Genomic DNA, 72,089 nt, shown 5'->3' on the forward strand with positions numbered 1-72,089 from the left:
GGCTGGGGCTGCTGAGGCTGTTGGAAGCGAACCGGGCCTAGGGGGCGGAGGTGAGCGTCGATGTTGGAGGGGAAGCGGGACATGGCCTGCTGCGACAGCTGCTGCGGGTGGGACTGCGCCTGCTGCATTAGGAAGAGTTGGCGCTGGAGCTGCTGGTGCTGCGCGGCCGCGGCCGCCGCGGATGCAGCAGTGGAGGTGGACGGTGGAGGGGCGGGATTCGCTGCGTCGTCCATGCGGTGGTGAATTTGGAGAGGACGCGAGTCGGGACTCGGGAGTAGCACGGGGATTGAGTGAGATTTGGGCGAGGAAACCGGGTGCGTCGATCCCACCCGGGTCCGAAAGCATTTCGATTTAGGCCGTGTTTAGCCGTGTTTAGTTCACGCCAAAAACTAAAAAATTTTGAAGATTTTTATCACATCATCTTACGGCACATAAATAAGCATTAAACATATACTTCCTCCGTATCTAAATAGCTGACGTTTAGGACATGATTATGGTATCAAGGAGTAATTAATCAGGGGTTAGTTTTTCTTCTTTAACCCTAATAAATATGATTACAGCTGCTGTCTGTACAAGAAAGTTGAGTAGTTCTATTGGTTAGTAGGTGGTTGTTCCAATGGCACGTCTTCAGTTCGAATTCTCCTCAGGCCCACTTTTTTCATTTTGCATGGTCAGGCTTGCCGAAGGCAGTTTTGCATCTTTAGCGCCGGCGAAAACGCTTGCCGATGGCAGTTTTGTATCTTTAGCGCTGGCATTTTCGCTTCACACGATTTTGCATATTTAGTTTTGCAGTAGTTCTATTTTCTTTGGTGCCTGCGCGCTCGTCTGAAATAAGAAGAACGACGCTAGAGCTGTCTGTACTCCATGCCACTGGCTTTTTTATGTGTCAGCTTGCTTTCTCTCTTCTCCACGCCATTTGCTCCCTAGCTTGCTTGCTTGCTGAAATGCCTGCCGCGACGTCCTGCAACGAGCGTGCAGGCGAGTGAGCGGCGAGAGCATGGCGAGCTGGGAGCATGCGACGAGTGCGCGGCAAGCGGCGAGAGCGCGACGAGGCGCACGGCGAGCGGTGGGCGCGACAGCAGGCGAGCGAGACATCCGTGGTGCGCAGGAGCTATGGCGGCCGAGCCTGCAGATGAATGCAGATAGCGGCGAGCGAGCTTGCACACGGTGGCGCGCGCGGAGGCTGATGAATGCGGGCGCGAGCCGAGGAGAGCACGCGCGCCTTGAATGCGCGGCAGCAGAAGAGTCAGGCGCGGCAACGGATGGAATTGCCAGGGGCAGTCGCGGTATATAGGTTCCTCCGCTCTCCAGAACGACAGCTTTTGGAAAAACAGCAACCTTGCCCAGAACGTCAGCTATTTAGATATAGAGGGAGTATAAGAACAAAAACTAATTACACAGTTTATCTGTAAATGACAAAATGAATCTTTTGAACCTAGTTACTGTATGGGACAATGTTTATATAAAATAAAAACGAAAGTGTTATAATACTCGAATCCAAAAAATTTTGAGAACTAAACAAGGCCTTAGGCCTATTTAGGAGATGTTTGGGACTGCTCTACTAACTCTGCTCTGCAAACTTCACCGTGGAACAGCTCCACAAAAAATTAAAGTTTGTGGAGTACCTCTTTAGATGCTCTCACAACTCCATTCTTTTTCCTCGAATTTAGTGTGTGGAGCAAAAACTGTTTGGCTAAAAAATATGAAGTGGAGCTAAAAAATATGGAATGGAGCAGTCCCAAACACTCTTAAGTTTTAAAAATTTTCCAAAATTTTTAAAGATTTTTCGTCACATTAAATCTTTGAATATGTATATATATATGGAGCATTAAATATAAATAAAAAATAACTAATTAGTACATTGTTTGCATGTAATTTGCGAGACGAATCTTTTAAGTCTAATTGGTCTATAATTAGACAATAATTATCAAATGCAAACGAAAATGCTACTGTAACCGAACTTAAATTTTTTCACTAACTAATTAAGGCCCAAGTTAGGTACCAAAGAGACTATCATTCTTGGTGATTCTACTATAAATAAAGTAATCCATATAATTCTTGGTGATTCTACTATAAATAAAGTAATCCATATAAACTAGAAAATATTAAAATATTATTGACACAATGTAACATATCATTACTTATGGTTTTCAGGAAACGTTTTGCTTCCATCATACCCATCGATTAGAATCTACACGGTTCTTATCATGTCAACTTCTATTCATGAGTCCAGCTCGGGTCCATGGTCCACATTGAAGGACACTAACCAAGGTGGCATGGACTTCAAGATATAAAGACTGATCTAGTCGAATATTAGGAAGGTAGAATCTGTGGCAGATCTGGAACTCCTCAATATCCAACTAGGACTAGAATCACACCTCAGTCTTCTGTTTCTATATAAAGAGAGGCTAGCGGCATCCCTTATACACACAATCATAATCATCAATCCAACGCAAAGGCTAACATTGATTGGACATAAAGGCTTTTACTCGATTATGAGTGCCTAAACTAGTATAAATCATTTGTCATGTGTTGCCATCGCGATTTGTGGTTCGTTAGTCCCTCGAACAATCATCACTGTGATGAGTTGTCGGTCAACAAAAACCGATAGCTAGTGTGCTAGGTAGGGGCTTTCGATGAATTCATGATCGAGAGCTCGATGGATTTCAACAACATGATCTTCTCGTTGGGTTCATGTTGGATATTTTAAACGCAAACAGAAAAATCCGCAAGCGTACGGATACCGATGTAGCTTTCACCCGGGAGTATTCCAGAGTATTGATTTTCCACAGGGAACGTGAGTGTACTAATTAAGATTCAAGATCGCCCAAGGATAACTATATAATTATGTTTTGTGGGAAGAGAGGAAGTTTCCTGAGAGTTCTCTAGTTGATCTAAGAATCAAGAATTACTTCAAAGATTATTTATTTCGGGACATCAGAACACTAACCACAGAAAGAGATGAGAAGGGGGCTAGGAAGCTCTGACTATGGTCCTACAAACACCGATCCGAACGAGGTGGAATACGTCGACCGTTAGGGCTGTCACTACCCTAGGGCTACCACAACAATCCACAGGATTGGGTGCAATTCCAGGTAATTGCAAGACTAAACACCACGTCTAATCTAATAATTACTACTCTAGCGTTATAAAGACTAGAGCACTTGATGCAAGCGGGAATCCAATAAATAACTTGAATGTAAATAAAAGTAATTAAAGAACTCAGAAATTATGAATTGAAGAACCTGGAGAACGATAAAGAACGAACCAGTTGCTGCAAAAGTACAATGTTGAGGAAGATCCGACAGACCCGGCTCCTCCTCTGCTCTCCTCTTCTCTCTCCCTATTTTCTAGATTACAACTAGCACTAACTAGAACTAGAACTAGAGGAACTAGAACTAGATGAACTAGAGGGATCCTCTCTACTTGGATGAAGAATTGAAACCCTAGCTTTGATTCTGTAGAAGAGGTATGCTCTCCAGGGGCCAGGGGGGCTTGCTTATATAGTCTTTTCAGATGAATCTGGGCCGTCGGATCAAACCGACATTAATCGCACAGTTTTCCTTGATCCCTTAGGTCGGTGGAGCACGATCCGCGAAGTTGACCCTGATTGGTCACCAAAGGAGGGCGGGCGCCCTGGGCCAGGCCCCGTTCTGCCTCCGCTTCGTTCCCGTAGCTTCTGGAGTCTTCTAGATGATAGAAAATTATGCGGCACGTTAATATCTCTATGTAAACCCGACGTGTGGGCCTTTCCTCTGTATTTCCTGATAACCCCCTGTAGAAATAGACAAACATCAAAACTCGTGGAATTCTGTCAGATAAAACCCTAAGTCTGGGTGTTGGTTGCATATAAGTCCTTTTCCATGATTAGTTGATGGTTAAATGTGAGCATTAAGGACCGTCAACAAGCTCCCCCAAGCTTAACCTTTGCTTGTCCCTGAGCAAAGATGAACTCAAGAGTTTCTGCAGTGGTTTCATGCCTTAAAGGTACACATGCGTTCAAACAAGATCTCATCTCTGGGTTAGGGTAACTGTTAAGATTTAAACTTACTCATATTACCTTCCACCATGGGGCTTGCAACCGTCACTTGTGTCTTGAGCAGTTAAAAGATAGAACGGTCTAGTCAAGCGCCATGTCTCTTGTTCTTCGATTAACTACAGCTCTGGAATTTTTGCAGATTTTCAAATAAAACTCAGAGATTCCTTGTATGACTCTCTCTAGTCTCTCTTTTGTGGTATTTCTAGATCCTTACCAAGGCAGTAATGGTGTATGCCTTCTCTCAAAGTATGTGGTATTTTTGGTATGAGGCATAGTGGCATTGCCTTCTCTCTCACCCGACTCTAATAAGGTTTTGATATATGGAGTTCATAGGTGGGAGATAGCTAATACATACTTACAAGACACTTATTGCATAGTCAAACCATGGATCCAGAAGAATAAGTCAATAAGTCAAATCAAGATGTGCATGTGTGGCGAATGAATGGTGTATGGTGATGATGGTGATAACAATGGTGAAAGTCTAATTCTACTTCTCCTCTTTTGAGGGATACACACCTTTCTTGCTCTTTTGAAACTTTTTGAGGAGAATGAGATGCTCTATATTTTCTTTTTCTTTTCTCTCAGGTGGGTATCTTGTACCCCTAATTCTACTGTCGGACACTTGTCTATTTTTACCTCTCGTCTCACTTTTTCTTTTCTTTCGAGGTTCTGGGCACTTGCCCCTTTTTATTTCCTCGTATCTTCTTCTCTTCTTTTTTTATAGAGCACTCACCTCTTTAAATAATGTAGCAAGTGGTAGTAACCAAAATAACTTGAGCATTTATTTCACAGGGGAAAACATAAATAGGAGAATGTTTTTGGCTATTCTCTACCGGATTAGGAGTAGAATATTTTTGGGTGAATCTGGATATGGAAATGAGTGGATGTATGTGGATGCGTACTTCCTGAGTAGAAGCAGCATGTGTGAGTGAACGTGCAAGTGAATCTTGATTTAACCACATGACAAGCTCCTAAGGGTCTACACAGCTTGACCACACTCAATGCTCATAAGCAGTAAAAAGTAAATGAATGGTTCATAGTCTAATAAGCATGTATATATGGCTATGGTAGGATTTTAAACTCTCATCATACAGGAACTCATCATGCAATATTTTAAAGATTTTCAAAGATAAAATTCTCCAGAATTCTAGCATCTCTAGAAACAAATAAACAGCAGCTCAACCTTCCCATATCGTATCCGTTAACGACTTAGACTTTAGATCAAGTAATCTTCGCACAAGTTCAGGTTTAGAGCAAATCTTAATTAATAACAGTCATGCCCAAACTTGAGAGAGATTTCAATTTTGAGAACTAGTCATGGCAGAGCAACTATTCATCATTTCCATGTGAGAGCTTATCATGAGGGTTCATAGCAAACTTTATTTATTTATTTATTTAGCAAACTAAGCAAAGATATATATATATATATAAGCAAAAAATCTTTATTTGGGTTTTTATAATTATGCATCTTTTTATTATTTGAGTAAAGTATAAATGTGAGTAGAACACTTAGCTGGATAAATGGGGGTGCTCTCCCCCAAGCTGGATTTCGACATAATTTCTTCTGATGTAGCTAGCAGGTGGCGGAGGTGTATTTGAATGTCGGCAGCACCCTGACAGCAATTAGGATGTCCTCTGTCTGCTAGTCTTCTTTGATCCTTGAATTCTGTGGAACTCAAATAGACAACAAAGCTTTGTGGAACTAGTTAAGTGTTAGCATAAATATATAGCCTTTATCATGTTGAGCCTCCTCAATAAATGTTATTTTCTTTGGTAGGATCACAATTTTATTTTTATATTTTCATTTTTTTATAGAGCAGAAGAATATTTATTTCATTTTTATGCCACCACAATGAATGTACTTATGGGTTTTATGCCATGAGCATACTCACATGGGGCTTACTATTTTTAATATTTTTATTTTCTTTTCAAGATGATATGAACCTGATTAACTAAGCAAACTATTTTAAATAATTGAAAGGAAAAGGATAACTATCAAGTTTACCTCTTGGCAAGGCGTTCGGTGTTTTTAAGTCCTCCGAACGGGACTCTCCGTTTTCTCAATCGTCCTGGGATTCGCTGGATGGTGTAGTCGGTGGTTCCGGCGGCGTCTGCTCTTCATGTATAACTATCTTCTCTCTACACACCTGACTCAGTGCTACAGTCTCCTCAGGACAGTTCTGTTCAAGCTGTATGTCTTCAGACCTTATCACTTCTCCTTCGTAGTCTGCCCATCCGTCCTTGATGATTTGCCTCCTCTGGTTGCGGTTACGTCGTCTTCTTCTTGTCCTGCTTAGAGTCTTCAACTATATAGTTAGGGTCAGTAAAATAGCGGTGTACCTTCTCAGAGGGGAAGTGCATGTGGACTTCTCCGGTTCCAATGTAGATGATTGCTTTAACAGTGCTGAGGAACGGACTCCCAAGGATGATGGGTGGATCGTACTCGTCTTCTCCCATGTCAATAACCTGAATGATCATCTATTTGGACAGGGACATCAGTTACTATACCTTCAACCTTTCGGAATGTCTGATGTGCCATCTGGAGTTGAATGTATGTCGGTTTTAGGGGTATGGTTCCGAACAGGAGCTGATAGGTGACTGGGTCATCCTTTTTGGTCAGGAACGGTGATTTAAGTCGACGATCTTGACCTCCTTGAACTGCAGTGACCATCTTAGCTGGCTCGGTCCACATTTGCTTGTTCCTGTTCCTCCTGTTGGTCATCTTCCTTGGTTCATGTCAGGATCGCTCTGAGATTTGTGTAATCTTGTTCTCGAAGGAAAACGTCTCCTTCTTCCCCTTGATGTAGAAACTGATCTTGGCAGCACTAGCGTAGATGACAGCTCCCGAGGTGTTCAGGAATGGCCTCCCTAGGATGATGGGTGCCCTCTCATCAGTATCAGTCTCTATCACCATGAAGTCTGCTGGAGCGTATAAGGTACCAACTCGGACATAGAGGTTCTTCAATATTCCCTTTGGGAAACTTAGTGTCCGATCCTAGGCATAATGTTGACGCCGGAGCCAAAGTCGCAGAGTGCTTCTGGGAAGTCCACCATGCCGATGGAGATCGGGATGTCGGGGCGTCCTATTTCGCCTCTCTTGATTTTGTTGAGGACGGTTGTAGTAGTAGTAGTTGTTGTTGGTGTAGTTTACGTCCTCAAGCATCTCAGGATAGTGATTGCCTGAGTGTCCAGTATCTCCAGTGTCTTTGTGCTCGTAGATCTAGGTTCTTCACTTGGTAGAGTCTAGGAGTTGTAAATGTCCTTCATATTTTGCTCGAAGTGTACCTGCTCATAGAGACAAGGCAGAGATCAAGTGCATGGGCCCTGTTGGTGGAAAACACCAACAGAACCAAAAGTGTATTTATTCTTCTCTATCTTTAAGTATAGTGAGCAAGACAAAGTTGATGGATAATAAGATCATGAGTGTAACATTTAAAACATTTGTCAGATCAGATCGCTCAACCTAATGGAAAGATAATCTATCTATACTTATGTTTTGTTTATATCTTCCAGAGATTCAATGTGCAACATTTTAGCTTATATGATTAGGAGTGTGGGATCACGAAGGTAGTATTATAAACAAAGATTAAAGGACTAAACATGTTGAATTAATTGGGTTGCTTATTTTAGAGTTATAAATCATACATGTTTGTCTCTTTATTCATGCGCATGCTAGAACCAAGGAAAAACTTATAAAAGTGATAGTCAAGTACCTTAAGATGTTACCTTACTTGAAGAGTGATGGTACAGTATCACCTTATCGAAGCTTTCCTTTCTTAGCGGTTGTGCATCGTGTTTGTGGCACCCTCCATGGATCATCTCTTATAAGCTATGCCTTCCTTATGTAAATTGTTAACCTTTATGTGTCTCTCTCTTTGTCTTCAATGTGAGTTTATCTTAGGACTTCCCAGGTCAATATTGAAAGTTTTCCTACAGGGGTTAGTCCAACAAAATATCTAATATCTACTATAGCATACTATCGGCTCAAAAATCAACCTAGACACCATGTCTGATTTGATTTAAGAGGGCATTTTAACCTAAGCATCATGCTAAATTAAGAGATAAATGAAACTACTCCAAACCTAGACATATAGTAAAGCAAATAAAGGTAGCATGAGAGCATTTATAGAGATCTACTCAAGTGGAGATGAAGTAGTGTAATTAGTTTTTAACAAATTAAGCATGTCTCAAAGGTAGGTACAACCAACATAGCAACATGGCAAAGGATGTTTTTATGTAAAGTACTCCCCCAAGCTTGAATTTTGCAAAATTCAAGTTTGGATGAATTTAATTCAATGTTGTATGATGATTGGTTGGACATACCTTGTGCTTGTCATTCATCCGATCTTCTTGCTCTAATCCTGGGAAGGTTAGTGACAAGAATACCCGAAGGAATATTTTTAATACATAAGGTAATGTTGCAAATAATTAAAAGCTCATGTTATGATCTGATCAGTGCTTATTTTAGGACACTAAGCTTGTCCTTGGGAAACCATCAATTTATGTCGGTGAAGTGGTTTCCCCTCCAACGCTGACCTATATCAAGATCAACTCAATGAGATCTGCAATATTTATTATAGACATATGCATCGACAACCGCCCTTTTAAAGTTTATATAAATAGGAAGGAAGAGGGGGTTGGAGATCTCGAATGTGGTGATGTTGGAGAGACCAAAAGATTGGGAAGATGTTGCATATGAGCATGGAGTAAACGAAGTGGCTATGAAATAAATTCCATGCTCATTAATGCTTGGAATGAAATCCATGTGGTGTGGTGAAAATGGTAAGGTGAGTGTAGTGAAAAAAGGAAAAGAAAAAGGATACACGGATGACTTGGTTCGAAACTAGCACAGCTACCGTTTCCCGGCAATGGCGCTAGAAAGCTTGTTGGGTATTTTAAACGCAAACAGAAAAATCCGCAAGCGCACGGATACCAATGTAACTTTCACCTGGGAGTATTCCAGAGTATCGATTTTCCACAGGGAATGTGAGAGTACTAATTAAGATTCAAGATCGCCCAAGGATAACTATATAATTATTTTTTGGTGGGAAGAGAGGAAGTTTCCTGAGAGTTCTCTAGTTGATCTAAGAATCAAGAATTACTTCAAAGATTATTTATTTCGGGACATCAGAACACTAACCACAGAAAGAGATGAGAAGGGGGCTAGGAAGCTCTTACTACGGTCCTACAAACACCGATTCGAACGAGGTGGAATACTTCGACCGTTAGGGCTGTCACTACCCTAGGGCTACCACAACAATCCGCAAGATTGGGTGCAATTCTAGGTAATTGCAAGACTAAACACCACGTCTAATCTATTAATTACTACTCTAGCGTTATAAAGACTAGAGCACTTGATGCAAGCCGGAATCCAATAAACAACTTGAATGTAAATAAAAGTAATTAAAGAACTCAGGAATTATGAATTGAAGAACTTGGAGAACGTTGAAGAACGAACCAGTTGCTGCATAAGTACAATGTTGAGGAAGATCCGACAGACCCGGCTCCTCCTCCGCTCTCCTCTTCTCTCTCCCTATTTTCTAGATTACAACTAGAACTAACTAGAACTAGAACTAGAGGAACTAGAACTAGAACTAGATGAACTAGAGGGATTCTCTCTACTTGGATGAAGAATTGAAACCCTAGCTTTGATTCTGTAGAAGAGGTATGCTCTCCAGGGGCCAGGGGGGCTTGCTTATATAGTCTTTTCAAATGAATCTAGGCCGTCGGATCAAACCGACATTAATCGCACAGTTTTCCTTAATCCCTTAGGTCGGTGGAGCACAATCCGCGAAGTTGACCCTGATTGGTCACCAAAGGAGGGCGGGCGCCCTAGGCCAGGCCCCGTTCTACCTCCGCTTCGTTCCCGTGGCTTCTGAAGTCTTCTAGATAATAGAAAATTGCACGGCACGTTAATATCTCTATGTAAACCCAACATGTGGGCCTTTCCTCCGTATTTCCTGATAACCCCCTGCAGAAATAGACAAACACCAAAACTCGTGGAATTCTATCAGATAAAACCCTAAGTCTGGATGTTGGTTGCATATAAGTCCTTTTCTATGATTAGTTGATGGTTAAATGTGAGCTTTAAGGACCGTCAACAGTTCACGATTCGTTTTTTGTTCATGGATCTACATGACTGGCAATGGCGGCAAGCTTCAAAGCCAACTCATGGAGATTTTGGCGCCTCAGCATGCACTCACCATTTCTGTGATCACAATGGATCAATGCATCAAGAAGTTTACTCGACTCTTGATTTCTGATTCGACTTAGATCTCAGAGGTCCTTAAGGAATTCTTTTTTGGCTCAGTCAAACTAGAAGAAACCAACCTAGACTCCCAACTGAATTCTATTCCTGAATTGCCGAGTCCTTACCCATTAGGACTGCAATGCGACATTCTCCTATCAAGACCTTTTTCAAGGTTTGTTCAACCTGGTGCATGAGATGACAGGAGCTCAAAGCGGGGCCTTATGCTATCAGTCACACTACAAGGTTTCATTGTTCATTGGCCTAGGTCCAGACCAGACGAATCTTACCCGGACTCCTTCCTCAGCATTGACCATGATGCAACAGAGATCCTTGAAAGTTCCACAACTGCTAAATCTGCTAATAATAGGGTTTCTATGCATACCCAGAGGTTTTCCTGGTGCAAGGTTAGGCACCACTTCGAGCCTCGACTCAACCTGATCAACTCAGACAACGAGAACCTCTCTACTATCTCTCCTAATGCACTCAAAGCTCTAAAATGAGATGGATGCTGAGAAGGTCACGAGTGAAAGCCTATGTTTGGTTTTGGTAATTAATGACACCAAGTTACTAATGCCTTGTGTTTAAGTGATTTGAGTTAGGCATAGCAACAAATGTGATGAAGGTGCATAGTGGCATGGAAAGGTGGCCACATGATCACAAAGTGATGAAGCATAAAGTGGAGATCATGGTGATATACGATGAGTAAAGTGATCAAGGCAAAGGTATAAACATAGGGTTTTACTTTTGGTGATCTAAGTTGAGTAGAGAAGTGATTGACCAGATCTAGGATAGATAGCCGACTATCAAGAGGGGAAATCATAGTCATCTCTCGAATCAAGTGCTACTAGGTCCATATCTTGAGCATATGCATTAGGATCTAGTAAAGTGCTAACCTAACTCCTTTGGTGAAAATGTTTGGTGAAGAGCTAATACACATGCACTTTGGTGGTGGACACTTGTTGGTGGAGTTCCTAGGGTTGAGAGGGGTGTGGGTTCCACTCTCCCTCCCATCGAGCTTGCGAGGCGGGATTCGACTCTTTTGAGAAAATTAAGTGTATATTTTCTATTGCGCCGGTGGGAAATTTAGAGAAGTCGTGGGAGTGTTTCTCACTAAGAAACACTCACCGGACGCAGTGCGCAGAGGCACCGGACGCTGTCCTGAGCGCCCGTTGTGCTGTCAGTGCTTGACCCTGCTAGGGTTGAGCACCGGACGCAGGGCACCGGACGCAGGGTGTTCCTTGTTCATGTGTTCGGTGTGGCCTGACTTAAGCAGAGGTCGTCTGACTGAGCACCGGACACTCTGAGTGCGTCTGGTGGTATGCGTCCGGTGTGAGGGCGTTTTGCAACCCTCTCTTCATCATTTTGCCAAATTTGTGGACAAAGAGTGCTAGTGCTTCATCATCGCTATCATCATTGGAGCACTCCTCATCACTTGATTCTTCCTTCTTGGCCTTGCCCTTGTTCTTGCTCTTGGATGAAGAGCTAGCTTTGAATGCTACATTCTTCTTCTTATCATCCTCACCCTTCTTCATGACCTCATCATCATCATTATAATTGTATTGATCTTCGGTTATGACATCTCCAAGTACCTCATTGGGAGATACACCCGTCAATCCTCCTCTAAAGATGATTGTTCTCAATGTCTTGAACCTCTTGGGCAAGCACATCAAGAACTTGTGAATGAAGTCCTCATCTTTTACTTTCTCACCAAGGCCCTTGAGATCATTGATGATGACTTGGGCCTATAGAACATCTCCAGTATAGATTCATCATCCTTCATCTTGAACTTTGAGAGCTTGTCCTTGAGCATGTACAACTTGGCACTTTTTACCGTTGTAGTGCCCTCATATGTTTCTTCAAGCCTTGTCCACACTTCACTAGCCTTCTCAAGATCTTTGACTTGCTCAAACACCTTTGAATTAATGCCATTGTATATTGTGTTGAGAGCCATAGTATTGCATTGCTTGTTTGCTCTCTCATTGTCGGTGGGGTTAGCGGGGTCAAGGATCACAAAGTCATTCTCCGTGACTTCCCACACTCTATCATTGATTGATCCAAGGTACATCTTCATTTTTCTCTTCCAATAGTCAAAGGAACTTGTGCCATCAAAGAACGGTGGTTTGCCCCCAACATGGTTGAACACTATTTGAGCCATAATTTGCGTACCGAGGTTGTTAAGCCTTCACAAAATGGTGACCACTGCTCTGATACCACTTGAAAGGTCCTAATATGGCTAGAGGGGGGTGAATAGCCTATTTAAAAATTCTACAAACTCACTAGAGCAATAAGTTAGTAAAAAACAAAGCGAAGCTTTTTGCTCTAGCTCTAAAGGGGTGTTTGCAAACCACCTACCCAACAATTCTAATTGCTAAGATCACTATGCACACAAGAGCTAAGTCTCTACAAGCTACACTAGAGAACTAAGCTACACAAAGCAAAGTAAGCAACTAAACTAATTACACTAGTTTGCGGTAAGTAAACATAGGATGAGATATTTATACTGCCATGTAGGGAATGAACCAATCACCAATATAAACAATCAAGCACTGGGAGAATGCCAATCAAACACAATTGAGACACCAATTTTTCTCCCGAGGTTCACGTGCTTGCCGGCACGCTACGTCCCCATTGTGTCGACCAACACTTGGTGGTTTGGTGGCTAACAGGTGTAGCACGAACCTCGTCCTGACTAGGATACCACAAGAACCTACCCACAGTGATGTAGCTCAATGACACGAGCAATTTACTAGAGTTACCTTTTGGCTCTCCGCCGGGGAAGGTACAAGACCCCTCACAATCACCGTGAGATGGCCACGAACAATCACCAACTCGTGCCAAAGCTCCTCCGCTGCTCCAAGCCGTCTAGGTGGCGGCAACCACCCAGAGTACCAAGAAAACCGCAGCTAGAACGATCCCCAAGTGCCACTAGATGCAATCACTCAATCAAATGCACTTGGAATCACTCCCAATCTCACAAAGATGTATAATCAATGAAGGAGATGAGTGGGAGGTGTATGCTTAGGCTCACAAGGATGTCAAGTATGTTAGAATGCCAGGAGAGTGAGCCCCAAGCCAGCCAAACACGTATTTATAGACCCCTCAGCAAATAGAGCTGTTAGCTCTTTTCATTGGGCAAAACTCGGGGTCACCAAACGCTCTTAAAGGGGCACCGGACGCTTCAACACCTGCGTCCGGTGCTCCAAAGTCAGCCACGTGTCACCTTTGAAACTCTCGTGTCAGAGTCTAACGGTCACCTGCAGTGCACCGGACGCGTCCGGTGCACACCGATCTTAAACACAGAGAGGTCTGCAAGAAACACAGGGTCACCGGACGCTGAGCACCGGACCGTCCGGTGCTCACTGGACTTAAACTTAGAGAGCTCTGCAAAACGCTTAGGTCACCGGACGCACACCACCGGACGCTCCCGGTGCTTCCAGTCAAACATAACGGCCAAAGTCAGATCGCACTGGACGCATGAACAGGAGCTCCCCTGTGTCCGGTGTTCACCGTTCGGTGCTTAACCCTAGCACCATAGCACACCGGACACTCAGCCTCAGCGTCCGGTGCCTCAACGGCCAGCGTCCGGTGAGTGTTTCTCTGCTAGGAACACTCCCATGACTTCTCCAAATTTCCCACCGGTGCAATAGAAAATATGCACTTCGTTTTCTCAAAAAGCGACGAATCCTGCCTCGCAAGCTCGGCGGGAGGGAGAGAAGAACCCATCCTCTCTCTACCCTTCAAACTCCACCTCCTTCTCAAAGCGTGCCAACACCACAACGTGTAAACCAACAAGTGCACGTGTGTTAGCAATTTTACAATCATTTTCTTCGAAGGAGTTAAGTTAGCTCACTAGGTTCTAAATGCATGCACAAGAACAATGACACCTAGTGGCACTTTATAACCGTTTAACCAAAGAATTGACCTCTTTATAGTACGGCTATCTATCCTAAATGTGATCACACCCTCTATGGTGTCTTGATCACCAAAACCAAAACCCTAAGCAATACCTTTGCCTTGATCTCCATAGGGTTTTGTTTTTCTCTTTCTTATTTTCCAAGTTGAGCACTTGATCATCTTGTGGTCATCACCATCATCACCATGATCATCACTTACTCCATGAATTGGCATGTACCAACCTCATTAAGTCTACACACACTTAGTATAGAGGTTAGTACTAGGGTTTCATCAATTATCAAAACCAAACTAGGGCTTTCAATCTCCCCCTTTTTGGTAATTGATGACAACCCTTTTTACAAAGATTTTTAATAAAATTTTCTTGGATTCATGTTGCTTGCCCAAGCATTTTACCATGTGCAAAGGTTATGGACAAGTTTCATAAACCCAAATTGGTAGCAATTGCTCGCCCTGACATATGTGCTAAGAGTTTGGATTTGAAAGCTTTGCAGATATGCTTGAATAGGAAATATAGGAGTCAATTTCTACCAAATGATGCTAAGGTGTAAAGAATGGACCTTTGAAGCGTGATATCAATCGGAGTTGCCAATATACACCATCCTTAGCACCATTAGTAACTAGACATTCACAAAACTAGAACACCCCGTGAGATCAACATTATAAACAATGTTCTAGTACCACTTGTGAAACAACTAAAAGTCTAGTTACACTACCTATGCATGCTAGTTCTTCATTTCAACAATCAAGCCTATAACTAGCATACACCACACAAGCAAGGCATTGGAGAGAAAGCTTCTAAAGCTAATGCAAATGCAAGCAACCATATGTGATGCACATACAAATGCAACATACAAGTTTATGAGCTTGCTCCCCCTACTTGTGTGCTTCAAAATTTTAATTGATCCCCTTCTTTTATCATGTTACTCCCTTATCTTAAATCTTTGGGAAATTTTCTCCCCCTTTGTCATCAAAGACCACAAAAGGTGAGCTCAAATTTTAGGTAGGTTAGTGTGAAACTATGTGAAGTGAGATCATTTTCCCAAATTGGTCCAGTCTAGACTACTTGCCTAAGATATTTAACTCGGTTTGATCCAAGGACAAGCTTCTTCACACCTCCAAACAAGGGTTATCTTGTACCATGTTGAGTTAAACACTTATAGCTCATATTCTAGATCAAACACTAGGATTGCAAGCCCACAAACATGTCATATGCTACCACTAGAACAAGTCAAGCATAGAAGCAATAGTGGTACCATACAAGCATCAAATTCATTTGATTTTCATGAATGAGCCTAAAACATGTAAGGAATGACTAGATGCACTAAGCAAGTGTGGGGGTATAAACCCCTATACCCTTACGGCTAGACTTCGGCCAGGAGGCTTGGCCCATTACGAGACGAGTTCAAGGCTTGATCCGACAACCTGGAGTTTCGCGCAAGGAAACAAGATGTGGAGATCAAGCAGGATTCTAGTCGGTTAGAATAGGAATTGATATCAAATTATCCATGGCAATTGTAACCGACTAGGATTAGTTTCCAGAACTGTAACCCTGCCCTCCAGACTATATAAGGAGAGGCAAGGGACCCCCCTAGGAGATCATATTCTCTCAACACAAATCAATACAACCAGACGCAGGACGTAGGTATTACGCCAACTCGGCGGCCGAACCTGGATAAAAAGCTTGTCCGTGTCTTGCGTCACCATCGAGTTCGTAGTTTGCGCACCGTCTACCGATAAACTACTACCGTGGGTATACCCCAAGGTAGACTGCCGACCAGCTTTCGTCGACAGTGGCGCGCCAGGTAGGGGGTGTGCGTGCAACTTTTCCGGCGAACAAGATGGTCACGATCCCAGCTTCCGCGACCGTGCCTGAAGGCCTCACGTTCACCGTTGGCCAGATCACGTGGACGACGTGCAGCGGCGGCCTCACGACCACGGTTTCGAAAGAGACCCAGATCCAATCTGAGATCACGCCGTCTCCGACCACACGCGAGGCGGCATCGAGCGCCCGACCACCGTTCCCGCTCTACAAGGGAAAGAAGATCGACAGCTCGGACCTTCTCCAAGCGCTTGATCGCGCTGACTCCAAGCTACTCGAAGTTTCCCAACTAGTAGACAGAGTTCTGCGTCGGCCCGACCAAGCTGCTCCAGCGGATTTTTTCAAATCCCGCCGGCCAACTCGTGTCGCCACACACGAACGGCTGGGAACGTCTCTGACGATAACCTCAACACCCTCGGGACGATCCGTCGAGCTCAAGAAGGAAGATTATCCTTGCGGCCTGAACAACTCGGCCTCTGTTTACTCACAGCACACCCAATCCGTTTTCAGCCAGGCGGGTTGGTCGCCGACAAGGAACGATCGTCACTACGTCAACATGGTGGCAGTCCGAGAACTACGGGACGGCCAGGTTTCCAGCACCAACTCAAGCACCGGTTCCGTCCCCACCGAGGTTATAAACACCGAGGACGAGGACTACGACCTGGATTTTCCTTCACACCCTCCGGGTTTCAACCGATTCCCGATATTTCCCCCCCGGCGCGGAGATATTGTGTTCAATGTCAGCGCCGAAGAACCGGTCGTTGACGGAGAAACAGATGACCAGAGGCAACTCCGCGAACAGCGCAACGCCGATCGCGCCTGACGACGCGCAGACGAGCAACAACAAATGCTACCCAATGATCTCAACGATGCCTTTGACATGGTCGGGGACCAGCCAGTCTACAAAACGCCAAGCGCCAACGTGGCTGTCGCCATGGCTAATCTAGATCGGCTTCCTGATAGCCCCGAGTGCCAGGGAGTCCGGACCAGCATCCGAGCACACCTAATCGCTGCAATGGGACAGACAGCCACTCTGCTCAAGAGAGTCCAGGACGTCTCTTATACGGAAGCCGCCTCCGACCAGACTAATCGTAGCCGGGCCTCACCGTCTCCCGACAACCGTCGAAAGGACTCACGGCGCGACGATGGTGGTCGGGACGCCGACGGTCGCCGCAAGCAGAACCGCGTACGCGGTCAAGAAGTAAACCAGCACAGGGATCTCCGCCACAGCATCCCTCCCAAAGATGCCCGGGACCGCATCAACAGGCGCGCCACAGAGAGAGCAGTCCACGAAAACCTGCGCCGCATCGAGTACGATGCAACGCACGGTCCTCCGGGCCTAAGACAGTTCTCCTCACACCTCCGTCAGGTCGTGTGGCCCCGCAATTTCAAGCTCGAAAAACTTAAAAAATACGACGGCAAGGAAAATCCAGAAAACTGGATCACCCTCTATGAAATCGCCGTCCGGTCAGTGGCAGGGGATGAGCACGTCATGGCTAACTACTTCCCCGTAGTCCTCGACCAGGCTGGTCATCAGTGGCTTCTTGGCTTGCCCGAGGACTCCTTCGACTCTTGGGAAGAGCTACGCCAGGCTTTCATCGACAACTTCATCGCCACATGCGAGCAGCCTGGAAACAAGTATGACCTTGAAAGGATAAGGGACAGGAAGAACGAACCTCTGCGCGATTACATCCGACGATTCTCGGATATGCGCCTCAAAATCTCGAAGATTTCCCACGACGAGGCCATCTCAGCCTTCATCAAGGGCCTGCGTTTCCACGAAGCGCTGAGGAACAAGCTGTTGCGTAAACGTCCAACAACGGTAGCAGAACTCCTCGCCACGGCCAAAAATTACGCCGATGCCGACGACGCAGAAAAACTAATCCGAGACGATGCAAGAGGTCCCGACCAGCCTCCCCGGCGAGATGATGGTCGTGGTCGCTACGACAGCAGAAACCACCGCCGCTCCGACAACCGCGATCACCGAGAGGGTTGGGATCGGCGGCGCGACAACCGCGACGATTTCAGAGGAAAGCGCCCTCGCGACTACGACCACGAAGTAAACACGGTCAAGCGTCCCAACGGACGACGGGACTACCAAGAAGACTACAACAAAATGTTGAAGGGACCATGCCAACTGCACCCAAAGTCTAATCATACCATGGAAGAGTGCCGCGTCCTCAAAAGCATCTATACACGGCGGGCCACCCAAGACGACTCCGCCAAGAAAAACAACAAGCGAGACGGGCACGACCACGAAGATGAGGACGAGGACCAAGATAGGGACCCCCGACACCAGTACGTCAGCCCCACCGACGTGGTCCACTCCATTTTCGGGGGCAAGGTCTCCATTGAATCTAAGCGAGAAAGAAAGCTGTTAAAGAGAGCCTGCCTCAACATTGACAGCACGGACGGGCTGATCACAGACCCAAAATTCCCCCCGTGGTCCCACAGGGAGATCTCGTTCAGCAGGAAGGACCAGTGGGCCGCTATCCCAGAGCCGGGCCGTTTCCCCCTGATTCTGGACCCTTGCATCAACAGCATCAGATTCGAGCGCGTGCTCGTGGACGGGGGAAGCTCCATTGACATCCTCTTTCGCAACAGCCTGCCCACCCTCAAGATATCTCCTGCACAACTAAAACCTTACGACGCCCAATTCTGGGGGGTTTTGCCGGGTCAAAGTTCAGTGCCTCTCGGACAGATAACATTGCCTGTCCAATTCGGCACACCCGACCACTTCCGGACGGAGTTCATCAACTTCGTGGTCGCCGATTTCGACGGGACCTATCACGCCATATTGGGCCGACCATCGCTGACAAAGTTCATGGCAGTCCCGCACTACTCATACCTGGTCCTTAAGATGCCTACGGAGAAAGGTGTCCTAACTGTCAGAGGCAATGTTTACACTGCGTATACCTGCGAAGAGGAGAGCTTCAAGATCACCGAAGCAATCGACCTCTCAATCCGCATGGCAGAAACAGCAACTCAAGCCGCGCAGCTGCTTCCCGATCAGCTCCGGTTACCTGAGCAGGAGACAGCCAGAAAGAACTCAAAATCCAAGGAGCACAAAGAAGTACAACTGGTCGATGGCAGCCCCGAGAAGACGGCCCTCATCGGGGCTGTGGGGGTATAAACCCCTATACCCTTACGGCTAGACTTCAGCCAGGAAGCTTGGCCCACTACGAGACGAGTTCAAGGCTTGATCCGACAGCCCGAGTTTCGCGCAAGGAAACAAGACGTGGAGATCAAGCAGGATTCTAGTCGGTTAGAATAGGAATTGATATCGAATTATCTACGGCAGTTGTAACCGACTAGGATTAGTTTCTAGCTCTGTAACCCTGCCCTCCGGACTATATAAGGAGGGGCAAGGGACCCCCCTAACACATCATATTCTCTCAGCACAAATCAATACAACCAGACGCAGGACGTAGGTATTACGCCAACTCGGCGGCCGAACCTGGATAAAAAGCTTGTCCGTGTCTTGCGTCACCATCGAGTTCGTAGTTTGCGCACCGTCTACCGATAAACTACTACCGTGGGTATACCCCAAGGTAGACTGCCGACTAGCTTTCGTCGACAGTGGCGCGCCAGGTAGGGGGTGTGCGTGCAACTTTTCCGGCGAACAAGATGGTCACGATCCCAGCTTCCGCGACCGTGCCCGAAGGCCTCACGTTCACCGTCGGCCAGATCACGTGGACGACGTGCAGCGGCGGTTTCGCGACCACGGTTCCGAAAGAGATCCAGATCCAATCTGAGATCACGCCGTCTCCGACCACACGCATGACGGCACCAAGCTCCCGACCACCGTTCCCGCTCTACAAGGGAAAGGAGATCGACTGCTCGGACCTCTTCCAAGCGCTCGATCGCGCTGACTCCAAGCTACTCGAAGTCTCCCAACTAATAGATGGAGTTCTGCGCCGGCCCGACCAAGCTGCTGGAGCGGATTTTTCGAAATTCCGCCGGCCAACTCGTGTCGCCACACACGAACGGCTGGGAACGTCCCTGACGATAACCTCAACCCCCTCAGGACGATCCGTCGAGCTCAAAAAGGAAGACTATCCTTGCGGCCTGAACAACTCGGCCTCTGTTTACTCACAGCATGTCCAATCCGTTTTCAGCAAAGCGGGCTGGTCGCCGACAAGGAACAATCGTCACCATGTCAACATGGTGACCATCCGAGAGCTACGGGACGGCCAGGTTTCCAGCACCAACTCAAGCACCGGCTCCGTCCCCACCGAGGTTGTGAACACCGAAGACGAGGACTACGACCTGGATTTTCCTTCACACCCTCCGGGTTTCGACCGATTCCCGATATTCCCCCCCCGGCGAGGGGATATTGTATTCAATGTCAGCGCCGACGAACCGGCCGTTGACGGAGAAACAGACGACCAGAGGCAACTCCGCGAACAGCGTAACGCCGATCGCGCCCGACGGCGTGCGGACGAGCAACAACAGACACCACCAGGTAACCTCAACGATGCCTTTGACATGGTCGGGGACCAGCCGGTCTACAAAACGCCAAGCGCCAACGTGGCTGTCGCCATGGCCAACCTGGATCGGCTTCCTGACACCCCCGAATGCCAGGGAGTCCGGACCAGTATCCGAGCACACCTGATCGCCGCGATGGGACAGACAGCCACTCTGCTCAAGAGAGTCCAGGACGTCTCTTATACGGAAGCCGCCTCCGACCAGACTCACCGTAGCCGGGCCTCACCCAGCAGGCGTCGCCGCAGCCGCTATCCCGACAACCCTCGAGGGGACTCACGGCGCGACGATGGTGGTCGGGACGCCGATGGCCGCCGCCAGCAGAACCGCGTACGCGGCCAAGAAGAAGAAGATCAACACAGGGATCTCCGCCACAACATCCCTCCCAAAGATGCCCGGGACCGCATCAACAGGCGCGCCGCAGAGAGAGCAGTCCACGAAAACCTGCGCCGCATCGAGTACGATGCGACCCATGGTCCTCCGGGCCTAAGGCAGTTCTCCTCACACCTCCGCCAGGTCGTGTGGCCCCGCAATTTCAAGCTCGAAAAACTTAAAAAATACGACGACAAGGAAAATCCAGAGAACTGGATCACCCTCTACGAAATCGCCGTCCGATCAGCGGCAGGAGATGAGCACGTCATGGCTAACTACTTCCCCGTAGTCCTCGACCAGGCTGGTCATCAGTGGCTTCTTGGCTTGCCCGAGGACTCCTTCGACTCTTGGGAAGAGCTACGACAGGCTTTCATCGACAACTTCATCGCCACATGCGAGCAGCCCGGAAACAAGTATGACCTTGAAAGGATAAGAGACAGGAAGAATGAACCTCTGCGCGATTACATCCGACGATTCTCGGATATGCGCCTCAAAATCCCGAAGATTTCTCACGACGAGGCCATATCAGCCTTTATCAAGGGCTTGCGTTTCCATGAAGCGCTGAGGAACAAGCTGTTGCGTAAGCGCCCATCAACGGTAGCAGAGCTCCTAGCCACGACTAAAAATTATGCCGATGCTGATGACGCAGAAAAACTAATCCGAGACGATGCGAGAGGCACCGACCAGCCCTCCCGGCGAGATGACGGTCGTGGTCGCTACGACAACAGAAATCACCGCCGCTCCGACAACCGCGATCACCGAGAGGGTTGGGATCGGCGGCGCGACAGCCGCGACGACTTCAGAGGAAAGCGCCCTCGCGAATACGACCACGAAGTAAACACGGTCAAACGTCCCAATGGACGACGGGACTACCAAGACGACTACAACAAAACGTTGAAGGGACCGTGCCAGCTACACCCAAAGTCTAACCATACCATGGAAGAGTGTCGCGTCCTCAAAAGTATCTATACACGGCGGGCCGCCCAAGAAGACACCGCCAAGAAAAGTAACAAACGCGACGGGCACGACCACGAAGATGAGGATGAGGACCAAGACAGGGACCCCCGACACCAATACGTCAGCCCCACCGACGTGGTCCACTCCATTTTCGGGGGCAAGGTCTCCACTGAGTCCAAGCGAGAAAGAAAGCTGTTAAAGAGAGCCTGCCTCAACATAGACAGCACGGACGGGCTGATCGCAGATCCGAAATTTCCCGCCTGGTCCCACAGGGAGATCGCGTTCAGCAGGAAGGACCAGTGGGCCGCTATCCCAGAGCCGGGTCGTTTCCCACTAATTCTTGATCCCTGCATCAATAGCATTAGATTCGAGCGCGTGCTCGTGGACGGGGGAAGCTCCATCGACATCCTCTTCCGCAACAGCCTGCCCGCCCTCAAGATATCACCGGCGCAACTAAAACCTTACGACGCCCAATTCTGGGGGGTTTTGCCAGGTCAAAGTTCGGTGCCCCTCGGACAGATAACATTGCCTGTCCAATTCGGCACACCCGATCACTTCCGGACGGAGTTCATCAACTTCGTAGTCGCGGACTTCTACGGGACCTACCACGCCATACTGGGCCGCCCATCGCTGACAAAGTTCATGGCAGTCCCGCACTACTCATACCTAGTGCTTAAGATGCCCACGGAGAAGGGTGTCCTGACCGTCAGAGGCAACGTCTACACTGCGTACACCTGCGAAGAAGAAAGTTTCAAGATCACCGAGGCAATTGACCTCTCAATCCGCATGGCGGAAACAGCAAACCAAGCCGCATAGCTGCCCCCCGACCAGCTCCGACTACCTGAGCAGGAGACAGCCAGAAAGAATTCGAAATCCAAGGAGTACAAAGAAGTGCAGCTGGTCGAAGGCAACCCCGAGAAGACAGCCCTCATCGGGGCTAACCTGGATCCAAAATAGGAAGACGCGCTCGTCAGGTTTCTAAGGGACAACGTGAGCGTTTTCGCATGGAAACCCGCAGACATGCCCGGTGTCCCACGAAACCTGATCGAGCACTCCTTAAACGTCTCGAAGACCGCAAGACCAATCAAGCAAAAACTGCGACGGTTCACTCGTGACAAAAAGGAGGCTATTAGGACAGAAATAACACGGCTTCTAGCAGCCGGATTCATAAAAGAGGTATATCATCCCGATTGGCTCGCCAATCCGGTTCTTGTACGCAAAAAGAATAATGAATGGAGAATGTGCGTTGATTACACCGATCTCAACAAACACTGTCCTAAGGATCCTTTTGGTCTTCCTCGCATCGACGAGGTGGTCGACTCAACGGCCGGATGCGAACTCCTCTCCTTTCTAGATTGCTACTCTGGTTATCACCAGATCTCGTTAAAGGAAGAAGATCAGATCAAAACATCCTTCATCACACCCTTCGGCGCATACTGTTACACTACCATGTCTTTCGGACTTAAAAACGCCGGGGCCACTTATCAAAGGGCCATCCAGCAATGCCTCCACGACGAGATTCGCGATGACCTCGTCGAGGCCTATGTGGACGACGTGGTCGTAAAAACAAGGGACGCGAGCACCCTAATCGACAACTTAGACCGAACCTTCAAGGCACTCAATAGGTACAAGTGGAAGCTCAACCCCAAGAAATGCATTTTCGGCGTTCCTTCCGGTCTACTGCTCGGCAACGTCGTCAGTTGCGACGGCATACGACCAAACCCTTCAAAAGTCAAAGCCGTACTCGACATGCGACCACCGAAGAACGTCAAGGATATTCAGAAGCTAACCGGATGCATGGCCGCCCTCAGTCGTTTCATCTCAAGGCTGGGAGAAAAAGGCCTCCCTTTCTTCAAACTATTGAAAGCGTCAGAAAAATTCTCCTGGACAGAAGAAGCCGACGCTGCGTTCACTCAGCTCAAGACCTTCCTCACTTCACCGCCTGTCCTCACAGCGCCTCAGCCCAATGAAGACCTGCTCCTTTACATTGCTGCAACCGACAGGGTCGTTTCCACGGCAATAGTGGTCGAGCGAGATGAACCAGGTCACGTCTTCAAGGTCCAGAGACCCGTTTACTTCATAAGTGAAGTTTTAAACGAATCCAAGGCCAGGTACCCACAAATACAGAAGCTTATATACGCCATCCTGATAACGTCAAGAAAGCTGAAGCACTACTTCGACGGCCATCGAGTCCTGGTGACAACCAGCTTTCCTCTAGGGGACATCCTGCGCAATAAAGACGCCAATGGCAGAATCGTGAAATGGGCAATGGAATTATGTCCATTTTCTCTAGAGTTCCAGAGTCGCACCACTGTCAAGTCTCAAGCCCTGGTCGATTTCATTGCCGAATGGACGGATCTCAACGAGCCTTCCGTTCCAGATGTCTCAGACCACTGGTCAATGTTCTTTGATGGGTCCTTGAACATCAACGGTGCAGGCGCTGGGATATTGTTCGTATCACCAAACAAGGACACACTCCGCTACGTCCTTCGGATCCTTTTTCCGGCGTCAAACAATGTCGCCGAATACGAAGCTTGCTTACATGGCGTACGACTAGCCGTCGAACTGGGGGTCAAGCGCCTCTATGTCTACGGCGACTCCGCTTTGGTCATCAACCAGCTCAACAAGGAGTGGGACGCAACCCACGAGAAGATGGATCTCTACTGCAAAGAAATTCGCAAATGGGAAACTAACTTCTATGGCATAGAGTACATCCACGTGGTCCGGGATAAGAACCAAGCAGCAGATGCGTTGTCAAAGTTAGGCTCGTCCCGGGCCCAAATCCCGCGGGGTATTTTCGTCCAGGACATCCATGAGCCGAGCGTAAGCTCCCCCCTGGTCGCCAAGCAACCCACCGAGGCAATGCTCATAGATGACGCCACTCCGACAACCAGTGGGCGTGACTGGCGTATCCCGTTCATCAAATACATCTCAGACGGGACAGGTTTGCAGGACAAAACAGAGAACGAGCGTCTCATCCGACGATCAAAGAACTACATCCTGGTCGACGGAAAACTCATGCGGAAAAACGCAAGCTCCGAGGTACTGCTCAAGTGCATACCCCAAGACGATGGTATCAAGCTCTTGGAGGACATACACGCCGGATCCTGCGGCAACCACGCCGCATCTAGAACGCTGGTCGGAAAGGCTTTCCGAGCAGGTTTTTATTGGCCAACCACGGTCAGCGACGCAGAAAAACTGGTTCGGCATTGCGAAGGATGTCAGTTTTTCGCTAAGAGGACCCACGTACCTGCCCATGAAATTCAAACCATCCCGTCGTCCTGGCCCTTTGCTTGCTGGGGGCTTGACATGATCGGACCATTTAAACCAGCCCCGGGCAACTTCAAGTTTGTCTTCGTGTTAATCGACAAGTTCTCCAAGTGGATTGAATACATGCCCCTGGTCAAGGCAACCTCCGAGAAGGCTGTGGAGTTCCTCAATCAAATCATACACAGATTCGGCATCCCGAACAGCATAATCACCGACCTGGGCACTCAGTTTACTGGCACCACTTTTTGGGATTTCTGCGATGACAGAGGCATAGTCATAAAATATGTGTCAGTGGCACATCCACGTGCCAACGGTCAAGTTGAACGTGCTAACGGAATGATCGTCGACGCCCTAAAGAAAAGGTTGTACACCGAGAACGACAGAGCACCCGGTCGATGGATGAAAGAATTGCCGGCAGTGGTCTGGGGCCTCCGAACTCAGACCAGTCGAAACACAGGGGTGTCTCCCTACTTCATGGTGTACGGCGCAGAGGCGGTCTTGCCGTCTGACATACACTTCGGATCTCCTAGAATCGAGCACTTCGACCAGGCGACCGCCGACAACGCCAGAGAACTCGAAATCAATTGCATGGAGGAGAAGCATTTAGTTTCGTGTCTCCGAACAGCAAAATATCTCGCAGCAGTCAGGCGATACTACAACAGGAACGTCAAGGACCGTTCCTTCGTGGTCGGCGATCTGGTGCTTCGATGGAAAACAAGCCAGGAGGGAATGCACAAGCTATCCACCCCCTGGGAAGGACCCTTCGTGGTGACCGAGGTCACACGCCCTACGTCCTACAGATTGGCATACCCAGACGGAACACGAGTGCCTAATTCTTGGCACATCGACAAGCTGCGACGTTTCTATCCATAAAGTTTTAATGACTTTCTTTTGTAAGTATCTTATAATTTTTGATAATGAAATTCTCTATTTTTGGCCCATACCTTGTCACATACAGCACTTGGCAAAACTCCTGCAACGGATGCTCTTAGCGACAACCAAGACAAATGCGGTGACACGTCACTCAGATATTCTTACAGCGCTCAAAACAACAGTCATGACAAAAAGCAAACTTTATTACAAACTTTACATACAAAGTTTACAATAAATACCCTGACGGGCAAACACTAGTCTATTCCTACAGACTACTTTATTGGCCTAGCTGCTCGGGCTGATCACCCGCCTGGCCCTGCTGCCCGGACGAAGGGGTCGGGGCCACCGGCGCCTGGCTGGTCGAGACCGCAGGCGTCGACCGCCCATCTCCCGCAACGGACGCGCCCGACAACTCCCTGGCCGACCTATCTGAGCTCGGCTGGTCTGGAGGAGTGGCCGTTTCGCACAGATTGATGTCGCCGATCACCGTCGACGACAAGTCCAGCAGACTACCCCGAAGTTCGTCCGCTTCCTGTGGGCCGACTTCCTTCGGGTACCCCTCCTCCAGCCTGCTCAAGTCGACCAGGGGGTAGTGGGCGCGCACCATGCTGAGGACGTGCGCGCCGGCAAACTCCCCGGCGTCCTTCACAAACTGCTGGAGCCAGTCCCACGCCCGTTGCGCCTTCTCGACCGGGGTCAACTGCGGCGCGCGGGGCTGGCTCTCCGGGAGCTCGGGGCTGAGCAGATCTAGGACCGGGGACACTCCTTTCCAGATCCTGCAACAGTTGGCCTTCCAGGAGTCCCGGTCCTTGATCAGGTCATCCAGGTGCTTTTTGGTGTTCACCTTGAGCACTGCAAACGAAACGAAACGTTACTTTCGGCATACCAGACAAGCAAAGGGGCAGGCAGCAACCAACAAGGCGGCACCCATTACCAGCTAACTCCCGGTCTTTTCGACCCAATTCCTCTTCCGCTCGCCGCCCGGACTCCTGAGCACCGGCGAGCTGTTGGCTGAGCTGCTCCTTCTCTTGTTGGAGGCTCGCCACCTCCTCCTCCAAGTCTGCGTGAATCCTAAACTGGTCAGCAAAGCAAACTATACAAGTACGCGAAACTGCTCGGAGCGTGTGACTAACCTTCCTGCAGCCGGTACTGGTCGGCCAGACGACGAGCGAGGTCGAGACGACGCTCCTTTTCGGCGCTCATCTCGACCACCTTCTCCCCGACCTCCGCCCGCAACCGGTCTACCTCCGCGGCAAGGGCCTTGTTCTCGGCCATGACGCCTTCTATCTGGTCAAAGCACCGTTTTCGGTACTTCGCCGTTTTCATTACGTCCTACAAAGCAAGCATACAACGATCAAGCAAGACAAGGCAAAAGAATGCGCAGCAGTACAAAAAGCCGCTTACCTTGACTTCGTCGACAAGGCGCTTGGCCGCGCGCTCCACCCTGGCGGCCTCTTCGGTCTCGGCGACCTCCTCATGACCGATAAAGTGATCCCCGCGTTGGCGCCACACATACACGTGTTGGCGGCCATCACGGGGACGACCCTCGATCTCCTCCACCTCGTCGTCGGAGGCCGCCCGGGTTTCCTCCTCCTGTGCTGCGTCACCCCCGGTGGTGGTCCCAGGCATTACTGGCCCTTGGACCAGACCTGGGGAGCCCGCAGCCGAAGAGGCTCCTGCTCGGGGCAGCGGGGGGACTTCACTCCCCCCGGCAGGAGGAGCGGTCGGAGATCTCCCCTTCTCCGAGGAGTTAGTTGGGGGAGCCTCTCCAGCCCTGGTCGGGCTGCTTGTTGTCGGCGCCGCGCTCGGGAGCCCCTCGGTGCTCCCAGGCGCGACTGCAGCTGTTGGCTGCTCTGTGGTCTGGGGGGCTGCATCCCCAGAACCGCGGGCAGGCTCGCCCGTTCCCTGGCCGGCAGTTTGGCCAGGGTCGACATCCGATGCCGCACTGCAGGAACAAAAGTTAAAAAAAAAGAGGAGTCCAAAATACGTAAGTCGAACACTTACAGGTCTGACCGACGATGGGTCGCGGTGAACCTCCTCCTCGCCCGGCCGGTCGGCACCTGTGCCCCCACCTCGGCAACTCGCGGGGCAGCGGCGCCGCTGGCCACTCGATCAGTGGCGACCGGCGCAGTGTCTGGGCGGCTCCGAGGCCGTCGGACCAACGACGGCGCAGCCTCCTCGTCGTCGTCATCGTCGTCGACGATCCGCACGAGCCGACGACGCTTCGGCGCTTGGCTGCTCTCCGCCGGTAGGTCTGCCGGCAGCTCCGGTGTCGGCAAGGGATCCGCCGGCAATGGCGTTTTCCCCGCTACCCTCTCCTCGGAGGTCGGGACGGGGCGAGCTCGGTCTTCCTCACTGCTGGTGTAATGAGTACACCGAGCAGCGTCCTCCTCTGGCGGGACCTCTCCCGCAGGATTTTCCATCCCCGGCGCCAGTGATGCATACACCACGCACCGGTCGACATCACCGACCTGCAAAAGCAACAGAGATGAGTCAACTGCAGACGATATACGAATGATCAAACAGAGTCTGCTACATACCTTTGGTGCTGGTCGTCCTAACTTGAAGGCTTGCACCCGATCACTGCCACGGATGAAGCCCCCATCCGCGAAGTTAAATAGCTCGTTCAACAGCTGTTGTACCTCCGCTTTCTCCAAGATCTCCGACCGCATCCTGGTCGGGTCTGCGCTTCCGGCATACTCGTACGCCGAGTGCACCCTCTTCTGGCAGGGCATCACCCGGCGGCAAATGAAGTTGCCGACCACGCCAAGCCCATCCAGGCGCGACCAGTCGATCAGTTTCATCAGATCCGCCACTTGACCGTCGAACTCTGGGCGGTCGGTCCAGCTCGTCCTCTTTTCGGGAATGTACCCCACGTCGCAGAACGTGGAGCTGCCCGGTTCCTCCCTGACGTAGAACCACTTCCTGTACCATTCGGTCAAGGAAGTGTTCCATGGGCAGTGCAGGTAGCGATTCTTCATCCCATCACGAAGGTTGAGGTATACTCCACCTGCAACCTTGGAGCCTCCAACTGCTCCCTTCTTCCTCAAGCAGAAAAGGTACCGGAAAAGATCGAAGTGAGGCTCTATGCCAACATAGGCCTCGCACAGATGGATGAAGGTGGAAATAAGGAGAATTGAGTTCGGGTGCAGATTGCAAATCCCGATCTCATAGTACAAAAGAAGACCTTGAAGAAAAGGATGAACAGGAACACCAAAGCCTCTCTTAACGAAATCCTCAAAAACGACGATCTCACCGGCGCGAGGGTCGGGGTAGCTCTCCCCCTCCGGCGCCCTCCAGCCGCCGAGCTCTGCGCCGTGCAGAAGCCCCATATCGACGAGGTCACCAAGAGATTTTGTGGTGCTGCGGGACTTCTTCCACTCCTTGGCCATCAGTTCGGCCCTCTTCCTGGAGTCGCTCTTCGCCATTAGAGGTGCGAATGTGGGCTGGAGCTAGGAAGATGCAGGAGATTGGAGAAGATGAGAGCGGAAGGTTTGAAGGCAATGGCAGGCGAAGCGGTACAGGCGGTCCTATTAGGCCCTTATAAACCCGCGACCCCACCTCTCCCACTTCCTGTATTCTCGGGAAGTGGGCAGGCCATGCGGCGGACGCGGCGTTTCGGTTTACAATGATTATAGACAATTAATGCGGCGGAGTTTTCGTACCAATTGATGGTTTCCTTTTCTCAAACCATGCAAAGAGCGGTTGTACAGTTGCCAGGCGCAGCTTTTCATGCATCCGTCTGACATATCGTCAGGAGACCCCGTCACGTCAACTTTAATTGGAAAGATCTTTTCAAAAGTAAGAAGACACATACGCCAGTGAGTCAGCAATCCGAGGACTGCACCGACCACCGAGCACTCGACTCTCGGGGACTGGTCGCCCAGTCTATCAGCTCGGAACTTCAAGGACTGCACCGACCGCCGAGCACTCGACGCTCGGGGACTGGTCGCCCAGTCTATCAGCTCGGAACTTCAAGGACTGCACCGACCACCGAGCACTCGACGCTCGGGGACTGGTTGCCCAGTCTATCAACTCAGAACTTTAAAGCATGCACTGACCACCGAGCACTCGACGCTCGGGGACTGGTCGCTCAGTCTATCAGCTCAAAACTTTAAAGCACGCACCGACCACTGAGCACTCGACGCTCGGGGACTGGTCGTACGGTATAGCAACATATAATTCCAAGAAGCACACTAAGTGCCTGGGGACTGGTCGATTGATCTTTTCGATTGCAGACGAGCATGACATGCTCGGGGACTGGTCAATTCAATTTTTTAGACCTTGCTACAAGGCTCATACTTCGCCTTCCAGCAAGCTCGGGGACTACATCGGTACGATGCATCTAGCGATGCATCTCAGTCTCAAAACTACTTTGGGGAATTTTCTTTTGACCCTGGCACCACGTGCCTACGCCACCTACTACCAGGCTCGGGGACTAAGTGGGCACACTTCACCTGGCGGTGAATTTGCTTGCTTTTTTGATGCTTCTACCTTTCAAAAAGGCAAAGTGGGCACACTTCACCAGGAAAGAAATTTTTTTTAGAGCACCATGCATTCTTCGAACAACCTGCTTCTTCGATGTCAACGTTGATCAACTGTCTTTCGAGTTGGTCAAGGAACCGTTGCAACTGTTTGGGCGATTTCCCCGCTTATTGAAGACGACAAGCCTCGCTGATCGAAGAAGCTCAAGACGGCGTGTTGCATCACAATACATGGCGCTCGGGGACTAGCTGTGGGGGTATAAACCCCTATACCCTTACGGCTAGACTTCAGCCAGGAAGCTTGGCCCACTACGAGACGAGTTCAAGGCTTGATCCGACAGCCCGAGTTTCGCGCAAGGAAACAAGACGTGGAGATCAAGCAGGATTCTAGTCGGTTAGAATAGGAATTGATATCGAATTATCTACGGCAGTTGTAACCGACTAGGATTAGTTTCTAGCTCTGTAACCCTGCCCTCCAGACTATATAAGGAGGGGCAAGGGACCCCCCTAACACATCATATTCTCTCAGCACAAATCAATACAACCAGACGCAGGACGTAGGTATTACGCCAACTCGGCGGCCGAACCTGGATAAAAAGCTTGTCCGTGTCTTGCGTCACCATCGAGTTCGTAGTTTGCGCACCGTCTACCGATAAACTACTACCGTGGGTATACCCCAAGGTAGACTGCCGACTAGCTTTCGTCGACAGGGGCCAACCTGGATCCAAAATAGGAAGACGCACTCGTCAGGTTTCTAAGGGACAACGTAAGCGTTTTCGCATGGAAACCCGCAGACATGCCCGGCGTCCCACGAAACCTGATCGAGCACTCCTTAAATGTCTCGAAGACCGCAAGACCAATCAAGCAAAAGCTGCGACGGTTCGCTCGTGACAAAAAGGAGGCTATTAGGACAGAAATCACACGGCTTCTAGCAGCCGGATTCATAAAAGAAGTGTATCACCCCGATTGGCTCGCCAATCCGGTTCTTGTACGCAAAAAGAATAATGGAGAATGTGCGTTGATTACACTGATCTCAATAAACACTGTCCTAAAGATCCTTTTGGTCTCCCTCGCATCGACGAGGTGGTCGACTCAACGGCTGGATGCGAACTCCTCTCCTTTCTAGACTGCTACTCTGGTTATCACCAGATTTCGCTAAAGGAAGAAGATCAGATCAAAACGTCTTTTATTACACCTTTCGGCGCATACTGCTACACGACCATGTCTTTCGGACTCAAAAACGCCGGAGCCACTTATCAAAGGGCCATCCAGCAATGCCTCCACGACGAGATTCGTGATGACCTCGTCGAGGCCTATGTGGACGACGTGGTCGTAAAGACAAGGGACGCGAGCACCCTAATCGACAACTTAGACCGAACTTTCAAGGCACTCAATAGGTACAAGTGGAAGCTCAACCCCAAGAAATGCATTTTCGGCGTTCCTTCCGGTCTACTGCTCGGCAACGTTGTCAGTCGCGACGGCATACGACCAAACCCTTCAAAAGTAAAGGCCGTACTCGACATGCGACCACCGAAGAACGTAAAGGATATCCAAAAGCTAACCGGATGTATGGCCGCCCTCAGTCGCTTCATCTCAAGGCTAGGAGAAAAAGGCCTCCCTTTCTTCAAACTACTAAAAGCGTCGGAAAAATTTTCTTGGACAGAAGAAGCCGACACCGCATTCAACCAGCTTAAGACCTTCCTCACTTCACCACCTGTCCTTACAGCGCCTCAGCCCAATGAAGACCTACTCCTTTACATTGCTGCAACCGACAGGGTTGTTTCCACGGCAATAGTGGTCGAGCGAGGTGAGCCAGGTCATGCCTACAAGGTCCAGAGACCAGTTTACTTCATAAGTGAAGTCTTAAACGAGTCCAAGGCCAGGTATCCACAAATACAGAAGCTCATATACGCCATTCTAATAACGTCAAGAAAGCTGAAGCACTACTTCGACGGCCATCGAGTCCTGGTGACAACCAGTTTCCCTCTCGGGGACATCCTGCGCAATAAAGACGCCAATGGCAGAATCGTGAAATGGGCAATGGAATTATGTCCATTTTCCCTGGAGTTCCAGAGTCGCACCACTGTCAAGTTTCAGGCCCTAGTCGATTTCATTGCTGAATGGACGGACCTCAACGAGCCTTCCGTTCCCGATGTCTCAGATCACTGGTCAATGTTCTTTGACGGGTCCTTGAACATCAACGGTGCCGGCGCTGGGATATTGTTCGTATCACCCAACAAGGACAAGCTGCGTTACGTCCTTCGGATCCTTTTTCCGGCGTCAAACAACGTCGCCGAATACGAAGCATGCTTGCATGGCATAAGACTAGCCGTTGAGCTGGGAGTCAAGCGCCTCTATGTTTATGGCGACTCCGCTTTGGTCATCAACCAGCTCAACAAGGAGTGGGACGCAACCCACGAGAAGATGGATCTCTACTGCAAAGAAATTCGCAAATGGGAAACCAACTTCTACGGCATAGAGTACATCCACGTGGTCCGGGATAAGAACCAAGCAGCAGATGCGTTGTCGAAGTTAGGCTCATCTCGGGCCCAGATCCCGCGGGGTATTTTCGTCCAGGACATCCACGAGCCGAGCGTAGGCTCCTCCCTGGTCGACAAGCAACCCACCGAGGCAATGCTCATAGATGACGCCACTCCGACAACCGGTGGGCGTGACTGGCGTACCCCGTTCATCAAATACATATCGGACGGGACAGGCCTTCAGGACAAAACAGAGAACGAGCGCCACTTGACCATCGAACTCCGGGCGGTCGGTCCAGCTCACCCTCTTCTCGGGAATGTACCCCACGTCGCAGAACGTGGAGCTGCCCGGTTCCTCCCTGACGTAGAACCACTTCCTATACCATTCGGTCAAGGACGTGTTCCATGGACAGTGCAGGTAGTGATTCTTCATTCCATCACGAAGGTTGAGGTATACTCCACCTGCAACCTTGGAGCCTCCAACCGCTCCCTTCTTCCTCAAGCAGAAAAGGTAACGAAAAAGATCGAAGTGCGGCTCTATGCCAACATAGGCCTCGCACAGATGAATAAACGTGGAGATAAGGAGAATGGAGTTCGGGTGCAGATTGCAAATCCCGATCTCATAATACAAAAGAAGACCTTGGAGAAAAGGATGAACCGGAACCCCAAATCCCCTCTTAGCGAAATCTTCGAACACGACGATCTCACCGGCACGAGGGTCGGGGAAGCTTTCTCCTTCCGGCGCTCTCCAGCCACCAAGCTCCGAGCTGTGCAGGAGTCCCATGTCGACGAGGTCACCGAGGGATTTGGTGGTGCTGCGGGACTTCTTCCACTCCTTGGCCATCAGTTCGGCCCTCTTCTTGGAGTCGCTCTTCGCCATTGGAGGTGAGAAGTGGACTTGGGTTACGAAGATGCAGGTGACTGAAAGAGGCGAGAATGGAAGGCTTGAGGGCAATGGCAGGGTAAGGAGTACAGGCGGAACTGTCAGGCTCTTATAACCCGCAACTCCACCTCTCCCATTTCCTATATTCTCGGGAAGTGGGCGGGCCATGCGGCGGATGCGGCGTTTCGGTTTACAATGATTATAGACAATTAATGCGGCGGAGTTTTCGTACCAATAGATGGTTTCCTTTTTCTCAAACCACGGAAAGGGCGGCTGCACAGTTGCCAGGCGCAACTTTTCATGCGTCCATCTGACAACCCATCAGGAGGCCTTGTCATGTCAACTTTAACTGAAAAGATCGTTTCAATAAAAAGAAGACAAATATGCCAGAGAGTCAACAATCCGGGGACTGCACTGACCACCGAGCACTTGACGCTCGGGGACTGGTCGCCCAGTCTATTAGCTCGGAACTTCAAGGACTGCACCGACCACCGAGCACTTGACGCTCGGGGACTGGTCGCCCAGTCTATTAGCTCGGAACTTCAAAGACTGCATCGACCACCGAGCACTCGATGCTCGGGGACTGGTCGTACAGTATAGCAACGCAGAATTCTAAGGAGCGCACTTGGTGCTTGGGGACTGGTCGTCATACTATTATACACCCGGGGACTGGTCGATTAGTCTATTTAATCTCAGACGGGTTGGTAAATTCAATTTTTTAGACCTTGCTACAAGGCTCATACTCCGCCTTCCAGCAAGCTCGGGGACTACAACGGTACGATGCATCTGGCGATGCATCTCAGTTACAGAATTTCTTTGAGGACTTTTATTTTGACCCTGGCACCACGTGCCTACGTCACCTACTACCAGGCTCGGGGACTAAGTGGGCACACTTCACCTTGCGGTGAATATGCATGCTTTTTTGATATTTATACCTTTCAAAAAAGTAAAGTGGGCACACTTCACCAGGAAAGAAATCTTTTTTAATTTAGAGCACCATGCATTCTTCGAACAACTCGCTTCTTCGATGTCAATGTCGATCAACTGCCTTTTGAGTTGGTCAAAGGACCGTTGCAACTGTTTGGGCGACTTTCCCACTTATTGAAGACGTCAAGTCTCACTGATCGAAGAAGCTCAAGACGGCGTGTTACATCACAATACATGGTGCTCGGGGACTAGCTGTGGGGGTATAAACCCCTATACCCTTACGGCTAGACTTCGGCCAGGAGGCTTGGCCCATTACGAGACGAGTTCAAGGCTTGATCCAACAACCTGGAGTTTTGCGCAAGGAAACAAGATGTGGAGATCAAGCAGGATTCTAGTCGGTTAGAATAGGAATTGATATCAAATTATCCATGGCAATTGTAACCGACTAGGATTAGTTTCCAGATCTGTAACCCTGCCCTCCAGACTATATAAGGAGAGGCAAGGGACCCCCCTAGGAGATCATATTCTCTCAACACAAATCAATACAACCAGACGCAGGACGTAGGTATTACGCCAACTCGGCGGCCGAACCTGGATAAAAAGCTTGTCTGTGTCTTGCGTCACCATCGAGTTCGTAGTTTGCGCACCGTCTACCGATAAACTACTACCGTGGGTATACCCCAAGGTAGACTGCCGACCAGCTTTCGTCGACAGCAAGTCCTTAGCATAGGATGACATGTCAATCAAATTTACCTTGTGTTGCTCGAAGGAGAGGTATGTCTAATAATGGGGGTGCATCAACACATATTTGAGAAGTCAAGTATGTTCAATTCATTCCTTAGCTTGCAAAACCTCTTCTCATCAAGTGGCTTGGTGAATATATCGGCAAGTTGATCATCGATGCCTATACTCTCAATGAAAATGTCCCCTTTTTGTTGATGATCTCTTATGAAGTGATGGCGGACATCTATGTGCTTTGTTCTTGAGTGTTGAACCGGATTGTTGGTGAGCTTCACGGCACTTTCATTGTCACATAGCAATGGCACTTGTTTGAAATTGATTCCAAAGTCCTTCAATGTTGCCTTCATCCATAGGATTTGTGCACAACAATTACCAGCGGCAATGTACTCCGCTTCGGCGGTTGATATGGATGACCATGAGACAAGTGATCTTCCCAATAGTTGACATGTGCCCGATGTGCTTCTTCTTTCAACTTTGAATCCCGCATAGTCCGAATCAGAATATCCAACAAGTTAAAACTTTGCACCTTTGGGATACCATAGACCAACATTTTGTGTATGCTTCAAGTACCTCAATATTCTTTTTGTTGCTTTCAAATGACTTTCTCTTGGTGAGGCTTGGAATCTTGCACACATGCATACACTAAACATGACATCCGGTCTTGATGCTGTCACATAGAGTAGGCTTCCAATCATAGACCGATACAACTTTTGATCCACCATATTTCCACTTGTATCACTATCTAAGCTTCCATTTGTTCCCGTTGGTGTGCTAATTGATTTTGCATCATCCATATCAAACTTCTTGAGCATGTCTTTTATGTACTTGCCTTGACTCACAAATGTGCCATTCTTCAATTGCTTGATTTGAAGACCAATGAAGTAACTAAGCTCTCCAATCATTAACATCTCAAACTCATTAGCCATCATGTTGCCAAACTCCTCACAAAATTCTTGATTGGTTGATCCAAATATGATATCATCAACATAGATTTGCAACACAAACAAGTCTTTGCCAATATTTTTGGTGAAGAGAGTGGTGTCAACCTTGCCCATCTTGAAACCTTTAGAGAGTAAGAAATCTCTCAATCTCTCATACCATGCTCTTGGTGCTTGCTTCAAACCATACAATGCCTTTCTTAGCTTGTAAACATGGTTGGGTTTCTTGTCATCTTCAAAACTGGGAGGTTGCTCAACATATACTTCTTCATTGATATAACCATTGAGAAATGCACTTTTCACATCCATTTGATATAACCTGATATTATGTGCACAAGCATAGGCCAACAAGATCCTAATTGCTTCCAATCTTGCAACAGGGGCATATGTTTCACCAAAGTCAAGACCTTCAACTTGAGTATAGCATTGTGCTACCAATCTTGCTTTGTTTCTTACAACTATCCCATCTTGATCTTGTTTGTTGCGAAAGACCCATCTAGTACCAATGACATTGTGATCACTAGGCCTCTCAACTAATTCTCATACTTGATTTCTCTTGAAGTTGTTAAGCTCTTCATGCATAGCATTGACCCAATCAACATCTCTCAATGCTTCATCAATCTTCTTTGGCTCAATTTGAGACACAAAGGAGAAATGCTCACAAAATGATGCTAGTCTTGATCTAGTTTGCACTCCTCTTTGAATGTCGCCTATGATATGATCCAATGGATGATCTCTTGCAATATTTGTTGGTTGGAGTATTTGCACTTGATTGCTTGCACTTGGTTGATCATGAGATGATGTACTAGCTTGTTGATTTTGCACTTGAGTACCACTTGTACTAGCTTGATTTTGATCATGAGAACCACTAGCTTGCACAATGGAGGTAGGAAGCACTTGATCTTTGTCTTCTTCAACATCAATCACCTCTCTAGGCCTCAAATCACCAATATCCATGTTCTTCATTGCATTGGCCAATTGAGTGCCTCTCACATCATCTAGATTCTCCTCTTGCTCTTGAGAGCCATTGGTTTCATCAAACTCAACATCATGCACCTCCTCAAGAGTACCATTAGCTAAATTCCAAACTCTATAAGCTTTGCTAGTAGTGGAGTAACCAAGCAAGAAGCCTTCATCACATTTCTTTTCAAATTTACTCAATCTAGTACCTTTCTTCAATATGTAGCATTTGCAACCAAAAACCCGAAAATATGCAATGTTGGGCTTTCTACCATTTAAGAGCTCATATGGTGTCTTCTCCATCATTGGGTGACAATAGAGTCGGTTGCTATAGTAGCAAGCCGTGTTGATTGCTTCGGCCCAAAAGGAATGACTCACATTGTATTCACTCAACATTGATCTTGCCATGTCAATCAAGGTTCTATTTTTCCTCTCAACAAGACCATTTGATTGTGGAGTGTACTTGGCTGAGAATTGATGCCTAATGCCAACTTCATCACAAAACTCATCAACTCTTGTGTTCTTGAATTCACTTCCATTGTCACTTCTCACTTTCTTGATGGTTGTTTCAAACTCATTGTGTATCCTCTTGACACATGATTTGAAGGTTGCAAAATCATCACTCTTGTCACTAAGAAAGAATACCCAAGTATATCTTGTGAAATCATCCACTATCACAAATCCATATTTATTTCCACCAATGCTTGTGTATGTGGTTGGTCCAAATAGATCCATGTGCAACAACTCAAATGCCTTGCATGTACTCATGATGCTCTTCTTTGGATGAGTGTTGCCAACTTGCTTTCCGGCTTGACATGCACTACAAAGCTTGTCTTTCTCAAATGTGACACCTTTCAAGCCTCTAACAAGATCATGCTTGACTAACTTGTTTAATTGTTTCATTCCAACATGAAGCCTTCTATGCCATAACCAACGCATGCTAGATTTAGTGAGCAAGCATGTTGACAATTGAGCTTCATTAGCATTGAAATCAACCAAGTATAGATTCTCATATCTAAAGCCTTTGAATATCAAGTTAGAGCCATCTACACTTTTGATCTCTACATCATCAACTCCAAATATGCATTTGAAACCAAGATCACAAAGTTGAGCTACAGATAGCAAGTTGAAATTCAAGCTCTCTACTAGTAGCACATTGGAAATGCTCAAGTCATTGGATATAGCAACTTTACCGAGCCCTTTGACCTTGCCTTTGCCATTGTCACCAAATGTGATACTATCAACACCATTGTCATCATTTGGATTGATTGAATTGAACATTCTTGAATCACTGGTCATGTGTTGTGTGCACCCACTATCAAGCACCCAATGCCTTCCTCCACCTTTATAGTTTACCTACAAAACAAATCAATGTTTCTTAGGTACCCATACTTGTTTGGGTCCTTGGAGGTTAGTGACTAAGCTCTTGGCCTTCTTCTTTGGACCCACAATTGGTGTACCAACAAACTTAGCATGCACACCCTTCTCACCCTTGGTAAGTACATAACAAGAATCAAAAGGAATGTAAGGTACATTAGCAATTTTCTTGTTCTTGTTCATTTTGTTGCAATTAAGCTCTAGATGCCCAACTTGCTTGCATTTGTTGCAATACCGACCATTGCTCTTAACAAAGCTAGGCTTGTGAGTTACAAAGGCCGCCTTGCCTTTCTTGGGGGTATAGCCTAATCCCTCTTTGTTGAGAGAAAACCTTTGGCTACCCAAGCACTTTAGCAAGTGGGCCTCACCACCATAGGCCATGCCTAGGGCGTGAGTGAGCTCAACCACCTCTCTCTTGAGAGTCTCATTCTCAACCTTTAGTGAGGTATCACACGTGATACTAACACTAGAGGTAGAGGTAGAGTTGGTGGTGGTGGATGAAGACCTACAAGAAGAGTTAGTGGCAACAATAATAGATGGGTTGGGTGATTCATTAATTAAGTCACATGTTGGGCCCACATCACATGATACAACAACCTTTTCCTTGTTCTCTTCTAATAACAAGGAGTGAGCTTTCTCAAGCTTGGTGTGAGCCTTGCCAAGCTTCTCATGGGCTTCCACTAGCCTCTCATGATTAGCATTGAGCTCATCAAAGGATTGCTCAAGAGCTTTTAACTTATTGGCTAATTCTTTGCACTTCTTGTTTTTAGATAGAATGAGTGAATCGGCTTGTTCTAGTATGTCCATGAGTTGTTCATTAGTGAATTCATTTTCATCATCACTATCACTATCATGTTCATTTTCACTTTCACTTTCACTCTCATCATATTGTACCTTATGGCCCTTGGCCATGAAGCATGAAGGAGTGTCGAAGAGTGATGGCTTGTTGATAGCAATGCTTGCAAGTGCCTTCTTCTTGGATGCCTTGTCATCATCACTAGAATCATCATCCGAAGAAGCATCACTATCCCATGTCACAACATAGGATCCACCTTTCTTCTTCTTCTTGAACACCATCTTCTTCTCTTTCTTTTCTTTCTTCTCCTTCTTGTTTTTCTTGTCATGCTCATCATTGTCACTATTGTAAGGACAATCCGCTACAATATGATCGGGGCTCTTGCATTTGTAGCATAGCCTCACATGTTCCTTGTTCTTGAATGATCTCTTCTCTTTCTTGTATGGTAGCCCTTCTTCTTCATCATTTTGCCAAATTTGCGGACAAAGAGTGCTAGTGCTTCATCATCGCTATCATCATTGGAGCACTCCTCATCACTTGATTCTTCCTTCTTAGCCTTGCCCTTGTTCTTGCTCTTGGATGAAGAGCTAGCTTTGAATGCTACACTCTTCTTCTTATCATCCTCATCCTTCTTCATGACCTCATCATCATCATTATCATTGTATTGATCTTCGGTCATGACATCTCTAAGTACCTCATTGGGAGATACACCGTCAATCCTCCTCTAAAGATGATTGTTCTCAATGTCTTGAACCTCTTGGGCAAGCACATCAAGAACTTGTGAATAAAGTCCTCATCTTTTACTTTCTCACCAAGGCCCTTGAGATCATTGATGATGACTTGGAGCCTATAGAACATCTTAGGTATAGATTCATCATCCTTCATCTTGAACTTTGAGAGCTTGTCCTTGAGCATGTACAACTTGGCACTTTTTACCGTTGTAGTGCCCTCATATGTTTCTTCAAGCCTCGTCCACACTTCACTAGCCTTCTCAAGATCTTTGACTTGCTCAAACACCTTTGAATCAATGCCATTGTATATTGTGTTGAGAGCCATAGTATTGCATTGCTTGTTTGCTCTCATTGTTGGTGGGGTTAGCGGGGTCAAGGATCACAAAGTCATTCTCCGTGACTTCCCACACTCTATCATTGATTGATCCAAGGTACATCTTCATTTTTCTCTTCCAATAGTCAAAGGAACTTGAGCCATCAAAGAACGGTGGTTTGCCCCCAACATGGTTAAACACTATTTGAGCCATAATTTGTGCACTGAGGTTGTTAAGCCTTCACAAAACGGTGACCACTGCTCTGATACCACTTGAAAGGTCCTAATATGGCTAGAGGGGGGTGAATAGCCTATTTAAAAATTCTACAAACTCACTAGAGCAAGAAGTTAGTAAATGACAAAGCAAAGCTTTTTGCTCTAGATCTAAAGGGGTGTTTGCAAGCCACCTACCCAACAATTCTAGTTGCTAAGATCACTATGCACACAAGAGCTAAGTCTCTACAAGCTACACTAGAGAACTAAGCTACACAAGGCAAAGTAAGCAACTAAACTAATTACACTAGTTTGCGGTAAGTAAAGATAGGATGAGATATTTATACCGCCGTGTAGGGGATGAACCAATCACCAATATAAACAATCAAGCACTGGGAGAATGCCAATCAAACACAATTGAGACACCATTTTTTCTCCCGAGGTTCACGTGCTTGCCGGCACGCTACGTCCCCGTTGTGTCGACCAACACTTGGTGGTTCGGTGGCTAAGAGGTGTAGCACGAACCTCGTCCTCACTAGGACACCACAAGAACCTACCCACAGTGAGGTAGCTCAATGACACGAGCAATTTACTAGAGTTACCTTTCGGCTCTCCGCCGGGGAAGGTACAAGACCCCTCACAATCACCGTGAGATGGTCACAAACAATCACCAACTCGTGCCAAAGCTCCTCCGCTGCTCCAAGCCATCTAGGTGGCGGCAACCACCAAGAGTAACAAGAAAACCACTGCTAGAACGATCCCCAAGTGACACTAGATGCAATCACTCAAGCAAATGCACTGGGAATCACTCCCAATCTCACAAAGATGTATAATCTATGAAGGAGATGAGTGGGAGGTGTATGCTTAGGCTCACAAGGATGTCAAGTATGTTAGAATGCCAAGAGAGTGAGCCCCAAGCCAGCCAAACACGTATTTATAGACCCCTCAGCAAATAGAGCTGTTGGCTCTTTTCATTGGGCAAAACTCGGGGTCACCGGACGCTCTTAAAGGGGCACCGGACACTTCAACACCTGCGTCCGGTGCTCCAAAGTCAGCCACGTGTCACCTTTGAAACTCTTGTGTCAGAGTCTAACGGTCACCTGCAGTGCACCGGACGCGTCCGGTGCACACCGATCTTAAGCACAGAGAGGTCTGCAAGAAACACAGTGTCACCGGACGCTGAGCACCGGACCGTCCGGTGCTCACCGAACTTAAACTTAGAGAGCTCTGCAAAACGCTCAGGTCACCGGACGCACACCACCGGACGCTCCCGGTGCTTCCAGTCAAACACAACGGCCAAAGTTAGATCGCACCGGATGCATGAACAGGAGCTCCCCTGTGTCCGGTGTTCACCGTCCAGTGCTTAACCGTAGCACCACAGCACACCGGACGCTCAGCCTCAGCGTCCGGTGCCTCAACGGCCAGCGTCCGATGAGTGTTTGTCTACGAGGAACACTCCCGTGACTTCTCCAAATTTCCCACCAGCGCAATAGAAAATATGCACTTCCTTTTCTCAAAAAGCGCCGAATCCTACCTTGCAAGCTTGGCGGGAGGGAGAGAAGAACCCATCCTCTCTCTACCCTTCAAACTCCACCTCCTTCTCAAAGCGTGCCAACACCACAACGTGTAAACCAACAAGTGCACATGTGTTAGCAATTTCACAATCATTTTCTTTGAAAGAGTTAAGTTAGCTCACTAGGTTCTAAATGCATGTACAAGAATAATGACACCTAGTGGCACATGATAACCGTTTAACCAAAGAATTCCCCTCTTTATAGTATGGCTATCTATCCTAAATGTGATCACACCCTCTATGGTGTCTTGATCACCAAAACCAAAACCCTAAGCAATACCTTTGCCTTGATCTCCATAGGGTTTTGTTTTTCTCTTTCTTCTTTTCCATGTTGAGCACTTGATCATCTTGTGGTCATCACCATCATCACCATGATCATCACTTACTCCATCACTTGGCATGTACCAACCTCATTAAGTCTACACACACTTAGTATTAAGGTTAGTACTAGGGTTTCATCAATTATCCAAAACCGAACTAGGGCTTTCACTTTCAACGAGAGAAAAGAAGAACAAGCAAAAGGAGGCATCACACCTCGACACATCAATGGCAAGAAGCCCGGGTTCAGCATCAACACCATCTAGAGGAGTACGACCACTAACACCTAGATTTGGAGGCTAAAGAAGAATAACATCCGGAGGATGGAAGATGTTGGCATGATCGCCATGCTCATGAAGACTGAATAGCTGGATCTTCCCATAATCTTGAGTTAGAATTAAAGCTTGTTAGAGGCCATAAGATTTACAATACCTCGTACATGAATGTCTACACCTCAGCTAAAGAATATGAAGTCATTGAAAATCCAAGCACCAACTAGGAATGGTTGAAGGCTATATTGCAGTCTAGTGCTCTTCAATTGTAATAAAGGGGCATGTATACGACCGAACATCCATCTCTAGCGAGTAGCCAAGGGCATAGTTAGCGGGTCTATTTCCATGATTGGATTGCCCCAACCTTGGTCAAAATAGAGGCAACTAGGAGGATCAGGAAGCACAGGGAGGCCAAGACAGGGATGGCTGGCCACTAGTTCACCCGACCCCGTGCAATCCACGATGCAAAGATAGGGACAAAGTCAGAGCTGAATCTAAGTATAGGGAGGCCAGACTTCCTAATAGGTTCCTTGCTTCTCTAACCATCTGTTGTCCATATAGCTACCTTACAAATTCAGGCCATCCAATCTCTCCAAGTATGATGGCAAGATCAAGCCAAATCAGTGGCTCCGTATTTATTCATAGTCAATTGAGCTTGCTGATGGCGATGGTGACATCAAGACCTTATTCTTTCCCAAGGCACTTGAGGCAGTGCCCCTCACATGGTTTGACAAGCTGCCTGGGTCAATTAGGCATTAGGATGACCTGTAGAAGATTTTTTGTAGCAACTTTGCAAGTATCCTTACTCACCAGGCACTCGGGTGGGGCTTAGGGCATGTACTCAAAAGAAAGAGAAAGTTTTCAAGAATACTTTCATTGCTTTGGAGAGCTATATGCCCATGTTAATGATGTCACTGATTGAGAGCTCATCGATGACTTTTCCATGAAAATCAGGGCAAAACGGTAGTTCAAGGACTTCTATAGAGATAATCCACAAACCCATAAGGAGTTTACATCTATGGTTCAGAAGATGATTGTGTTAGAAGAAAGAAGCCATGAAAGATTTGGTGATGATCGAGAGAACTAGGATAATGCTATCAATAGAGGCAATCAAGGCAAGCAACAAAACCAGAAGTGTAGACTTGATAACATGGTAGCCTGTGCTGATAAGTCCAAGAAATCAAATAAAACACAGGAGATTCAAAGACATGGAGACTTTACCTTGCCCATGGCATTCGAACGCATCACATACGGCAAATGGTTGCTGGAACTTCGAGAATTATACTTAGAAGAATGACATAGGCAAAGGCAAGGGTAAAGAAAACAACATTAACAAAGACTAGGAGGATCAAGGAGATAAGGGGATTTAGAAATACAAAGGCATCATGTCAATAATCTTTGCTAGAGTTCTAGGTTCTAAAAGCAAGCAACATGACAATCTTGCCCTGTGGATCATCTCATCGGCTGAACCCGCTACTCCCAAGTACCTCAATTGGTCCTTGTACCTAATCCAATTCTCTCGATAGAATCAATGGACTAGTGTTAAAATTGCTAGGCATTACCCACTGGTCCTAGGTCCCACCATTGTAGGTATGACCATCACATAGGTCCTGATTAATGGACATCTTCACCTACACTTTGAGGATGATTGGTCTCAACTTTGTTGGTCTACTTACTCCTACAGATGTACCGTTCTATGGAATAGTACCTAGCAAAGTGGCTATGCCTCTTGGCTAAATCATGCTCCTAGTCACCTTTGAGACCCAGACAACTACCATACCGAGTTCATCAAGTTTGAGGTCACCGACTTTGGATCATCTTACTATGCCATATTAAGGAGACCTGCGTGTTGATGGTCATTAACACCTCATTCTACCATCCACATTTTACCCGATTATAAGGTAAATCAACATGAAATAATGGAATTCTCATTTATAATCACCTAGTTCCACATGTCCTTGGAAAATTATTTGCATGCAGGGAAAAACACCAAAAATGGTCAAATTTGAGCATGGAGTGATACATGGACATGACAGGGGAGCAATCAGGCCAAGTGGCCCCACGGCCACCGCCACATAGGTGGCGCCTGCCCCCCTAAGTGTCTCTGCCATGTCACTGATACATGGGAGATCACCTCCCCATGGCTTGTACACCATCCATCCCTATCAGTTTGATCCAAGGAGGAGAATGGATGTGCCATGGATCCATGGGCCTACCATCATACTCCAAAGACTATGAAAACTGCCATTCCAACCAGCATTTGGGCATCCACCGAGTTCATAACCATCATTGGGGTGCATCCAAGGCTATTGGATAGCAAGATGGTGGATCCTCCCATACCGACGCGTGTAAGCTCACTTCCATCCACCGACCTCCAACACATTTACAAATGCCCCTTCTCTTTGGTGCTATTAATACACTTCCATCCACCAATCAGCATTCATGATCAACTTCAAGCTTCACATTAGCATTTAGTAATAGAACATACATCTCTTGCTCTAGCTTAGCTTAGTTGTTCTAGCTTAGAAGTAGCAGCTAGCTAGCAAGAGGAGAAGAGTTGGATGGAACCTCTGCCTCGGAGTATAGAAAAGTCTTCTAGAGTCTTTGGGTCAAGTATAGCTCCTTTGTGAACATACAGTTCTTACTTAATATAGTACTTTACTTTTAGTACTTATTAAGTATTTACTTTATGACTTTAAGTTCAAGTCTTACTCTTACTTCTATTTATTAGTAGTAAGTCTAGGTCCTTGTTCTACCAGCAACTAGCTACCTTAGTGATAGCTTTATCATATCTAGTAATTGCTCATCTAGTTAGGGTGTCAATTCTTTGAGCTCAAGTAGAGACAGTAAGTTTATAGATTAAGCATGGTGCTTAGCTATATCTAACCTTCAGATAGGACTAGCCCTCCAAATAGTTTGTGGTAGCAATAGGTCATGAGCCTATTTGCCTACGTATTCCACCATGTTTGGGTTAGTTGTTAAATCATAAGCCTTGTTGTGCGCTATGTCTAGTTTAATCGGGAGCACATATGCCTTTTTACTAGATAAGGTGATTCTTGTCACTCAGTTATCTTGGTTACCTAGATTACTCCCTTCTCTATAGAGATCAACCTACCTCTAGTTATCTTTAGTTATCTTAGTTATCTTTAGTTATCCTTTCTCCATTTATTGCCCATGCTAAAGTTATCCCTATTTATAGCCATCGCTCACTAATTCGCCCACTCATTCTAAGGAACCACCTATCCTGCCTTCCTTTTGGATAAAACAAATTCGACAATTGTGGTACTCTTAGGTGAAGTGCTAGATGATAGTCCCATATGCTTGTGGAATCCCTCATATCTTGTAGAACCATCGTCATGTATTTCTAGAATTGGGATTGATAACCCCACTAAGTGACGCTAACAAATACTAAGAAGCATTTCTACTATTGTAGCTTGGGATAGAGCTAAAACTATTCTTAGTAGTGATGTTAAGAAGTGTCAATAAGTATTTCTGGCACTATTGCTGGGGAAGGCAACTAGTGCAACCTTTTGTGTCCATTGAATTAGTTTGCCTTTAGCTTTTAGCTTTAGCAATCTTTTATCCCTTCCTATATTCTTCTCTTTCCTTCTTTCCTATTTTCTATTCATGATCTTGGCTGATAAGACCATCCATGAATTCTCTGCTCCTTCTACTACAAATGTAGCTACCGGTCCTCACGTCATTAATGCAGACACTTCCTTTGAGTTAAAGCCTGTATTAATCTTGATGGTTCAAGCTAGCCCATTTTGTGGCAAGGCTCATGAAGATGCTAACGCTCATCTTCAACACTTTTTGGAGATCTGTAGCATCTTCACAATTAAGGGAGTGACCCAAGATTCTACTCATCTTTGTCTTTTCCTCTTTTCTTTGTTAGGAAATGCATAATAGTGGTTCTACTCTAACTGTGATGCTGTACATAGCTAGAACAAGTGTTCTAATGCTTTCTCAGTTAAGTATTTTTTTCAATGGTAAGACCAATGCTCTTTGCAACAAGATCTCTAGTTTTAGCAGCAAGCTGACGAGTCAATTCCTAAGGCCTGGGAACGTATGCAAGAGTATGTCATTGCCTACCTATACCATGGCATTGAAGACTAGCTTTTGATACAAAACTTCTATCATGGTTTAGTTCCCCTCGATAGGAGCCATTTAGATGCTGCCGCTAGTGGACCATTCTTTTCTCTTAATGTTATAGATGTTGAGGCATCGATGTAAGGATGAAACGATGAACGCCTATAGCCTGGCAAAAGAGGTATGCATTCTCTTAAAGAAGCTGACAAGATTGTAGCCAAGATAGACTTGCTAGCCAAGAGGCTAGAAAATTGCGAGAAGATGAGTACACAAGAGACCATACAAGCCTTGGAATATCTGTAATTGCAATCAAGCCTATTGTGGGTTTCGGTGTTGATGATCACCAAATTAGAGGACTAATGAGGTTTATCAAGATGACAAGTAGGGAATCATGAAAGGAGGATGTTGAATAGGTCCTAAGCTCTTTGAAGGTTTAAATTCATTCCTTTGTTTGAAATTGAGTATAGGACAAGTCATACTATTAAGAGGGACTCTAGGTCTATCGATCAAATGATGATCCAGATGCTCAAATCTTCATATACATCCTAAACCCTCAGCCAAACCAGCATGCTTTGTATTCTTTTCCTTGGCTGGTATGGCTAGGGCAGTAGTGCCACCCTTAATTTGACCGTTGGAAGACTTGGGTATAAATACCCTTTTCTCTTGACTATAATGGTCATTTGTGCCGTTCATGTCATCTTTCTTCATTCCAACCATTACAGAACATCAGTGCTCACCTCTCTCTCTCCTCTATTGTTGCTCCTCAAGCTTCCAAGTAAATCCTTGATTTCCACCATCAAATCTTGAGAGCAAAGGTATCAAACTTTGATTAGAGAGTAGATTCGTTGTTTCCTAAAGTCAAAAGAGCATTTAGTTCATGTTTGGCCGGTGGTCTTAGAGTTTGTTACTCTTGGAGCTTGCTCCTTGCTGGCTAGCCGTTGCTCTAGAGCTTGCCAACTTGTGTGGCAGCCAAGGGAAGTTTGTAAGTTCACCTTGCAGCTAAGAAATCACCCCTCCTTCAAGAGGTAATACTGTTGTTTGATGATCAAGGGAATGCAAGCCTTTATGGCAAGTGGATCCTTGTGTGGGCACCTCAACAACGTGGATGAAGCCTAGCCTTGTTGTGGCAATAACTGAACCAAGGGATAAATCCTTTTATGCTAATTTGCATATTACTTATTGTTGATATTAGTTACGCACACGAAAGAATCAAAGAGAAATAATCTACAAGCGCATGAATATCAGTGAGCACTTCACCCGGGAGATAAGTCCAGAGTATCATATTTATTTTTTACCACTAGGAGAAAGCATGCAAAAGATTAACCTTTTATCTTACCTACTACCCATGGGTTGCAAGACAAGATAGTGAGATATAAGCGATATAGAGAGAACTCTTTCTTCAGTCTTCTTCTAACCTATGGTAAGTGTGTAGATATCGTTCTAAGGGGAGTAACTAGAAAAAAGAGACACCTAAGAGAGTGCTTAACCCTAGTATCATATACTTGACCTTACCTCCTGACGAGACATGGATTACTCAGACCCAAGAGGATTGTCACTTCCCCCAAAGGCTACCACAAATTCGGGTAAACATGGAGTATCTACGAGTATTCCTAGCCCAAGCACCACGCTTACACTATGAATAATTACACTATTCCCTACGCAAAGCGAACAAAGTAAACTCATAATCCAAAGATCACTAAGAACAATAACTTACTAGTATCAGAAGTTGAATTGCTAAAAGATTCTACAACCAAGCCTCGGGTTAGGAGACTTAATCCCAAAGATACAAAGAAGAAGGCACCGACAGGCTAGGCTTCCTCAACTCCTATCCTCACCCTATACTCTCTCAATCTCTCTTGTTGCTATTTCCCTAAAGAGACAGATCCATTCAAGGGACCCCTCTCTGTCTAACTCTCTCTAGAAAATATGAATTATGGTTTCAGAGTTACATCTCAGGGGGCAGGATCTTTATTTATAGCCCCCTAAGAATCACCACAGCCCTTGGATCAAACCGACTTAAACGTGCGCTTTAGATTAATACTCAAAGTCGGTGGAGGCAAGATCCGCGAGGTTCACACTGATTGGGGGAGAGCCCTAGGCGGCCGCCCCTATTAGGGTGGGGCGCCCGCCCCTACCATATGGCATGTGGGTCCCATCTTCTAGGTGGTTGCTCCTAGAGTCTTCTAGGTTGTTCCTGAGTTGACGTTCCGATCTTCTCTCTATGTAAATCTAACATGTGGACCTTCTTTTGTTATTATTTCGATAACCCCTTGTAGAAACAGATAATCACCAAAACTCATGGAATTCTGTTAGTGATAACCCTATTTCTACTGAGTGCTTGCAAATAGGTCCTTTTCATGTTAAGTTGACGGTTAAAATTAGGAGTTATCTACCATCAACAAACTCCCCCACACTTATATTTTACTCGTCCTCGAGGAAAAAGGATAGATAGACTATTTTAATCATAACCTCAAACCAAGACATCACCAGATTTGTTCCAAGTCATACCTATATTATAGGATTCAAAGTGTCTACCATAAAACTTTGAGAAGTTGAAGATGGAACTGTACAAAATAGAGTTCTCTTTTTCTTTAGCCCTATCACTTAGAGTTTTATAATATTTTTTGCAAAGAAAAACTTAGCTTACCCTTCTCCATCATGTAGCACACTCGAATCACTCATTATATGTGGTATTTGTGGAACTCTCTATCACAGAACCGCCCAAATTATAAGAGTTCAAGTGTAGAAACGATCAACTAGCAATCAAGTTTCCAGACTTGAGCCCATATAACCCCGGTAGTCAACTGAAATCACGAAGGACTTCAAACCAACTTGCAACAAACCAAGATCGTAATAGTTCAACATAACACAGCGAATGTTACATAGTTCATTCATTGCCGTCGAAGCGGCACCACATCAGAGTTACGTAGTTATTACAACATAAGTTCACAGTAGTAGCGGAAGCAAAATAGTTTACAACACACATTCCATAAGTTCTTTGTTAATGCCAGAGTCTCATCACGTCCATCAAAAGCAACGGGTACGAAGTCGTTAGAGAACCGTGCCCAACAGTTTAGTCCTCATCCCCAGCGGGATGGAGATAGGTCTTGCAGAAGCCATCATAAAAGATTTCATCTGCAACAGGTGGGAATAAACCCTGCGTATGAGGATGTACTCAGCTAGACTTACTCGTCTAGTAAAGCATAAAAGACACCAAGGATCATGCAAGGCTAAGTATAAAGTGTAGCTGGCTTGACTCGTCATTTGCCAAAAGCTTAAGTGGTTACCCTACCATTTGTAAAGGCATCCATTTAATCTTTATTAGCCTATCACTAGATTAGCACCTGTACTAAAACACTTCACTTGATTATTACAAACAATAATAACCATATCAAGTTCATTATATGCTCTTCCTTGCTATCATCATTATCACAAACCATTGTACTTTAGTGAATGCTACGTTTGCCGCTGCTCTGTCAAGTTCTCACTATCCGGGAGAGATGACGATTTGAATCGATTCCTATCTAGCTGGAGGGTTATTCCTAGCACTCACCCAAGCATCCCCCATCGGAGAGCAAGCGGGTCACCTTTGGTACGACTCAGGAATCGTGGCTCCGATCAGCGCCGCACTCACAGGGCTACCACTCTACTAGGGAGGTCAGGACTTTTAACTCACCTGCCTTTGGTCTTACGCCAATGGTCCCCCGCACACCGCACTTCCTCTGGTAGTGCGCACTTTATACTTTCCGGTCTTCCGGCCTGAGTCATACTACTAGGCTTCGCGGTCGGAACGAGTTATCCGGCCAACTAAGTGTCAGGCATGTGTTCAACATGACAAGAGGACGTACAACGATCGGTCCTTAGCTGCCACAGACGGAGTTACTACAACCTTGCAAAACTCCACCCGGCTTAAGTCATTTTAATCAGGTTCTTTCCACGATAGCACTTATAGACAATCGTGATCCGACACAACCCTATCTCGCGTAGGTGACAGGATATCACCCGACTTCTACCGATTAAAGCATGGCTAAGCTGCTACTCGATCCTAACTCTATACCCAGGTAGAGGTAAGATATCTGGACAAGGAATGAGTATAATGAAGCAAGGGTTTCATCACAACTTCTATACGTAATGCATCTATAGATATAACATAACCAAGTAAACTTTCAAAATTAAAGTGGGAGACTTAAGATGCTCCGGGGCTTGCCTTTCACGAACGAAGCTGGCTCGTGATTAGGGCACTCGACCTCCTCTTTGGGCTCCTCGTGTCCGGCTGGCTGGACCTCCGCTTCCGGATTGAACTCCTGGCCTTCGGGGTTCGCTTGATGGAGCTCGAACGGAACTGTCGTTTCCGGTGCACCTATTGCATGCACGATGAATAAGAATGTGTGCATACTAGATGAGGATGAATGCTTGATAACATAATTAGAACTTCACTGGACACTCATTTACGCAGTAACTTTCATCACAAGCTCACACACGATAACTAACTAACTTAGCAAGACTTAACAAGTCAACCCATAACAGCAAGCATCACATAACAGAGCAGCTCAAGAAACAAATCATAACTATTGCTATACAGATCCAACAAACATGAATGAGGACATTCTTTAAAGCTTATGAAATTGTTTACATTTCATCTTTAGACATCACAGCAAGATTCATAAGTTAAATAAGTCAATTAAACAAAGTTCCAGGTTCTGTCCTAGAAAAACAGAGAGTACCTCTTTCTGGAACCTAACTTGGAAAAGCCATAACTTCTAAACTATTGGACCAAATGATCCCAAATTTAAGCTACAGCTAGTTCATAAAGTTTACAACATCATTGATTTAGACAAGTCTTTCAGAAAACCAAGTTATCATCCAGCAAAGGTTAAATTACTCCCTTGCTGTCCAGCTCAGCTTAAGAACCTTTAATTAATTATTTGATGACATAGCCAAAACATATTTAGTGCCAATCAAATGGCTTACAAGCACAAGCATGCCCTAAGATTACCAGAACATCACATGTTGACCACTAAACATTCACTAACATGGCATTTATTTATTTAATTCCATAAAAGGACATAATTACAAGATACCAGCAAAAGTGCTCAGAAAAATCTACAAAAATTACAGAAGCACAAGCATAGCATCTTGACATTCCCATAAAATTTTCAGAATAATTACACATGCCAAACTTACTATAAGCATTTAATCATGTGACAAGGTACTTATTTCATAAATTAAGAAACAAGGCTTAGATAGTGTGAAACAACAGATTTCAGATTATTTACATGTTACTATTACCATAAACAAGCTTGACACCAAAGTAGAATACCAGCACAATCATAAAACATTTATTATGATTTAAATAAGAAACAAGCCATAGGATCATCATGAATTTCATATCAAAGGTACAGTACTCCAAAAATCAAGAAATATTTATCATAGCATTCTCATACCACTCGGAGCATAGCATAAAAATTTCATAGCAAAAGGAGCAATATATCAAAAGATATGAATTTACACATAAATAACAAGATTAAATCATAACAATTATTTTTCCCAGAAAACATGGTACATGTTATATTTTTATTAAAAACTAGCCATCTCATGGAACATCACAAAATTTGGATCTCAGAAACTGGAGATATGATTTTTGCAAGATTGCAAGAAATTTGGATTTGAATAAAAGAAAAGGAGGGAAACGATGTGTCACTGATAGCGGGTCCCGCATGTCATGTTCGTCTTCCTCATGACCGAGACGACGTTCGCCGGCGATTTCTCCGCGACGGCGAGGTCTCCGGCCAAACCAAGGGCACCAACGTGATCCCCAGACCTTTGCGAACCGGTTGATCCCCTTTTCCCCACGGCGGAGCCACCGAAAAGGGCTTGTCGTCGACCATGGCGGCTCGGCGGAGGTGCTCGGCGTTACGCCGGAGCTCTCAGGCCAGTAGAGCGTGACCTAGGGTTTCCTACAGCACCAGTGAACTACGGCGAAGCTTTCTAGGTAGATGGCTAGGCTTGAAACGGTGTGGAACGAGCTGGCCACGAGAGGGCCGAGCTCCAGCGGAAACACGGCGGCGCTGCGCATCGTGTCCGGCGACGGTGCGTGCGGTAGAGCGTCCGCCAAGAGATGCAAATGCTCGCTAAGGTCCTAAGCTACCTCTAGAACCTAACCAGAGGAGACGAGATGCTCCGAGGAGCTCAGCATTGAGTTTGCCGGAGAAGAAGGTCACGGCGACCCGATTTGGGGGAAGTTGGAAATGTCGGCTCACCGGAGGGTTTCACGGCGAGTTTGCGGGTGGAGGTTGGAGAGCAGGTCACGGCGGAGCTGCGAGCGAGTTTTGGTGGGCAGCGATGCAGCGAGGAGCACGCTCGAGCTCGCTGGAGTGAGCTCGCGACGGCGACTCCGCTGTGACCGCGTTTCTGGCGAGAGAGAGCGAGGGAGGAGGAAATGGATGCGTCCACTTCGCCTGGGGCATCGCCGTGGAGGTCATGCGTGCGTCTTGAGCTGACAAGTGGGGCCAGAGATGACGTACGGGCACCAAATGTCGCCGTTGCTCTGTCGCCGGTCGGCCACGTCGACGAACTCGGCTCCGATTCAGACAAAACGAGGACTGACTGACAGAGCTACTTTGACAGCGATTATATCCCAAACCAAGGCGAATTAGGAGATGGTGTAGTTGACAAAATTGGAGTACTAGCTGAGTGCTACAACATTGTCAACTGGAGCAAGAGCCAAATCAGCTTGGATCAAGAGATATGAAGCTCCCAAAATCGATTGTGCAAACTGGTGGCGCCAGGACTTAGCCAAATTTGGTTAAGTGCCAAACAGCACCCAAAACTGCCTTGCAAGCACTTTTTGAGCATGATGTGATCATTTTAATGAGATGGACATAAAACAACTTTTGTTCCTTAAGAAATTTGGTACAACTTTGCTGTAGAAATTTTTTACATGCAAATAAGTTATGAAGCACTTTTTAAAAGCCTAAGCAAAAGAGGTTTCTAGGGGATATAAAAAGAAGTATGACTTAGGTGTTTAATTTGGAGATGTGATCAATATGAACATTGTTCCAAAAGTCAAGTTAAGCATAGATAAACTAATTACTAAGACATAGCACACAAACATGAGCATGGTACAAGCAAACACAAGCACAGGAAACATAGTTAAGCAATTTAAATCACACTTTTGCATAAAATGACATGACCCAAGATAAATGATGATCATGATATGCTTATGAACATGATGATGCTCATGTTATGCGTGTGAATGATGCAACCATAACACTGGGGTGTTACAGCCCCCCCTTACAAAAATCTCATCCCGAGATTTGGAAGCTTACTGATTTTCGAAGAAGGTTTTATAAACTTCTCTTAAATAGTCCTCCGTTTCCCAAGTGGCATCTTCCTCCCCGTGGTTACTCCACAACACTTTGTAGAACTTAAACACACAATTTCGTGTTACCCAGGTTTCTCTTCATACACCAAGTCAGATTTCAACTTGATATCCCGAATTTCACTCGTTCTTCCGGAACACGAAGGCACTTCTTCAATTGTGATACATGAAAGACAGGAAAAATAGCTCGAAGCTCAACCGGTAGTTGAACTTTGTATGCTACGTTCCCTTTCTTCTCGAGAATCCGATAAGGTCTCACATAACGAGGTGCAATCTTTCACTTGACTCCGAACCTTTGTACACCTTTCATCGGAGACACCTTGATATACACATGGTCACCGACTGCAAACTCAATCGGCTTCCTTCTCTTATCAGCATAACTTTTCTAACGAGCTTGAGTAGCTTCCAGATGTTGCTGGATGGTACGGACTTGTTGCTCCGCTTCGTTCACAAAATCGATACCATAATACCTTCGTTGCTCGGGTTCCACCCAATTCAACGGGGTTCGACACTTTCGACCATACAAGGCTTCAAATGGAGCCATCTTGATGCTCTCTTGGTAACTATTGTTATAAGAGAACTCAGCTAATGGCAACCACTTTACCAAGAACCTTTTGAAGAGAGAGCACATGCCCTCAACATGTCTTCAAGGATTTGGTTAACACATTCAGTTTGGCCGGCCGTTTGAGGATGATAAGCAGAGCTACGAACCAAGTGAGTACCAATTTGCTCATGAAGACACTCCCAAAAACGGGTAGTGAACTGTGGTCCATGATCTGATATGATAGTTCGAGGCACACCATACTGACAGACAATGTGCTCGAAGTACAACTCTGCATACTGATGTGGACGATAATCAGTTCGAACTAGAATAAAACGAGCAACCTTGGTCTTACGATTTACAATCACCCAGATAGAGTCATAACCCTTAATATAAGTTGGAAGTCCAGAGATGAAATCCATACTAACTTCTTCCCATTTCCAACCAGGAATTTATAAGGGTTGAAGTAAGCCTACTTTCATGTGAACTGCCTTCACACGACAACAGTTGTCACAACGAGCGACAAAAGCAGCAATCTCCTTTTTCATCTTCGTCCACCAAAATAGAGGTTTTAGATCCTGATATGTCGACGAAAGCTAGTCGGCAGTCTACCTTGAGGTATACCCACGGTAGTAGTTTATCGGTAGACGGTGCGCAAGCTATGAACTTGATGGTGACGCAAGACATGGACAAGGTTTTTATCTAGGTTCGGCCGCCGTGTGGGCGTAATACCTACGTCCTGCGTCTGATTGTATTGAATTGTGTTGAGATGATCTATCTAGGGGGGTCCCTTGCCTCTCCATATATAGTCCAGAGGGCAGGGTTATAGATCTGGAAACTAATCCTAGTCGGTTACAATTGCCATAGATAACATGATATCAATTCCTATTCTAACCGACTAGAATTCTGCCCGATCTCTACACCTTGTTTCCTTGCGCGAAACTCCGAACAGTTGGATTAAGCCTCAAACTATCTCGTGATGGGCCAAACCTCCTAGCCCAAGTCTAGTCGTAAGGGTATAGGGGTTTATACCCCCACAGCTAGTCCCCGAGCACCATGTATTGTGATGTAACACGCCGTCTTGAGCTTCTTCAGCCAGTAAAACTTGATATCTTTGACAGCCAGAAAAGTCGCCTGAGCAATTGCAACGATATTTTGACCAGCTTGAAAACCAGTTGACCAGCATCAATCATTGAAGAAGACGGTTGTTTGAAAAATGCATAGTGCTCTTGAGAAAAAAAATTTCTTTCCTGGTGAAGTGTGCCCACTTTACTTTTCTAAAAAGTACAGACTTTCAAAAATCAAGCATGTTCACCGCAAGGTGAAGTGTGCCCACTTAGTCCCCGAGCCTGGTAGTAGGTGACGTAGGCACGTGGTGCCAGGTTCAATAAAGTCTTCATAGAAATTCTAAAACTGAGATGCTTCGCCAAATGCATTGTACCGATGTTGTCCCCAAGCTTGCTGGAAGGCGAAGTATGAGCCTTTTAGTAAGGTCTAAAAAATAAAATTACCCCTCAGTTGTATATGAGTCCAATTCATATGTAACTAAGAAGAACAGTCCCCAAGCTGTGGTTGGAGAGTGATCGAAGTAAGCCCCGAGCACAGTGAAGGGAGTGATTGACGAGTCCCCGAGCTTTGTTCAGAATGTAGACGTGCTCGGTGGTTGGTATAGTCCCCGAGCACGACATAGGGACCGGTGGACAAGTCCCCAAGCATGGTTGGGAACTTAATCGTGCTCGGTGGTCGGTATAGTCCCCGAGCACGGCATAGGGACCGGTGGACAAGTCCCCGAGCGTGGTGGGGAACTTAAACGTGCTCGGTGGTCGGCACAAGCTATAAAGACATCAAAAAAGCGGAGTAGACGACCAGTCCCCCAGCGTGACATGCTTGGTGGTCGGTGCAGTCAATCAAAATGTTAGATAAACAAACTGGTCGACCAGTCCCCAAGCATGTCACCGCATTAATGCGCGATGTGACAGGGCATCCTGGCGCATTGTCAGACGGTTGCGTAACAAGGTGCGCCTGGTAACTGTGCAGCCGCTCTTTGCACGGTCCAAGAAAAGGAAACAATTAATTATTCAGAGAAGCCACCATATTAACCGGCGGTAATTATTGAGAACTGAAATGCCGCGGCTGCCGCAGGATCCGCCCACTTCCTGAGAATACGAGAAGTGGTAAAGGTGGGGCTGTTGTTATAAAAGCTCATGGTCGTATCCTTATTTTTTACCTGGCAGTCGCATACTATTGCTTAAGCCACCATCTTTCCCCTCACCTTGAAACCTCAAAACCGAGCTTGAGATTTTCCAAGAGCCGAAATGGCGAAGAGCGATTCCAAGAAGAGGGCCGAGATGATGGCCAGGGAATGGAAGAAGTCCTGGAGCAACACAAGATCCCTCAACGACCTTGTCGAAAAGGGGCTTCTGCACAATTAGGAACTCGGAGGATGGAGGGCGTCGGAGGGGGAGAGCTACCCCGACCCCCACGCCGGTGAGATTGTTGTCTTCGAGGATTTCTTTAAGAGGGGTTTTGGGATTCCCGTTCATCCTTTTCTCTAAGGTCTTCTTCTCTACTATGAGATCGGGATTTGCAATCTGCACCTGAACTCTATTCTTCTTATCTCCACATTCATCCATCTATGCGAGGCCTTTGTTGGAATAGAGCCGCACTTTGATCTCTGCCGCTATCTTTTTTGCTTGAGGAAGAAAGGAGCAGTTGGAGGCTCCAAGATTGCAGGTGGAGTATACCTCAATCTGCGCGACGGAATGAAGAACCTGTACCTCAGCTGCCCATGGAACACTTCTCTCACCGAATGGTACAAGAAGTGGTTCTACATCAGGGAAGAGCCGGGCAGTGCCACGTTTTGCGATGTGGGCTACATCCCTGAAAAGAGGGTCAACTGGACAGACCATCCAGAGCACACGGGGCAAGTGACGGAGCTAATGAGCCTGATCGACTGGTCACGTTTAGACGGGCCAAGGGTGGTCGGGAACTTCCATGTGCATCGGGTGATGCCTTGCCAGAGGAGGGTACACTCGGCATATGAGTACGCGAGGAGCCAAGACCCGACCAGAATGTGCCCGGATGGTTTAGAGAAGGCAGTATTCAATTTGTATGATGATAACTTCGTTCGGAGTGGTGACCGGATGCACGCCTTAAAAGCTGGGACGACCAGCTCCTAAGGTAGACGAATACCTTTGTTACATTGTTATGTGATCACTGTAATCTCTTGACCGGTGCTCAGTGTATGTGATCACTGTAAGTTAGACGAATACCTTATCGTTTGTTCTATGCAGATTGGAGATATTGACCGGTGCTCAGTGTATGTATCATTGGCACCCGGAATGGACCGGCCTGCTGGGGTAGACCTAGCAGTGGACAATGCTGCTCGGTACACCAGCAGCGAGGAAGACCAACACCGACCGGCGTTGACCACCGAGGACAGGGTGGTAGGGAAGAGGCCAATGGTCGCGGAGCCATCCCCTATGGAGGCATTGCCGGCGGAGACCAGCCATGCTCCGAAGCGTCACCGGCTGGTGAGGATCACCGACGACGACGACGAAGAGGAGGAGGCTGCGCCCTCTTTGGTCCGAAGACCGTTCAGCCGGCCTGACGTTGCGCCGACCAACGCTGGTCAGGTGACCGGTGATCCGCCCGCCCCGCACATCGAGCCAACACGGCTTGGGGGGTAGATGCAGCAGCGGTGACTGGTAGGACTAGGAGGAGGTTCTTTGTAGCGACGCACAGGCACTCCGATCTGTAAGTTCTTTCAATTTGTCTTCTACACTTCCTTCCTTCTTGTTGTTTCTTAGTTTTTAACGTCAAAATGATGTCTCCTGCTTGTGCGGCATCGGACGTTGATCCCGGCAATGTTGCCGGCCAGAGAACGGCCGTTCCGGTGGTTGTTGTTGAAAGCGCCGCTAAGCAATCCACCCAGGAGCCAACCGAGGAGCAGTCCGTGGTTGTGACTATGGCGGAGACTGCCGGGGACGACCCGACTCCAGCGAGGACCAGGACGAGCACCCCGATAAAGGACGATGAGGCTGCAAGGACGCCTCCCCCGAGTAGTGTTGCAGAGGAGGGGGAAAGAGCCCCGACTGCCCCGCCTGCTGAAGAAAGGAGGGCCCCAACTCCGCCCTTGCTAGAGGCTTCTTCACCGAAGGGCTCCCCTAGCTAGGGTACGGATCCGTTGATACCCGTGACCACGGCTGGGGGTAGCATGGAGGGCGAGGAGGCCCAGGCATCCTCCAAGGATGAGGTGGAGGAGATCTAGGGCCGCCCCCACGATGGTCGCCGACACATTTTCGTGTGGCGCCAACGTGGGGACCACTTCATCAGTCACGAGGAGCTCGCCGAGACCGAGGAGGCGGCAAGGGTAGAGCGCGCTGCCAAGCGACTTGTTGATGAAGTCAAGGTAAGTGGTATTGCGTTTTGCTAGAATGTATGTGTATTTTTTTGGCTTCTCAGTACGTACAATTCTTGCAGGGCGCAATGAAGACGGCGAAGTACCGAAAGAGATGCTTTGACCAAATTGAGGGCATCGTCACCGAGAACAAGGCCCTGACCGCAGAGGTAGACCGCCTTCGGTCGAAGGCCGAGGAGAAGGTAGCCGATACGGTAGCGCAGGAAGAGCGCCTGCTCGATCTGAATCGGCAACTAGCCGATAAGGATTGGGAGAAGAAAGGTAAATCATGGCTTCCGAGCAGCTGTAGTTAACTGCATGGTCGGTTTTGTTGACCAGCTGTTGTTTCTGCAGATCTGGAGGAGGAGATTGAGCGCCTCCGACAAGAAAAGGATAGGCTCGACCCGGAGCGTACCGGCGCGCTGGAGGCCAGGCGCCAGGCGGTTTTGTTGACCAGCTGTTGTTTCTGCAGATCTGGAGGAGGAGATTGAGCGCCTCCGACAAGAAAAGGATAGGCTCGACCCGGAGCGTACCGGCGCGCTGGAGGCCAGGCGCCAGGCTAGCGAAGAGCTAAAGAACAGGAGTCGAGAGTTGGCTGGTAGGAGCCATTTTGCCCTTTTTTGACTACGCAATGTTCCTTTTGTCGTGTTATACTGACTTCTTGCTTGGTTGTCTTTGGAAATTCTATCGTAGTGCTTAAGGTTAACACCAAGAAGCATCTCGATGAGCTGGTCAAGGATCGGGACTCCTGGAAAACCAATTGTATCAAGATCTGGAAAGGAGTGGCCCCGGTGCTTGACTTGATCAGCCCCGAGCTCCCCGAAGACCAGCCCCGCGCACCGAAGCTGACACTGGTCGAGAGAGCGCAGCAGGCGTGGGGCTGGCTGCAGCAGTTCGTCAAGGATGCCAGAGAGTTTGCTGGAGCGCACGTCCTTAGCATGGTATGTGCCCACTATCCTCTGGTTGACTTGTCCCGGCTGGAGAGGGGGTATCCCAAGGAGGTCGGTCCGCAGGAGGCGGATGAACTTCGCGTCGGCCTGCTCGACTTGTCGTCGATAGTGATCGGCGATATAAACCTCTGTGGGACGTCAACTCCCCTCAACGAGCCTGGATCAGACAGGTCGGCCAGAGAGTTATCGGGGGCGTCCATTGCGGGAGATGGGCGGTCGACGCCTGCGGTCTCGACCAGCCAGACGTCGGTGGCCCCGACCCCTTCGGCAGAGCGAACAGAGCCGTGCGGATGATCAGCCCGAGGAGTAGGCTTGTAAAGTAGTCTGTAGGGATAGACTAGTGACCGCCCAGAGGGGTGTTTTATTGTAAACTTTGTGTATAAAGTTTGTAATAAAGCTTAATTTATTGTGACCATGGTTTTGAGCGCTGTAAATTTGTTTGAGTGATGTATCACTGAGTTGAGTTGACGGCCTTTGAGGACCTGCGGCCTTGGGTGTAATTGTGATACTTGTCGAGTGTTCTGCGTATGAAAAAGTATATAGCAAGAAAAACACATTTTATTATTACTCATCAAGAAAGGATTTACAAATGAAATATACTTAGGGATAGCAACGACGCAGTTTGTCTATGTGCCAGGAGTTGGGCAAGCATGTTCCGTCTAGATACGCCAGTCTATAAGATGTAGGGCGTGTAACTTCGGCGACCACAAAGGGTCCTTCCCAAGGTGTGGATATCTTATGCATCCCTTCTTAGCTTGTTTTCCATTTGAGTACCAGATCACCGACCACGAAGGAGCGGCCTTTGACGTTCCTGTTGTGGTATCGCCTAATAGCCTCAAGATATTTCGCTGTTCGAAGGCACGATTTTAGACGCTTTTCTTCTGTGCAGTTGATCTCAAGCTCTCTGGCAAGGTCTGCTGAAGACTGGTCGAAATGTTCGACTCTTGGAGATCCGAAGGCCACATCTGAAGGAAGCACGGCTTCGGCGCCGTAAACCATGAAGTAGGGCGATACACCCGTGTTGCGACTAGTCTGTGTTCGGAGACCTCAGACCACAGCCGGTAACTCTTTCATCCGTCGACCTGGTGCTCTGACATTTTCCGTGTACAACCTTTTCTTTAGAGCATCGATAATCATTCCATTTGCTCGCTCCTGTTGACCGTTGGCCCGTGGGTGTGCTACCGACACGTACTTTATGACTATGCCTCTGTTATCGCAGAAGTCCCAAAATGTGGTGCCGGTGAACTGAGTGCCTAGATCAGTGATTATACTATTGTGAACCCACAATCTATGTATGATTTGATTAAGGAACTCCATGGCCTTCTCGGAAGTCGCTTTGACCAGTGGCATGTACTCAATCCACTTCGAGAATTTATCGATTAGCACGAACACGAATTTGAAGTTACCGGGGGCCGGCTTGAATGGCCCGATCATGTCGAGGCCCCAACAAGCGAACGGCCAGGACGACGGTATCGTCTGGATCTCGTGAGCAGGTACGTGGGTCCGCTTGGCGAAGTACTGGCATCCTTCACAATGTCGGACCAGTTTTTCGGCGTCGGCGACTACAGTTGGCCAGTAAAAGCCTGCTCGGAAAGCCTTCTCGACCAGTGTTCTGGAGGCAGCGTGGTTGCCGCAGGACCCGGCGTGTATGTCATCCAGTAGCTTGATGCCATCATCTTGAGATATGCATTTCAGCAGTACCTCTGAGTTTGCATTCTTACGCATAAGTTTGCCATCGACCAACATGTAATTTTTAGATTGCCGGATAAGGCGCTCGTTCTATATTTTATCATGAAATCCTGAGCCATCCGATAAGTACTTGATGAAGGGAGTGCTCCAGTCGTGGTTGCTGGTTGTCGGACTAGTGTCGTCTATGAGCATTGCCTCATTGGGTGGCTTGTCGACCAGGTCTGTGCCGACGCTCGGCGTGTGAATATCTTGGACGAAAACACCGTGCGGGATCTGAGCCTGGGATGATCCTATCTTTGACAACGCATCTGCTGTCTGATTCTTATTCCAGACCTTGTGGATGTATTCTATGCCATAAAAATTGGATTCCCATTTCTGGATTTCTTTGCAGTAGAGGTCCATCTTCTCGTGAGTTGTGTCCCATTCCTTGTTTAACTGATTGATGACCAGGGCAGAGTCACCATGGATGTAGAGACGTTTGACTCCCAGTTCGACAGCCAGTCGGATGCCATGCAGGCATGCTTCGTATTTGGTGACATTGTTGGACACCGGAAAGAGGATCCTAAGGACGTAGCGGAGTTTGTCCTTGTTGGGCGATACGAAAAGTATTCCGGTGTCGGCGCCATTGATGTTTAGGGACTCGTCGAAGAACATTGACCAGTGGTCGAAGGCGTCCGGAGGGGGGGCTCATTGAGATCCGTCCATTCTGCGATGAAATCGACCGGGGCCTGAGACTTGACGATAGTGCAACTATGGAAATCCAAGGAGAATGGGCATAATTCCATCGCCCATTTTACAATTCTGCCGTTGGCGTCCTTGTTGCCCAAAATGTCCCCTAAAGGAAAGCTGGTAGTTACTAAAACCCGATGGCCGTCGAAGAATGCTTCAGCTTCCTTGAGGTGATTAAGATGGCATAGATTAGCTTTTGTATCTGAGGATACCTGGTCTTGGATTTGTTTAGGACTTGGCTTATGAAGTAAATGGGCCTCTGGACTTTGTAGACGTGGCCTGGTTCGTCCCGCTCGACTACCATTGCCATGGAGACAACCCGATCAGTTGCTGCTATGTAAAGGAGCAGGTCCTCGTTAAGTTAAGGTGCGGTGATGACAGGTGGTGAGGTGAGGAAAGTTTTGAGCTGGGTGAATGCAGCATTAGCCTCCTCTATCGAGGAGAATTTTTTCGATGCCTTTAGAAGTTTGAAAAAGGGAAGGCCTTTTTCCCCCAGCCTAGAGATAAACTGGCTTAGAGCAGTCATGCATCCTGTGAGCTTTTGAATTTCCTTGACGTTCTTGGGTGGTCGCATATCGAGCACTGCCTTAACTTTTGAAGGATTCGGACGTATGCCGTCACGGCTGACGACGTTGCCGAGAAGTAGACCAGAGGGAACCCCAAAGATACACTTTTTGGGATTAGCTTCCAGTGGTATTTGTTTAGCGCCTTAAAAGTGCGATCCAAGTTGTCGATCAGGGTGCTTGCGTCCCTAGTTTTGAGGACAACGTCATGAACGTAAGCCTCTACGAGGTCGTCACGTATCTCGTCATGGAGGCACTGCTGAATAGCGCTTTGATAGCGTTTTTCAGTCCGAAGGACATAGTAGTGTAACAATATGCGCCAAAAGGAGTAATGAAGGAAGTTTTAATCTGGTCGTCTTCCTTTAACGAGATCTGGTGATAACCAGAGTAATAGTCGAGAAAAGAGAGGAGTTCGCATCCGGCCGTTGAATCGACCACCTCGTCAATACGAGGGAGACTGAAAGGATCTTTAGGATAGTGTTTATTGAGATCGGTGTAATCAACGCACATTCTCCATTCATTATTCTTTTTTCTTACAAGAACTGGATTGGCGAGCCAATCAGGATGATACACTTCTTTAATAAATCCGGCTGCTAGTAGCCATGTTATTTCTATCCTAATAGCCTCCTTTTTGTCACGAGCGAACCGTCGGAGTTTCTACTTGATGGGTCTTGCGGTCTTCTAGACGTTTAAGGAGTGCTCAATCAGGTTTCGTGGGACGCCAGGCATGTCCGCGGGTTTCCATGTGAAAACGCTTATGTTGTCCCTTAGAAACCTGACGAGCACGTCTTCCTATTTGGGGTCCAGGTTGGCCCCGATGAGAGCCGTCTTCTCGGGGCTGCCGTCGACCAGCTGTACTTCCTTGTGCTCTTTGGATTTTGAGTTTTTTCTTGGGGTCTCTTGCTCAGGTATTTGGAGCTAGTCGGAGGGAGTCTGCGTGGCTTGATTTGTAGTTTCTGCCATGCGAATTGAGAGGTCTATGGCCTTGGTGATCTTTAAGCTTTCCTCCTCGCAAGTGTATGCGGTGTAGACGTTGCCTTTGACGGTCAAGACGCCTTTCTCTGTTGGCATCTTGAGGAGCAGGTATGAGTAATGCGGGACTGCCATGAACTTGGTCAACGAGGGGCAGCCTAAAATTGCCTGGTAAGTACCGTTGAAGTCGGCGACCACGAAGTTGACAAACTCTGTGCGAAAGTGGTCGGGTGTTCCAAACTAGATAGGCAGCGTTATCTGCCCGAGGGGAACGAAACTTTGACCAGGTAGGACGCCCCAGAACTGAGCATCATATGGCATTAGCTGCACTGGGGTTAACTTGAGAGCAGGCAGGCTATTACGGAAGAGAATATCAATGGAACTGCCTACATCGATAAGAACGCGCTCGAATCTGACGCTGTTGATGCAAGGGTCCAAGATCAGAGGAAAGCGCCCTGGCTCTGGGATTGCGGCCCACTAGTCTTGCGTGTTGAAAGAGATCTCTCTGTGCGACCAGGAAGGGAATTATGGGTCAGCGATCAGGCCATCTGTGCTGTCCACATTGAGGCAGGCTCTCTTCAGGAGCTTTCTTTCTCGTTTAGACTCTATGGAAACTTTGCCTCCGAAGATGGAGTGCACCACGTCGGTGGGACTGACATACTGGTGTCGTGGGTCCCTATCCTGGTCATCGTCTTCGTCTTCGTGACCATGTCTATCTTGTTTCCTGTTTTTCTTGGCGGAATCCCCTTGAGCGGCCCGCTGTGTGTAGATGCTTTTGAGGACACGGCATTCTTCCATCGTGTGATTAGACTTGGGATGGAGTTGGCAGGGTCCCTTCAGCGTCTTGTTGTAGTCTTCCTGGTAGTCTCGCCGTCCATTGGGGCGCTTGACTGTGTTCACCTTGTGGTCGTTGTCACGAGGTCGCTTGCCCCTGAAATCGTCACGGTTGTCGCGTCGCCTATCCCAACCTTCTCGGTGATCGCGGTTGTCACCGCGGCGAGGGTTCCGGTTGTCGAAGCGTCCGCGACTGTTGTCTCGTTGGGGGGCTGGTCGGCGCCTCTCGCATCTTCTCGGATGAGTTTTTCTGCGTCATCGGCATCAGCGTAATTTTTTGCTGTGGCGAGGAGCTCGGCAACCGTGGTCGTCCTTTTGCGTAGTAGCTTATTCCTTAGTGCTTCATTGAAGCGTAGACCATTAATGAAGGCCGATATGGCCTCATCGTGAGAAATCTTCGGAATCTTAAGGCGCATATCCGAGAATCATCGGATGTAATCGCGCAAGGGCTCGTTCCTCCTATCCCTTATCCTCTCGAGATTGTATTTGTTTCCAGGCTGCTCGTAGGTAGCAATGAAATTGTCAATAAACGCTTGGCGGAGTTCTTCCCAGGAGTCGAAGGAGTCCTCGGGTAGGCCGAGGAGCCACTGATGGCCAGCTTGGTCAAGGACGACTGGGAAGTAGTTTGCCATGACGTGTTTGTCTCCTGCTGCTGATCGGATTGCGATCTCGTAGAGAGTGATCCAGTTTTCAGGGTTCTTGCTGTCATATTTTTTAAGCTTCTCGAGCTTAAAGTTGTGGGGCCATACGACTTGGCGAAGGTGTGAAGAGAACTGTCTTAGGCCAGGAGGCCGTGTGCTGCATCGTACTCAATGCGTCGCAGGTTTTCATGTACCGCTCTTTCCTTAGCGCGCCTATTGATGCGGTCATGGGCATGCTTAGGAGGGATGTTGTAATGTAGATCCCTGTCCTGGTTTACTTCCTGAACACGCCCGTGCCTCTGATAACCAGCCATGTCATGACCACGGTTGTCGCGTCCCGCGTCCTTCTTGTGACCGTTGGGGGAGCGACTATGACGGCGCACGTTGGGTCGTGGTGAAGTCCGACTGCGATGAGTCTGGTCGGAGGAAACCTCCGTGTAGGAGACGGCTTGGACCCTTTTGAGCAAAGTGGCTGTTTGTCCCATCGTGGCGATCAGATGCGCTCGTATATTGGATCGGACGCCCTGGTACTCTGGGGTGTCAGGGAGTCGGTCCAGGTTTGCCATGGCCATAGCCACGTTAGCACTTGGCGTCTTGTAGACTGGTTGATCCCCGACCATGTCAAAAGCATCGCTGAGGTTGTGTGGTGCAAGTTGCCGTTCTTCATTCGCGCACCGCCGAGCACAATCGGCATTGCGCTGCTCTCGGAGTTGCTTTTGCTCATCGGTTTTGCCATCGACAATCGGTTCGTCGTTGCTGACGTTAAAGATAAGATCTCCTCACCGGGGTGGAAAGACAGGGAAACGAGAAAAACCCGGTGGGTATGGTGGTAAATCCAGGTCGTAGTCATCACCCTGTTGACGGTATTTATACCATGTTTTCTACTATCATAACCATCAACATAAGACTCATTTTGGGAGAAAACAACCAAACAAAGTAGTAATATAGGTACATATAACCTAGTTCCACATGTACATGCTACTATTTGGTTGCAGGAGTAAGAACAGGTACTTTTCAAGGGTCCAAACACTAAGAAGGGGTGAATAACTAAAGATCAGTGACACCAGTAACCAAGACAACATTATAGTCATGAAGAGGAAGACATGTAGGACAGGGTTGACACCCTAACCCCATAGAATTGGGGTCGGGCGACCCCACTTTGGTGGGTCCCACAGGTCAGCTCAACTCCACCGACATCAGAGAGCCTCCAGGACACTGCAGGTGGGCCCAACCAGCCAGATAGGGGGTCGGCCGACCCCACTTCATGGCGGTTCCAGGGTCGGTTGGCCTCCCACCGACCTTGCCCACATGTTGCACATGTTAGTTTGCCTCTACCGTTGATCAGATGGCGGTTGTGAAGTCGGTTTGATCCAATGGTGCATGATGAAGATGACGCGGATCGCTGACGTGGCACCGGAGTAGCCCCTACTCCATCTCCCACTATAAATACCCCCCTATTCCTTCACTTAAATGTCATGTATGCTATCATAGTGAGTAGAGAGTGAGGAGTTCCAAGGAGGAGTCCCGGCCTGTCGGGAGTCTTCTTCGCGGAGCACCTCAGCGGAAGCAGGTCTTCTTGTAAGTCTTACTTCTGAGTCTTTTCTAGTATTTAATATTTGGTCTGGTACTTTAAGTATAAGAATCCTTTACTGGCACATTGCTTGATCTTGAGTGCTCTTAGCTTTAGCTAAGCTTAGGGTAGCAAGAGCTAGTTTAGACGTGGTGTCTAGACTACTTCTTGCCAGTGTGGACTCCTTGTCGCAGTTGTGTAGACACCTAGTGTGAGAGTGACAGTCCTCGCTAGGCGGAAAGCTCCTCGCATCTGTTGTAGGCAAGTTGCAAATAATAGTTGGGCTGAGCAGGGTAGTCGCTTAGGAGACGGGGAGGTGAAAAACCTCGTTAACTCAATCCTCCTTTTCGGGTATCGCCCTCAGTAAAGAGTTAGGTGAAAAACCTTGACTATACTTAATTACCAAGACCAGGCATTAATACTAGTTAGACCTCTCTACCCCATTATCCTAGTCCCTTTGATCATCACCTAACGATCTAAAGCCTAGTTAATTCACTTCGCGTTCCCCGTGGAAATCACGATACCTGGAATACTCCCGGTGAAGGCTACATTGACTACCGTACGCTTGCGGTATAACCGTTTGCCACTTCTGGTGTCAACAAGCTTTCTGGCGCCGTTGCCGGGGAACGGTAGCTGTTTTAACTAGGACAAAAAAATCGTTAAGTTATCTTTGTTTGATTTAAAACTTTATACACATATCCAAATGGATCAAACAACCCTCTTCGATTACGCTGCTCCAACGGGCGCTGAGTTGGAGCCAGCGAGTTCATCAAAAGCCATTTTGGCCTGTCACTATGAGCTTCGCCCGAGTCTCGTAGCGATGGTTCAGGAGAATCCCTTTTCGGGAGAAGGAGATGAAAATCCTTACACACACCTACGAGATTTCGAACAACTTTGTTCATGCATCCACATCCAAGGGATGAGGCGAGTTACCCTCAAGTGGAAGCTCTTTCCGTTCTCTTTGACAGGAAAGGCCAGACGGTGGTACACTCGCTATGCAGGTAGTGTAGGAGGAGAATGGGAAAAGCTGCAAGCCAAATTCTGCCTCACCTACTTTCCCATCTCTAGAATAGCTCTTCTCCGTAGAGAAGTCCTAGACTTCAAGCAAGAAGGGAAGGAGTCTCTAGGTGCGGCCTGGGCGCGTCTCACCGACTTAACATCATCTGGCCCAGACTTAGGTATAACCGAGCCAATTCTTATGCAACATTTTTACCTCGGACTTAGCCAACAATCCGCACAATTCCTTGATTTAGCCTCTAAGGGAGCATTCCTTCATTTACCTATCAGTGAAGGTAAGGCCATTCTTGGGACTATTCTCGAGAATACCCCTTACACTGATGATCATATTGAAGCTCCTGAGGAAGATCGAACTCCTAGGGATGAACCTTCGACAGCCAAAACTCCTTTAGCCGCAACCCAAGCTGTCGAACCTGAACCAATACCACAAGCACCTCCAAGGGAAGAAGTAATTCATCCCTTGGATTACCCACTTAACATCGAGACTGATCTATTTGCCGATTTTGGCAATGTCTCGAATCAACCTGTGCAAAGGAGATCTACAGCACGCAGAGCTCCGAATAGCCATATCCCAGCTCATCTTGAGGCTGGTTACCTCAGGGCAACTGCCCAAGAACTCACGGCTATTATGAGTAATGAATGGTTTAGAGAAGCTGAGACATCATCTGATGTCATCAAACTTCTCTCGAGTTTTACACCCATTCCCTGTGTCATAAACTCCACTCCTATAGAATCCCTTTATGACCCTGCTGTAGGAGTAAGCCTAATGTCCAAGTCATTAGTACTGACACTCCTAGGCGAGGAACCATTAACCCCGACCAGCAAATTTCTTAAATTACCCTCTGGGGAAATGGTCGAGAGTTGTGGGATTGCACAGAATATTCCTGTCTCCATTAACAAAGTCAACATTCTGCTAAACTTCTTTATCTTTGATATGAAAGAAGTTGACTTGTTAATCGGGCACCCCATCATGAGGTTCCTAAATGGATTTCATGAAGGGCGTTTCAAGGGTAACCTCGGGAAGGGCTTAGACCTTTCTATGCCTTTTGCCGGCTCTATTAATTCTAAAGCCGAGACCCCGCCCGAGCCTGACCCAATAGAGGAGGTGATATCGGCATCTCTTCTGGACACTTCTCAGCCTGACTTAGAAGAAGACGCCGAAAACTTCATCCAAGAAGAAGAGAACAAATTAGAAGAACCATTAGACTTGGATGAATCTAAACCACCACCAAAACCCTCTATAGAACTTAAGCCACTTCCCTCTGGACTTAAGTACGCCTTCCTTAATGGTGATAGAGAGACTCCGGTAATCATTAGTGATCAACTGACAAAAGAAGAAGTCACCAAACTCATCACCGTCTTAGAAGAACGCCGCTCTGTCTTAGGATACTCGTTAGAAGACCTTAAGGGAATTAGTCCTGCACTCTGCACTCATCGCATCCCTATCGCACCCGATGCTATACCTTCCAGGGAGCCTCAGAGAAGGCTAAATAATGCGATGAGAGAAGTTGTGAAGAAAGAGGTCTTAAAACTATTGCATGCGGGCATAATCTACCCTGTTCCGAACAGTGAGTGGGTCAGCCCCGTTCAAGTAGTTCCTAAGAAAGGAGGAATGACGGTCGTTAAAAATGACAACAATGAACTCATTCCTCAACGGACCGTCACGGGATGGAGAATGTGCATAGACTACCGAAAACTTAACAAGGCCACTAAGAAAGACCACTTTCCGTTGCCATTCATCGATGAGATGCTGGAACGGTTAGCCAAACACTCTTTCTTCTGCTTCCTTGATGGGTATTCGGGTTACCATCAAATCCCAATCCATCCCGACGACCAAAGTAAGACTACATTCACATGCCCCTACGGAACATATGCATATAGGCGCATGTCTTTTGGCCTATGCAATGCTCCTGCCTCTTTTCAAAGGTGCATGATGTCCATCTTCTCCGATATGATCGAGGAAATCATGGAAGTTTTCATGGACGACTTCTCCGTCTATGGGAAAACTTTTGATGATTGCCTAAAGAACCTGGACCGAGTCTTACAAAGGTGCCAAGAGAAGCACTTGATCTTGAACTGGGAAAAGTGCCATTTTATGGTTCGAGAAGGGATAGTGTTAGGACATAGAGTGTCCGAACGTGGGATAGAGGTAGATAGAGCTAAAATTGAAGTTATAGAACAGCTCCCTCCTCCCACAAATGTTAGGGGCGTCCGTAGCTTTCTTGGCCATGCAGGCTTTTATAGAAGGTTCATACAAGATTTCTCTCAAATTGCTAGACCTTTAACAAACCTGTTAGCTAAGGATGCACCCTTTGATTTTAATGATGAGTGCTTGGATTCCTTTTACTATCTTAAGAAAGCACTTATCTCTGCACCAATCATTCAACCCCCTGATTGGTCGCTACCTTTTGAGATAATGTGTGATGCTAGTGATTACGCTGTAGGTGCTGTCTTAGGACAGACTAAAGATAAGAAGCATCATGCAATATCTTATGCTAGCAAAACACTAACAGGACCACAGCTGAATTATGCAACAACTGAAAAAGAACTGTTGGCTGTAGTGTTTGCTATAGACAAGTTTAGATCTTATTTAGTTGGAGCAAAGGTGATTGTTTACTCCGATCACGCAGCTCTAAAATACTTGCTCACTAAAAAAGATGCTAAACCAAGATTAATAAGATGGATCCTACTACTCCAAGAATTTGACTTAGAAATTAGAGATAAAAAGGGAGTAGAAAACTCGGTAGCCGATCACTTGTCTAGGATGCAAATCGAGGATAAACAGGATCCACCTATCAACGACTACCTTCGAGACGACACACTCCTCCGAGTTTCAGAAGCCTACCCATGGTATGCAAACATAGTCAACTACCTGGCGTCCGGATACATACCACCTGGGGTAGACAAGAAGAAGCTTGTTAAAGAGAGTAGGGTGCACCTATGGGACGATCCTTACCTCTACAGAGTCTGTCAAGATGGCATACTCAGGAGATGTGTTCCCATGGACGAGGCAGTAAAAATAATGGAAAAATGCCATGGGGCAGAGTACGGAGGCCACTATGGAGCATTCAGGACCCATGCCAAGATATGGCAGAGTGGATTCTACTGGCCTACCATGTACGAAGATACAAAGAACTTCGTGAGGAGATGTGCAAGGTGTCAGAAGCATGGGAACATCAATACTCGTGATGCAATGCCACTCACAAACAACTTACAAGTCGAGATATTCGATGCTTGGGGCATAGACTACATGGGGCCATTCCCTTTGTCACAAGGGTGTGAGTACATCCTAGTGGCAGTAGACTATGTGTCCAAGTGGGTCGAAGCAATGCCCTGCAGAGCAGCCGACTCTACACATTCGATAAAGATGTTCAAGGAAGTCATATTTCCACGCTTCGGCACCCCCAGACTAGTTATCAGTGATGGAGGGAGCCACTTCATTGACAGAAGATTCCGACAGTTCTTAGCTGAAGTGGGGATAAGGCACAACATTGGAACACCCTATCACCCTCAAACGAGCGGACAAGCAGAAACATCTAACAAACAAATCAAGAACATTCTGCAGAAGACTGTCACTAAGATGGGAACCGGCTGGAAAAGCCATCTACCAGATGCACTTTGGGCATACAGGACCGCATACAAGACCCCAATTGGTATGACACCATACCAACTTATATACGGTAAGACATGCCATCTACCGGTAGAGCTAGAGCATAGAGCTCACTGGG

At 47.3% G+C, this 72,089-nt stretch overlaps 1 protein-coding gene across 1 annotated transcript in view; it reads right to left on the bottom strand.

Annotated features, from left to right (window-relative positions):
• Positions 1-315, bottom strand: part of LOC8063240 (transcription factor SPT20 homolog) — a 12,866-nt gene extending 12,551 nt beyond the window's left edge. The window contains exon 1 of the mRNA XM_002443114.2: positions 1-315. This exon is cut by the window's left edge and continues 228 nt beyond it. Within this exon, the coding sequence (XP_002443159.1) occupies positions 1-233 (233 nt within the window). The 5' untranslated portion in view covers positions 234-315.

The sequence above is a fragment of the Sorghum bicolor genome, chromosome 8, assembly GCF_000003195.3.
Source record: "Sorghum bicolor cultivar BTx623 chromosome 8, Sorghum_bicolor_NCBIv3, whole genome shotgun sequence".
Classification (NCBI taxonomy): domain Eukaryota; kingdom Viridiplantae; phylum Streptophyta; class Magnoliopsida; order Poales; family Poaceae; genus Sorghum; species Sorghum bicolor.